Here is a 72,089-nt window from a genome sequence, read left to right on the forward strand (position 1 = left end):
CTGACATTTGTAAAATATTCCATCCAACAATCCAGCAGAATATACATTCTTCTCAAGCTCATATACAGCATTCACCAAGATAGACCACATTTTGACTAAAAAACACACCTCAACAAATTTAAAAGTATAAGATTTATATAAAGTATGTTCTCAGATCACAGTTTAAGTAAAGTAGAAATCAGAAAGAGGAAAGATAGCTGGAAAATCCCCAAATATTTGGAAATATAAATGCTAAATAGGACACTTCTAGATAACCAAAGACACACCGTGCTAAAATTAGTCAAAAGAAAACTGGAGGTGTGCCTGGGTGGCTCAGTGGTTAGGCATCCAACTCTTGATTTCGGCTCAGGTCATGACCTGGGGGTCATGGCATCAAGCCCCACACTGGGTTCTGCTCTCAGTGGAGAGTCTGCTTCTCTCCCTCTCTCATGCTCTCCCTCTACACCTCCCCCTACTCATGCTCTCTCTCTAAAATAAGTAAATAAACCTTAAAAAGGAAGAAAGGAAGAAAAAAGAAAAGAAAAGAAACAAAAAAGAAAAGAAAAGAAAACTGGAGTAGCTACATTAATTTCAGACAAAGCCAACTCCAGAACAAGCAAGATTTCCAGGAATAAGGAAGGGCACCACATAATGATAAAGGGGTTAATTTTCTAAGAAAACATAATAATCTTAAACATGTAAGCACTTAACAACAGAGTGTCAAAATACATGAGGCAGGGGCGCCTGGGTGGCACAGCGGTTAAGCGTCTGCCTTCGGCTCAGGGCGTGATCCCGGCGTTATGGGATCGAGCCCCATGTCAGGCTCCTCTGCTATGAGCCTGTCTTCCTCTCCCTCTCCCCCTGCTTGTGTTCCCTCTCTCGCTGGCTGTCTCTATCTCTGTCGAATAAAAAAAATAAAATATTATAAAAAAAAAATACATGAGGCAAAAACTGATAGAACTGAAAGAAGAACTAGACAAATCCACTATTATAGTTGCAAACTTCACTTCAAGAAGAATTAAAAAATATTTTAAACTAAATGAAACTAAAACAAAAATTTGCTAAAATCTTTATTGCAGCATTATTTACAGTAGCCAAGACACAGAAGCAACCCAAGTGTCTATTGACAGATGAGTGAAGAAGACATGTAGATATATAGAAAAAAATATTACTCATTCATGAAAAAGAATGCAACCTTGCCAGTTGTAACAAAATAGATGGACCTAGTGGATATTACGCTCAGTGAAATAAGTCAGCCAGGGAAAGACAAATACCATGAGATTTCACTTATATGTGTAATTCAAAAAACAAAACAAATGAATAAACAAGCAAAAAACAAAAAAGCAGAAACAGACCCATAAATACAGAGAACAAACTGATAGCTGCCAGAGGGGATAAGAGTGGGTAGACGAGCAAAGTGAGTGAAGGGGTTGGGAGATACACGCTTCCAGTTATGAAATGAGTTAGTCATGGGGATGAAAGGTACAACATGGAACACAGTCAAAGGTACTGTAATAGCACTGTATGGTGACAGATAGTAGCTACCCTTGTGGTGAGCAAAGCATAATTAAGAGTTGTCAAATCACTATGTTGTATACCTGAAACTAATGTAACATTATTTGTCAACTATACTTCAATTAAAAAAAATTTTAAAAAATTAAAAAACTTGCTAAAATTTGTGAGATATTGCAAAAGAACTACCTAGAGGGAAATTGATAGTATCTGATGCATATATTATAAAAGAAAAAAAATCTAAAAATTAATACTTTAGCTTATCTTAGGAAGTTAGAAAGAGAAGAGAAAATTAAGTCTAAAGCAAGCAGGGAAAAAAAGAAATAATAAAGATTAGAGGAGAAATCAATGAAATTGAAAAGAGAAAACGAGAGAAAAGCAAGAAAACCAAAGCCTGATTCTTTGAAAAGATTAATAATGTTGATAAACATCTCTCCCGGCTAACAAGAATAATGAAGAAGAGATACGAATTATCAGTAGGGAAAGAGAAAGAGGTATCGTCACTAATGATCTCATGAACAACAAAAGGATAATAAAGAAATACCATTAACAAATATATACCTATAAATCAGATAAACGAAATGGACCAATTCCATGAAAGACAACAAACTGCCAAAACACACACAACGAAACATAGCATACCTGATTTGCTAAAGAAATTGATCAATGATTGACCTTCCAAAAAAGAAAGGACAAGGCCCAGATTGTTTAATTGGCGACTTCAAACATTAAAGGAAGAAAGGAGACCAGTTCTCCACAATTTCCAGAAAAGAGGAGAGTACACACTTCCCAACTCGTTCTATAAGGCCAGCATTACCCTAATTCTAAAACCAGATAAAGATATTACAAGTAACCACACCAGTATCTCTCATGAGCATAGACACAAAAATCCTCAATAAAATTTCAGGAAATTGTAGAAAAAGAATTGTATCCTTTCAAATTATATCCTTTCAAAAGCATAAGAATTTCACATTTTATTTAGTATTTGGTTGATCAAAGTTGAAATGTAAGAAAGGAACCATATAAGAACTCAAGTCTACAATAACAACTAAAAGTTTAGCTAATTATACATCTATCTAAAAGACCAAATATTACATGGCTCCGGTCTTAAATTCATGTATATATGCATTCATTAATTCTGCTAACACTAGTACCAATACTAGACTACTTAGGATCTGCTCTGAGTTAGGCACATGTAGTTCTTTTATACATACCTAGACTACAAATATCTCCTCAAAACCTCATTTGTGCTTATTTTGGGTATGTGAGTAAAAATTAAAACACAATTTTTTAAAGATCAAAGGACATATGATCGATTATCAGAGATTCTAACAAATAAGATATTTGGGTGTGGGTTGGGTAGAAGAATTCTCTGCAGTGTTACTTAATTAGTATTACCTTAATTATTTCAATGAGGATAAAGCAGGGGAGGCATATAATGTAACCCATGTAACCCAGGGAACTATTTGAGCTCAGATTTGAAGAAGATAAGCATATATCACAAAGGTAGTGAATTAAGAAGAATACAAAAGACTGACGGTTACCAAAGGGGAGGTGGGTAGGGGGATGGGTGAAATAGGTGATGGGGATTAAGAAATGCACTTGTGATGAGCACCGGGTATTGTATCAAAGTGTTGATTCACCAGATTGTACACCAGAAAGTAAGTTTACATTATATGTTAACTATCTGGAATTTAAATAAAACTTAAAAAAAAAGAATATGAAAGAATGACATGAACTTTTAAAAATAATGTCAGAAAAATTGAAAGGCCAGAATAAGTTGAGCTTATTGGGAAAGAAAAAAATTGTGAAGCAACCAAATAATATTAGCTAATGAGCAGAAAAATTAAAAGAAAGAATTAGGTCTCTTGCAAGATAATTAATATAATTCTGACAGATGAGAGTGTGGAGGGAGAATGACATCATTTCTACATTGTTTCCATCTTTCTATTAAAAAGAATAATCTTCAAAAACTAGAAGGAATAGGATAAACATAGACAAGACAGCTGAAGTCCAAAATGTGCAGAAGCAGGGGCGCCTGGGTGGCACAGCAGTTAAGCGTCTGTCTTCGGCTCAGGGCGTGATCCCGGCATTATGGGATCGAGCCCCCCATCAGGCTCCTCCGCTATGAGCCTGCTTCTTCCTCTCCCGCTCCCCCTGCTTGTGTTCCCTCTCTCGCTGGCTGTCTCTATCTCTGTCGAATAAATAAAAATAAAATCTTTAAAAAAAAATGTGCAGAAACAATAGGCGAGTACCTATTGCATTACAATAATCCAGCTCTTCTAGTCCAGGTAAATCACAGCTTAGGGTACTGCAAGAACTCAAGGATGGCCTGCTAACTACTACTAGTAATCATCAGAAACAATGAAGGCCAATATGTGCATGCACATAAAGATCTCTAGTGCAAGTCATCAAGTGAAACAAGAGTGAATATTTATTGCATGATCTCATATATATATAAAAAAGTAATAATATGTATGTACTATATATTCATCTGTATTAATTACAAAATAACTAAAAAGATGTGCATCAAATAAAAAATATTCACTACTTGTGGTTTTTTTAATGAAAAATGAAAGCAAAACCAATAAATAATGAAATATCCATATTATGGATATGAAGTATAAAATACGAAGAAAATATGAAGTATAAAAAATGGAGGTGAGAAGAAGTGTTCAGTTAGACAAATGGTAAGATCCCTTTGCTTCTAAGATTACACAAACACTCACACACACATAACTAATTGGTAGGACCCCATACAAAATGAAAATATGTGCTCTATGTTTAAAAATTGTTAAATTTTAATACTCAAACAGTTGATCATTAAACCAAGTGCAAAACTCTTCTAAGCATGGAGCCCTGCACAACTGTACAAGCTGCATATTCATGAAACTGGTCCTGTATACAAACACACATACACATACACACACATACACATACACACACATACACCATCTACATCTACAAACATATAGACATATATGTACATATATATTTTTTCTCAAATGCAAGGATTATATCTTTAGAGAAGATGATGCATGCTACAAACGTGTGGTCCCATTCTTGAATGCTAGGATGCCCTGTGATCCAATCTCTCTGTACTCTTTCCTTGCCCACTAGCCTGAGTATATCCTCTCTCTGCTTCTTATGAGGAAACATCTTCCTACTGCCTGTATCTCAACTTTTGAGAGTTCTAGCGCTTCCATGTAGTTCTCTTCATGTTTTAATAGGCCACATCAGAAGCAATGATTAAAGAAACACTCTATGTTAATTAATGGTGTGCAAATTATATGTGAGGAGTATCGTAAGTTTGATATCAAGACCTATAAATGTGTTATTTCTCTCCTGTATTTTCCCAAGGTAACATTAATACTCACGAGAAGTAAATTTTTTTTAGGTACTTAATTGGCTATAACTACATTATAATGTCAGTCAGCAGAGTGTGAATGAGTCCTTGGGCTTCTTCATAGCTTCTGTATCATGCTAAGTGAGATAGATAGATGACAGGTAGATGATAGATCATAGATGGATGGATGGATGGATGGATAGATAGATAGATAGATAGATAGATAGATAGACAGACAGCCAAGCATAGTAGCAGTAGAGAATATTGAAAGAGAACACAATGCGAAGATTGTCCAAGTCAAAAAAATTATTACAAATGATTCCCAACTGCCAGAGTTGGAATAGACCTAAATCTTAAAATAAAACATAACATTGTGTATTAAATGATTATTCTGTACTAATCACTGTATATGTATTTCTTAATCTTCCCAGTAATCCTGAGTTAATTTCTATTATTTTTATTTTATAGATGAAGAGACTAGGGAACAAAGAAGTTATATATTTTGCCAGTATCAAATAGACTCTAAATGTTGGATCTCATTTGTTTTTCAGAGAATGCAACTATACTGACTATATTATACTGTCTCCCAAGCCTTAAATATTATCTGATACATTTATGTTTCTGATGTTGAATTCTTCAGCATCCAACCCAGTGGTTTTCCAGCATACCCTTGAATTCCCCAATTGGAAACTTCTCTAAAACAACCTACTTTAGGTTCAGACAGCAAATATTTCTTTATATTGGGCCAACCTATCTTCCTTGTAACATCAACTTATTAGCTCTAGCACTGCCATTCATGAGATGATGTCTGATTTCTTTTCTGCATCATACCCTTTCAGATATCTGATGAATAATTTGAAGCTAACTATCTTTGCCCAAGAATCTTCTCTTCTCTAGGCTAATATTCCCAGTTCCTTCAGACAAAACTCACGGAAAACTGTTTTGAGTTTTCTCATCCAAGGACTATTCCTCTTTGAATATAGTCTAATTTGTCTGTGTTTCCCAGATTCTCAGAGCTGAATGCAACACACCAGGATTGTTTCAATCAGCTCCCAGAGCAGGACAATCACTTCCCTCATTCAAACCATCATAGGTCTATTAACACACTCAATAGTAGATTAGCTTTCTCAGCAGCCACATCATACTGCCAGCTTTTATTGAAATCAAATCCACGAATCTTTGTCATCCAAGTGCCAATAAGTCAGCCTATAGGAATGCAAGTGTGTGTGTATGTGTGTGTGAAAGAGAGAGACAGACAGAAATAGAGAAAGAGACCGAAGTCTTAAGTTTCAAATTTGCCCATATTAAGTTTCATGTTAGATTTGCCCCTTCTTTGCACATATTAGAGTTTTTGTTTTTACGGATCTTAACACCACCATATGTGGAATTTTCTTAACTCTGAGAATTATGCTCAAAAGCAAATTTGACAAGCATTCCTTTATGTCTTCATCTAAGCCTGTGACAAAAGAAAAAAGATGAACTGGACAAGATCGAGCCCTTTGGCTTGCCTCTAGATACCAGACTCTAGATGAACATTTACTTCAGCCCTATTTTTTAGACATACAACAAATAATGTATGAAAATACAAAGGTACATAGCCCATAATTTTTCATCCTATCTAGGTTTGATTAGTGCCATGCATGAAAGATAAGCAGGAAATAAAGAAAGAAATTGTGGTTTTCTTACAGGGAAGTGCTCTATGTCAACACAGCTGATTTATGTGGGAGACAGGTTTTCAAGGCAGGACAGTAGAACAGGCCTCCTGCAGTTCCCTAGAAAAGCAGGTTTTCCTTCTTTGAAGTTGAATTGAAAATAAACTTGGGCTATCAGGGCAGATTTCTTTGTTCTTCCTTAGTCTTGGAAACAGAACAATAGAACTTTTCAATGAACCCCCACTCTCTCCCTCCCACACATGTATAAAATACATGTTAATAATCACAGTTAAAGTAAAATTTATTTGTAGTGTATTCTAATTTTTCAAAATTTCATACCATTTATCAGTGGGGTGTGACCAAGAAGCCACTGAACTAGGCAAGAACTTGGCGAAGCAAGATCTTGGTTTTTAAACTGCCCATCAAGTGGTTATCTCGGATTCTGGGTTAATGTCACCGGATTTTGAAGTAGCTGAATTAAAAGTGTTACTTACCTATACCTGTTTCATGGTTGGTTAATGCCTCAACACTTCCTGTTGGAAGGGAAGACAAATCTCAGAGTCTACAAAAAGCCAGTGAGATGACACTCAGTATTCTACCTTCTTACTGAGATATCTGGGAAGACAAAAGCTGTCCGGAAAAATTCAGAAAAAGCTATCATACAAATACAAATTGTCATCAATTTGAAAATTTTTCCTCACAGTCTACAATTTCATGGTATATAATATTTTATTTTATTAGGAGATCTACCCTCTGAACAAATATTTAAGTGCACAATAAAGTGTGGCTGACTCTAAGTACCATGTTGTTAGGCATATCTCTACAACTTACTCACCTGGCTTAACTGAAACCTTACGCCTGTTGATTAATAACTCCCTTGTTCTCCCTCCCTCAGCCTCTGGCAGTGGTCATTCCATTCTTTGATTTTATGAATTTGACCATTTTATATACAACATATGAGTAAAATCATGCAATATTTGTCTTTCTGTGACAGGCTTTTTTCACTTAGCATAATGTCCACAACATTCATCCACGTTATTGCACATTGCAAAATTTCCTTCTTTGTCAGGGTGGAAAATAACCCATTGGATGTAATATTAATTCATTTTTAAGAGACTTTTATTCTTAGCCCATATTCTTTTCACAGAACTCATCTTTACCACACCATCCCACTAACCAATAATGAGGCTGTTTTCTAATCCTGTGTGTGTGTGCACCTGTGTGTCCTTTCTCTGCCCTGTGTAGCCTGTCTACTTGTCTCACTCCACTCGCCTCACCTTTCTCTGGAACTGGTGGTCAGCTTCTCACCTTGGCTAGCCTGAGAAGGCAATATGAAACCTTCTCTTTGTGCCCCCAGGATGCCTGGTGACACCAGCAACACCGATGGCAGCACCAGCAATGGCAGCACCAGATCCCACACTTGTGCGCCTAGATGGGGAGAGGGAGAGAAGGAAGGCTTCTATTATTCTGCAGACCTTCTCGATCCTCATTCTATTTCTTCATCTCCTGCTTTTCTTCTATTCTACTTCCATCAACTTTTCATTCTCACCCTTTTATCTTTTGTCATTCTTTTATTTCTTTTCTGTGCTTTTTTTAAAAAATAAACTTGCCTCTCCTGTCTCTTCCTGTTTTTAACTTTCTTATTTCCCATCTCTTCTGATCTGTATCTTCAGACAACTCTCTCCTTCCGTCTGTATCACACCCTCTCTTCTATGTCATCTCTGGGCTCTCATGTTCATCCACTCTGATTCAATCACTGGATTTTGTCCCTCCCTTTATCTTTAGTCACTAGTCTTTGGTTTGAAAACATCTTTTTCTCTTTCATTCTTATTTTTTGCAGTTCACTTGTTCAAGGAAGAACCAGCCCAAACAACAAAATAAGTGAGTTTATTCTGAGATGAAAGGTCAGAAATTGATAGTCAGTACACTGAAAATGTTGACAAAGCTATAAAAAATACACCATTACCTAGGGCTGCCAGATTTGGGGGTGGGGGAGAAAGTATGTATATACACAGTTCAATTCAATTTTCAGTTTCAAATAAACAATAAATGATTCTTAGTATAAATAAGCCCCATCAATGTTGATACATTAAATTTTTGTGTCTATCTGAAAGTCAAATTTTCCTGGGCTCCCTATATCTTCCCTGGCAAGCTGACCACTACTACATTTAGTCATATTATCAGCTAATAAATACTAGATCCAAACTGTATGTCTAAATAGTATACTAGACAATGTGAAAGCTATTACATGTGTACAAAATCAATCCCTGCCACAAAGAATTCACAAAGAATGTTCAGGGTTAGGAAGTTAAAAAATATAATAAATAATTAGACAGCAATGCAAAATAGCATATAATTAAATGTTTAACTGTTTCCAATTATAAATCTAAGTACAAGTTCAAGTACTGACGTGAGTGAAACAGCTCAGGAACTGTTCCTGAAGTGGAGGATGTGATATGGATTTGAGGGATAAAATACACTCTCCAAGCGAACTAGAGAAACAAAGCATCCCCAGGTCTTCCCCATGTTTTCCTGCCTCTGCCTTCTGATACTTTTCTTTTCTCCAAAACCAATCTTACCTAGACTTCAAGGTGCACTTAGTGCCATGTACCTCTTGGAGATCTTTCCTTCCTTAAACCCTCCATAGCACTTTCTACCTCCACACGTCATCCATCGTACTCTACATTGTTTTCTGGCTAATTCTGGACATATCTCTTAGGGATTATCTGCTCTCTGAAGGAAAATGCCGTGTCTGTGTGGAGCAACAACTCCACAAACTCTGATGAAATGAATAAATGAATGCATCTTGGAACTATATCTGACTCTTCAATGACTGTCCACAGCTACCATCCTCACTACCTCTGGACTTCTTACAGGCAAAGTTGGATACTTTTTCTTCTGGGCATCTATAGGTCTCAACACTTTTAATATATGCAGAACGTGCTCCCACACTGCAGTTATTTGGACACACGTTAATTCCTTCTACTGGCCTGTGAGCTTCCCTCTACTGGCCCGTAAACTATGCCGCTTTGGTCTTTGTAACCCCAGTGCCTTTTCAGCAAATGCTAAAAAATGAGGTGGAAAAGACTCTCTAGGAGAAAAAAAATCAATCTTTTCCTGTTTTACAGTAAGTTTGTTCTTATATTGATTAAAATAAGTCATGTACTGTAAATTAATAAAAGCTATCTATATTATATAGAGAAAACCCTATTTATAGTAAAATAAATTATAGGTGGCACATACTGCATCATGAAACAGACCAAATTCTTTTTTGATGCATATAATTTAACTTCCCAGTTATTATAAAATCTCCATTTGAGATGTGACCTCACTATAATTTGTTTTAATGTATACAGTAGATAAATATATTGCTCACTTTTTAAATAACTGTATTTTATGGTAATATATTTACAAGAACATAGTCATTATTTATAGGGTTTTTGGTCTATTTGGAATTATTGTTTGTAAATATTTGTTCTTGTCTATAGCAAAAATTTTTCCATGATGCTCTAAGTCCTTTCTACAAGCTTTTGTTAGCTGTATTTGGAAGATCTCCAGGCAGCACAAATTACTAAGAAACAATACAGGACTTCAAAAGCATGTTTATTTGCACTCCAGTGTGGAATTCACTATCACACATAGGTATTTTGAGGCCTTTATTCTCATTCAAACAATAGGAGATTCTCCTGTAAAAAGTCATAATAATTCACTATGATTTTCTTCTTTTGCCTCTAAAGACTTTTTAATACTATACTTCTGGGGGTCAAAAAGAAAGGAGGAAAACCTAGTCAGGTATGATTAACTCCTTGTGCAGTGCAGTGATGCTCAACCAGGCCTGCAGATTAGAATATGGAGATTTTTTTAAAGTCCCCATGCTGAGATCCCACCCCAGATTGCTGAATCAGCATTTCCGTAAGGGGGCTCTGGGCATTAATATTTTCAGAAGTTGTATGGTGAGTCTGGTAGTCAGGCACCATATGAAACCACTACAGCAGCTATTATTCAAGGGGAATAATCTCCAGGAACTAGAAATATATTTTATTTTAGAAAATGATTAGAATTACGAAAAATACGGTTGATGTAATATACTTGCTTTTCACAAATTATATCTCTTCTTTTCAACTGAACTAATTATTCTGCATTTTGATTAGGCTTTTTCTTATTCATAGAAATAACTAAACAACTGACCTAATAGCACAGTTAATTATAATTATGACATCTCATCAGTTTGGCAACTGGTTATTTCTAACCAATTATTTTGATTATCTTTTAACAACCAAATATGATTGGCTATTCTGCAATTCAAACTATTTTTCAGGAGGTTTAAAGAAAAAAATTTTTTGTCTTATTGACTTGGACTTTATTAAAAGAAAATCATTACCATGATAAACAGTGACAATTATATATTTATACATAAAAAACCAGTATATGTTATTGATCTTCAAGTATTCCAAACCCTGTATCACAATTCAATCATGTTACACCATGTCTAATTCATGTATTTATGATATTTAGTATGAACTTCTATAAATCTATTTAATTCCCCCATTATTTCTTAAATGCACCCTTAAAAAATAGATGATTTGCCTCCTTGCTAAACCAGATAAACAATCCAATGATCAACTCTAATAAATTGAAATTAATCACATGAAAAAGTACACAGTAGAAGTACATAGTACTTTTTGGAATGGTCCTAGAAAGCATTACTTTATGTGAATTTTCCTTTCTCAACTAAAACAAATTTACCCATTTTTACAACCACAGAATTTGCAAAATGTTAGGATAGACAAGAACAATAACTATTTCTGAACCTTGTGTCATAAATGCTTTTGAAGCAACTTTCAATGATATTTTTGGCATCCATTACATTACATTATTTAATTAACCTGGTTTCAAAAGAAATAAGGTCGCTGTGTGCATTTAAATCTTGTTGGGATAATTCCATGTTCTTTTAGGATGGAAGAACATTACCCCCTCTAGTGGATGAAGGCAGAACACATAGCCCTTGATGGGTGGAAAAGAGACTGGGTTTTCTTAAACTGTCATCATCTAATAGGTTGATGGATTAATTTCCCTACTTCATAACTTCATTTCAAGCATATTGTCTTGGAAAAGGTGCTATGTCACACATATTTCTTATATTAAGATGTATAACGATATTTGGAATCTAACACAGTGCAATAAAGGAAACGCAGTTCATGCCAGGCATCCTGTTTCATATTGAGAAGAATAGGTTTAGAGGCTGCCATCTTAAAATGTTTACTTCTCATGAACAAAGCGCCACAAAAACATGTTTTTTTCTGATCAGACAAAAGAAAAAAATAGCATAAATGAAACTCACTTTTTTTTAACCTAGAAGTTGTAATCACAGGTATACCTAAAGTACATTTTTTCTATTCAGTTGAATGAGCCAGCCTTTTGACTCAAGCATCTTTATTTATATAGAAAGTTGTTTGGAACTTATTATTTAAAATTTTCTTTTTAAAAATATTTGTTTTTAAGTAACCTCTACGCCCAGCATGGGGCTTGAACTCATGACCCTGGGATCAAGAGCCTCATGCTGCAGCAACCGGGCCAGCCAGCACCCCTCATTTAAAATTTTCTACTAAAAAATACATTTGTCTTTAAAGTTGAGTAGCATAATATATAATATATATACTATACACACACAAATCTGGGAGCTGGGTTATTTTCTGGAATTTATCTCTTAGCAAATGGTCCATTAAGTTCTGCTCAAATATGGAGACCGAAGGCCATTAGATCTGCTTTGATAGTTGACTTTAACCACCAGGTAAACAGAGTAAACAAGTCCCTGCTCAAGTATAAACTAGTTTTACTTTCTCTGTTTAAATCATCAAAGCCAAGTTTCAAAGCCAGTGTCTGTGAATTTATTGTACATTATATTTCTCACTGGGAAAGTGAAATTATCCTCAGTTGCCTCATCCCTAATAGATCTTTTAAAAATATGCAGCAAATGATTTTGAATTACTCTTAATATTCTTCCCTTTACTAAGTCATATTTGATTGCTTCTTTAAATATATATTTTGAAATATTTGCAAACAGGACAAATTTTATTTCTACTTACGTATATCCACCCTGAGGCAACCACAAAAGTGGGGCTTATCTTTTTTCCTTGGTAGCCCCTCCATAGTCTTTTTGTTGTCAGGTATGTGGCTGCCAAATAGGCAAAAATAGAGAAAAGAAGATTGTAAGCTCCTCGATGGAAAGGTAAAATCCTCCATCAACTATCACCATAAACTATGTATCAAAATAAATCTGAAAATATTTACAAAGCAATTATTAACTCTAGCAACTATCATGAGAGATTATAAAGATATAAATAAAGTCATTTTTACTTTAAAATAACTTAAAATATAGTTGGAGAAAATATTAAGATTGCATAAAATAGAAGATTTAATAGCAGGTCACAAGTAGATTTTTAAAAACCCATATTTTTATAGTTGTTTCTCAGCTTGCAAAGTATTGACATACAAATTGTTGCCTCATTTTCCTTATCTGCAAAATAAAAACAAGAGCTTATATCACATAATTGTTGGAAAATTTGAATAAGATAACCTGTTACCTTGGGGTGCCTGTGTGGCTCAGTCAGTTGAGTGTCCAACTCTTGGTTTGGGCTCAAGTCACGATCTCTGGGTCCTGGGAAAGAACTCTGCTTCCAGCACTGCGCTCCGCAGGGAGTCTGCTTGTCTTCCTCTCCCTCTGCCCCTCCCCGCCATGCTCTCTCCAAAATAAATAAATCAATCTAAAAAAAAAAAAAAAAGATAACACGTTACCTTATAAAAACGAGCAAAGGGCGTGCCTGGGTGGCTCATTCAGTTAAGCCTCAGACTTTAGCTCAGCGCCTGATCCCAGGGTCCTGAGACCAAGCCCACATGCAGCTCCCCGCTGAGCGGGAGCCGGCTTCTCCCTTTCCCTCTGCCGCTGCCCCTGCTTGTGCTATCTCTTGTGCATGCTCTCTTTCAAATAAACAAATAGAATCTTAAAAAGAAAAAAAAAACAAAACTAGCCAAGTGTTCGGTACAATAACAGGAGTCAATAAATATTAGTTCCCTTGATGCCCATGAAACCTGTAAGATTGGGAGTTTATGTATTATGCAACTTTATTTTACAGTTGAAAATCAGACTCACACAAGTTCCAAGAATGGTCAGAAGCAACACAAAACTCAAATCTATAATTCTCTCTCTTTCTCTTTCTGTCTCTGTGTATGTGGATAAAACCATTATGAGTAAATAAATATATGGAAGTGGAAAAATGAAGAGGGTTAAGGAATGGTGAGTAAACCTTTGGACTGAAATAGAAGCCTTAAGATGTGTGGTTACACATAGGATGTTTGAGGACAAATTTAATATGAAGCTAAGGAGTTTAGATTTAATCTGAAGCTCAGCAGGGTTAAAGGTTTGCTGTAGCTCGAATTGTAATTGAGGTACAAGGGGCCGAAGCTAAATTTTAGAAGTCTTTACATTGCACCAAAGGCAGGAACGATATGATCAAAATAATGTTATAATGACAGTTTTCAGGATAGATACAAGGGAAGAAAATGCTGAAGACAGGGAGATCAGTTAAGTTGTTGATACATAAGCTGAGATTGAGGTGGAACACAGGGAAAAAGAATGAAAAGAATATGACCAAAAATACAAAATGGGGGGCGCCTGGGTGGCACAGTGGTTAAGCGTCTGCCTTCGGCTCAGGGCGTGATCCCGGTGTTCTGGGATCAAGCCCCACATCAGGCTCCTCCGCTGTGAGCCTGCTTCTTCCTCTCCCACTCCCCCTGCTTGTGTTCCCTCTCTCGCTGGCTGTCTCTATCTCTGTCAAATAAATAAATAAAATCTTTTAAAAAAAAATACAAAATGGGAGTTGAGAAAAAAGATTGGAATGTATAGTCAAAGGTGATTTTGTGGTTTCTTATGTCTGTTACCATTTACAAAAATAGGAGAGTTGGCTTCACCAGGAAGATGAAAGTTTTCAATTTTAGATCTGCTGAACATATGCACCTTAATATGTTGAGCAGTTTCTTTGGGAGAGTAATTGGATCCTGCCACTAAAGCATTCGGCGTATAACATTTTTTAAATGCTAAGGAAAACTTATTCTCAACCAATGAAATCATGGACTCTAGGGAATCCTGTATTTCTGAAGTCAACTTCCCTTTTTCAAGGCAGCTTTTGCACACTTCATCAGTTGTGGTTGAGGTTGGACACCTGTGGGCACCACCAGTGCCAGCTTTAGGCAAAACTGTGAAGTGGCAGAGTCGGATTTGGCGAATCTCTTTTCCTTTTTCTGTGCCTCTTTCCTGCTTTTGGGTGCTATCACCAGCTTGGTGTTCTGCTGCCAACTGGGGGTGAGCTACTCAAGGGCTACTCAAGATTTCCATCACCTAGAAGAGTACTTGGCATGCAGAAGGTACTCCATAAATTTCCGTTGTAGGAATCAATGAGATAAGTGAAAGAATGAAAAATATTGATGAACGAATAAAATATCTGGTAAATTCATTCATTCTAAGATTCTGGGTATTTCATTTGGGCATCCCCCTTCCAAATTATCTCTGCTGAAAAACAGCCATATGAAAAAGTATTCTGTACTCTAAAGGAAGGAATTATTACTGATAGATTTCAGACAACAGTGGAGACTGAATTTTGAGAGCAAGGGCCTCCACTCACAGCTTTAAAACATACAATAGAGACAATCATCCATACATAAGATTGGCTCCTTTTGACAGTAGTCCTCATTTCGGTTGTCAGCCACAATTTAACAGCTATTGGTGAAAAGAAATTATATTGTAAGAAAAGAAAATTCTGTACAGTGGGTTGTATTAATTCAGTATCACTATCTGGGCCTAAAATATAGCTTTACTCTCTATAGCTCTTCTTATAATAGGCAACCTGAACATCAGGTTGAATGTGAATATTAGTTTTGTCTCGTGTCTACACAGCATGCCAAGAGGCTCTCCTTGTTAGAGTTGCCAAGTTACATAGCCAGGGACCGTCAATATGATGATTCAATTTGGACTTCAGTTGCTTCAGTTAGTCATTGAGGACAGCGCCTTGACTAAAACTGGAACCAAATTTCAACTGCTGCTGGTGGCACTGTACATAGAAATAAATTATAATGTTCAGGTCACTGATTTTTATTGCTTTCATTTAAACATTGTAGTAATGTTTCTTATAATCAGCAGGGGATAGATGCATAATAAATATTTGGAAACATAGTTCTAATGGACAGCCAGACATTCCATGTCTCTGAATCCCTCTAATTTTGAATTTGTGTCTAGAAGTTGTGGGAGAATGACTTACTTTCTAGCTCTTTTCAACAATGACTTTTCTCAGAGTTTTTGGTACTTCTGCTTGTGGCTGTGCATCTGGTCAACAACAGGAAACACTGTCAAGAGAATGGAAAGACCTTTAACTAAGTGTTCTGATTCACCATAGAATTTGAGTGAAATTTTCCTGCTAGTTTTGTCAGGTTTTAATGGCATCCCTGGGGGACTGTCTAGTTGTTATTAATTATATTACTGATTAAAATAAGTTCATGTATTTATAAAAATCTATGCATGTAATATAAATATCCAAACATGGATGAGTTAGATTTTCTATTAAAACAAATGAGTACAAAAGTATGAACGGTAAACTAGCATGTGGTTCTAATAAGTCACAAAGTTGTATATAGCACTACATTCATTTATATTTATTTGTATTTTATTTTATTTTATTTTATTTATTTTTTTTTTAAAGATTTTATTTATTTATTTGACAGAGATAGAGACAGCCAGTGAGAGAGGGAACACAAGCAGGGGGAGTGGGAGAGGAAGAAGCAGGCTCATAGCAGAGGAGCCTGATGTGGGGCTCGATCCCACAACGCCGGGATCACGCCCTGAGCCGAAGGCAGACGCTTAACCGCTGTGCCACCCAGGCGCCCCTATTTGTATTTTAAATGCGTTTAATGGAACTGTGTAAATTTCAATTTTTATATCTTCAAATATAACAAGATATTAATTAATGAAATCATAACCATAAATATCAGAATACAATTTCTCAGCATGTTTTAGATACATATTAAAAATATATACCATTTTACTTAATCTATGCAGTTTTTAGATCTGAGGTTTTATTATAATTCTTCCTATGACAAATCTTGCAGAAGTAATTGCAGTTCATGGAACTTGCTAAAGATCGTTTGATGAATTTCAGAAAATATGTAAATAAAATAAATTAATAGAACTTGAAGTTCATTTAAGTTAGTGATCTTGTTACAAGGATACTAAGGACTAGAGTTTGTGTACCCCAAAAGATACATGTACTAGAGACCCCAAAAACATATGGACTTACCTATTTAAAAGTAGTTCTAGGGGCGCCTGGGTGGCTCAGTCGTTAAGCGTCTGCCTTCGGCTCAGGGTGTGATCCCAGAGTCCTGGGATTGAGCCCCGTATCGGGCTCCTCCGCTGGGAGCCTGCTTCTTCCTCTCCCACTCCCCCGGCTTGTGTTCCCTCTCTCGCTGGCTATCTCTCTCTGTCAAATAAATAAATAAATAAAATCTTTAAAAAATAATAAAAAATGAAAGTAGTTCTAAATTGTCATCCAAGTGTTCATTTAAAAAGACTTTATTTTTTTATTTGAGAGAGAACAAGAGAGAGCTGGGGGAGGGGCAGAGGGAGAGGGACCAGCAGACTCTAGGCTGAATGCAGAGCCTGACATGGGGCTTGATCTCACAACCCTGAGATCATGACCTGAGCTGAAATGGAGTCAGATGCTTAACTGACTGAGCCACCCAGGTGCCCCTCAAGTGTTATTTTTTTCTTAAGTATAGCAAGTGGCTTTTTATGGAATCAAATATCAGTAGAACATATTTAATCTCATTTAACATGGGGCTTATCCAATAAAAAGTTCAATGTTTTAAGTGCTGTTCATAACGACATCTGTGAGAGGTCCTTAGTGTCAACATCCCAGTGCTCAATCTCACTGTGTTACAGAAACAGTAGGAGGCCTTTTTTTTTACGTTGAAATCTACTGATCAGGCCCCTTACAACATTAAAAGTAAGGTACATAAGTAAAGGAAAAAAAGTATATTTAAAGAGAAAATTCAGTTACCTGCATTACAAATTCATATTTTAAAAAAAGAGTCTGACTTACTGGTAAGTACAACAAATAAAAATGCTTTTCAGTTTTTATAACTAGTTAAGTGTGAGAAACACGTGTATATATATATATATAGAGAGAGAGAGAGAGGGAGAGAGAGAGAGTAAAAAAGTAAAAATCGTGGGCGGAAATAAAAATATAGGAAAATTAGGGAATTCAGTGACTTGGGGAAGGACCTACAGAAGACATTAAAAAAAAAATGACCAAACCACATTAACAAACATTCAGGGAATAATATTTTCATTGTATTGTTTTAGGACATTGCTAAATGGACTTAAAAACCATGCTGAAATTTTATAACTTTGGGCGTAAACAGGTAGATTGCACCTAAGCATTTTTCCACTCAGATGAACCAGGTCTGAAAGAGCTGGAGGTTGGAAGTAGCTAACAGAACTGAACTCCCCAATTCCTCTTACAATAAATATTAAATAAATAAATAAATAAATAAATAAATAAAATAAGACGGTCTAACCTTTGACCTGGAAGTTGGAAATTAAGCTCATACAAACCTGGACAAGTTCATCTCTCTCAGCCTAAGGGGCAAGCAGAGAAAGCTCACCCTGTGTATGCCTTGTTCCTAGTGCTATCCCTTTGTAGCTGAGTGATTTTGCATTGGTTCCTCAAAACCTTACTTTTCCCCTCTGTGGCCACTGTACTTACTAGGTCACCTTTTATCCAGGGTCAGAGCATAAGCAGGTCTGCTAGACATTACCACGTATCATTGCTGTGGTATTTTTGTTCAAAAGTGTGACGTGACATTGAAGTTAATCTCAAAATCAGCTGTGAAAATACTGTCTAGAAAAGGTTGAAACATTGACATTTCTTTAAAAAAGAAGGACTGTGCCTTCAATAGTCTTTAGAATTATTTTAATTAGCTTTGCCTACTTCCTAATTTGCTAGCTGCCTATTTCTTATTTTATTTTAGCAGATATTTTTAACCTAGAATCTATTTAAAGCATTAAGATAGGCAAAGAGTGGAAAATCATTACCGGAACGTTTGGTTGTTAAAAAAAAAAAAAAAAAGAAAGACATTTGCATCACTTTTTTTTTCTTTTTCTCTTTTTCCTTCAAGGGATAGCGCTAACAACTTTTCAGAAATTCTAATAATGTTGCTGGCTAATTCAGGGTTGATAGGGTGTGGTAACCGTTTCATGGATTAAGCAAGGGATCTCACACATTTCCTCTGTGGGACTTCATGCCCATTTTAAAAACAGAGTAGAAAAACACCTCTAAAGTGAGAGTAGTACTGAGAAGAATTCAATTTCCCATCTCTAAAAGTTATAACTGAAAAGATATGACTAAACCACAGTCACTCACTTTGAACATGGCTGCTTTGTCAATTCCTTTTCCAAATAACAACCTACTGTTTTCTATCCTTCTGTCAATGGTTTCAGTGAGCTCTCATAATTATTACACTTAATGCTTTAATTTTTACAATTTCTAGGTAATAATTTTTCAACCACTGATACAACCGAAATTCATAACTATTCACTATCATATGTGGGAGATTATATTATTCTATCTATAGGTCCCATGTAATGTAAATCCATGTTCTTTGCCTTATAACTTCCCATGCCTTTCTAGGCAGCATGTACTATCCTGTCACATTGCTGGGCTGGCTAATTGATCGTCTTTGGCCAATGGAAGGTGAATGACATGATGTATGACACTTCTGAGCAGAAACTATAAACATATTTAGATGATTTAATTTGGCCTCTTGTATTCCTGTCTCTGCCATGAGAACAGCATTTCTAGATAAAGACAGCCCCTGTAGCTTTGGTTCTTTAGTCTGGGATGTAAGGATATATAGAACAGACCTGAGCAGACCTGCGAAGGGTCTAGCAGAGCCACAGCCAACTGACAGACCCGTGAACCAAAAATAAATGTTCAATGTTGAAGGCCACTGAAATTTGGGGGATGTTTGTTACTACACCAAAAATGCTTAATAGATAATACCATAAAAACAGACAAACAAAACTAGTGATTCAAGTTTGTTTGTTGAAAGAATGGAGAAAGGTATCACCGGAAATTAGGGTAGAGAGGAGTACAACACAGCTAGATAAAGCTTTGGGATCAGTTCCAATGGTGTGTTCTGCTACCTACTCATTTTGAACATTGGACACTATATTAGTTTTCTGCTGCCACTTAAAAATTATCCCCAAACTTAGCAGTTTAAAATAACAAACATTTATTATGTCACGGTTTCTGCAGATCAAGAAGCTAAGCGTGCCTCAGCTGGGTATCTCTGGCTCAAGGTCTGTCATGAGGTTGCAGTCAGGTCGTCGTCTGGAGCTGTGGTCTCAGCCACAGACTTGACTGGGGGTAAAGGCAGAGGATCTATTTCCAAATTCACATGGTTGCTGGCAGGACTTGGTCCCCCGCCACATGAATTTCCCCATGGGGTTGCTCTAACTACATGGCAGCGATTTTCCTTTAGGGCAAATGATTCAAAAGAAAGTAAGGCAGAGCACTCAAGATGGAAACTGTGGTCTTTTATAATCTAATCTCCAAAGTAACAATCCATTAGTTCTGTCATATTCTGTTCATTAGAAGTCCGTCGGTAAGTCCAGTCTACTCCCAAGGGGAGGGAAATATACAGGATGTAAATACCAGGAGGCAGGAATTGTCAAGAGCCACCTTAGAGGCTGCACACCAGTCAACAACACTGGATCTCTCTGAGCTTCAATTTCCAAACCTGTAAAATGGGTATAATTATAGCTACCCTGCTTACCTCGCAAAACTCTTGAAAGGTCAAATGAGCAAAAATATGTAAAAGTGCTTTATAAACTGTAAAGTATTATACAAATGTAAGATGTTTCTGTTTGTCTGGGTCTTATAAGAGGCAGAATCCCAGATGGGATTAAAGTTGCAAGGATTTTATTAGGGGAAACATCTGTAAAAAGAAATGAGAAGGAAGGCAGTGGGGGTGGGTGGGGAGCTTGTCCGATCACAATTGATGGTTAGTGAAGAAGAGAAGAAAGAAGTGTCATGTAGAAGCTTACTAAGCCATCTAAGGAAAGTTAGGCAAAGCTTTTTCAAACCAAAGCAGCCTGTCAAAGAATCCCACATCTCCCAGGCCGAGGTCTGTCTTGGTATCCCTACTGTACTCAGTCATTGGCTGTGAGCAGGCCAGGGGAGGTTAAGCCTTGCTGCAAACATGGTGATGGCTTCAATCTCATCAATAAGGATAACTGGATTCCACTCTTGTTGTCTTTGTTTGAATTCTATCTTGGTGACATTTCTAGTATTTATATTTCTAGAATGGGGACCATCCTGAAATGGCTGCCAGGGGCCCTACTGACAATTGCTTGTCTGAATCTCCTCCCAATGATCTTGCTCGATCTATTGGAACCCCCTCAACCCAGGCTGAACCTCTTCGGGTCTGACTGCTAGACTGTACCACCACCTGTTAAATATCGCCACACCCTCTGGACACCATGCTCTACCCACGGGACTGAACTTCCTCCTTGCACCTGTATTTGGGTCTGTTCTTCCAGGGATCATCTCCATTCTAGGAGGTGGTTTTCATTCTAGTTCTGGATCTCTCCCATGCTATTCCATTGGCCTGTGGTTGTTAATAGTTGGAGCCAGATCTCTTGGGTTTTACTTCTTACTCTGCCACTCTCCTCTTAAGTTCTATGACATCTGGTAAGTCACTTAAACTGTGTTGTTATAAAATGGGGTTGATAACAGTACTTATAAAGGTTTTTTTTACTTTGTTTTGCTTTGTAAAGTACTAAGACAATGCCAGACACATAGAAAGTATTCTGTAAATGTTAGCTATTATTATTTATTACCTCAAAGACTTCCCAATGTACAAACTAAAATACCCTATGCCATTTAGAGCCCTGCTGTGATTCGTATTTGTGTCAATTCCATTTCATATTAGGATAAGGAAATAAATAATTGTGGGAGAGTGAGGGGTGAGAAAAGAGAACACTTTTATGTACTTAGATATAACTTTTGAAAGCCTTATTAGCTCACTGCTAGGCTATTTGTGCTTACCTGCTAAATCTACATCGGGCTCTAAACCTCGTTGGTTTAACTCCTCATCTACTTTTTCAACTCTGGTTGGTTGACTTCATTGGCTAACTGCTTCACGTTGTTTGGTCCTGGGTCTTGCTCCCAGGCTTTGCCTCCTAGTATCAAGTTCCTATTACCAGGTTCTGGATCCAAACTCAGCTTCAATCCTAGTCAGAGAGATTGGGGAGGTATTTTTGTGCAATTTAATCCCTTCTTCCTCTGTTTTCACAATAGGTTTGTTTTCTTAATTGCTTTGTTACTGCCTGAAATAGGACCATCAATAAAGAAAAACAGCGTAAAATTTGTTCTAGAAAAGATGGAGGTGCTTTTGCTTGTCCAATTTATTACCCTTTCTTCCTCCCTCCCCCTTCCTTTTTTTTTTTTTTATTATACCTGTTCCCAAGGGCACTAATTCAGTATTGTGTTTAGGTTTCAAGAACAGTGAATGGAGAGGTTTAATTAAAAACACTTTCAGAAACAGCCTTGTCGCTTAACATAGAACTTCCATTGCCTCCTTCTCCTGCACAGTTGTGCTCCCCCCCTGCTCCTTTTATCACTTCATTATCTCAAGCCAAATGTTGATTTGGTCAATTTCCTGTTTGAGTGTAAGCCAATCCCTTGAAGTTATTTCAGTATTGTGGTTCTTAAAACACAAGGTTTCCCTGTTATATTTCCACCATTTTAACACTTCATCTATTGTTTCTTTTTTTCTTAATGACAAGCACCAATGGATATTTTCAAGTCTACCACTTAATAACTCCATGTGTTTTTGATACCCTAAACTCCACTGGTCTGTGTTGATAGTGACTAATCCTCAGAACTGTTAAAACAGTCTTGTGCAAATAGAGGTACATCAGAGGAATTTTTTATATGAAAACTTTATTTAGGGAGCCACTTTCTTTCCTGTATTTGCTTATTCAAACTTTCCATTTCAACTTGTTTTGAAATACTGTCAGACTACATAAATCAGAGTTTCCTTTTTCGATTTTATTAATATAGTCTGATAAAATGGAACCAAAATTCTTGATTAAACGTTCTTCAAAATTGGTTATCCTTGATATAAAAACACCTAAACCTTTTGTCAATTTCAGAGCTATAAAGGAAGGTCACTTTGTTTACTCTCCTTATTTTATGTCTGGGGACAACTAAGGGTCATAGAAGTTATGCGATTTGTCCAAGATCGTCTATTTAGTTAGCTGAGAAAATGATATTTTCCCTCCAGTATGTGAACTTCCTCAAGTTAAATCATGACAATGTTTTTACTGGTCTTTTTAATTCTTTTCTTTACTGGTTTTGTTTTCAAATTCAGTAACTATAAGTTAGTTTTAATTAGATTTATTTAAATATAATTTCCTATGCTGTAAAGTTAATGAATTTTAAGTGTATATTTGGTAAGTTTTGACCAATTAATACAGTCATATAACCACCACAATAACTGAAATATACAACATTTTCATCACTCCTCAAAGTCCCCTCCTGTTCCTTGCTCTAATGGCCTGGCTCATGGTGGTACCTTTTTTTTTTCTCTTTCACTATAGTTTTGCCTCTTCTGAAATTTCATACAAATGGTATATTATACCATGTAGTTTTATATGCCTGGCTTTTTTCACCCATCTTGTATACATCTGTAGTTTGCTCCTTTTTGTTACTAAATAATATCTTGTATAAATATACCATAATTTGTTTATCTATTCACCAGTTGATGAATCTCGTTGTTTTCAGTGTCCGGTCACTATGAATAAAGCTGCTATAAATATTCATTTTCAAGTTTTTGTGCAGTCATATGTTTTCAATTCTGTTCAGTAAAAACTTAGATGTGGGATTATTGGGTCATACATTAAGTATATACTTAACTTTATAAGCAACGGCCTCCTGATTGTACCATTTTACATTCCCACCAACTGTGTATGAAAGTTCCAGTTGCTCTGCATTTCTGCCAACACTTGATATGGTCAGTCATTGTCCATTGAGTCATTTTAATTGGTATGCAGTGGTATCGAATTGGGGTTTTAACTTCCCTAATAAATAATGATATTGAGCAGCTTTTCGTGTACCTCTTTTTCTCAGTATATTTTCCTTAGGGGGAATGTTAATGCAAATCTATTGCTTATTTTTAAAAAATGGGTTGTCTTCCTATTAAGATTAAAATTATAATAGCACTGTAGGTGACAGATGGCAGCTACGTTGGGGTGGCACAGCATAATGTATAGACTTGTCAAATCACTATGTTGTGTATCTGAAACTAATATAACACTGTGTGTCAAGTATACTTCAACTTAAAAAGAAAGAATTCTTCATGTACTCTGAACATTAGTTCTTCACCGGATATATAATTTTTAAAAAATTTTCTCCCACTTTGCAACTTGACCTTTTATTTATTTAATAATATCTTTCAAAGAACAAAAGATTTTAATTGATGAAATCCAATTTATCAAATTTTTCTTTATGGTTTGTGATTATTGTGTCCCGCCTACGACATCTTGCCTAACTTAAGATCTGAAAAACTCTCCTATGTTTGTAGTTTTAGGTTTTGCCTCTATGTTTATGATCCACTTTGAATGAACTTTTGTTGTGGTTTGGAGTCCATTTTGAATCCTCAGTCTTCTCATCACAGCACTGCCCTCTGTTGATTCTATCACTTGCTTCATCTGCTGCTTAGACCAGTCCCTTCTTCTAATGATGCCACTTACAGGTCCCCAGATACTTCATACCTAGATTTCCGAAGTCTGCCCCTAGGTGGTTTCTTCAAGTGATCAAATTATCCCCCTTCAAAAAGTTTATCCCTCTCACAAAACTTCCCTCTACACATAAGTGTTTGTTCCCTAATACCTGCTTGTTATAGAGCTTAGGGAAGTAGCCACAGCCAATTCCATTCAGTGAAAATACAGGAAGACCCCAATTGAAAAAATATATATATATCTATAGGATAAAGGTCTTTTTAGTTAAAGTTGAACAGAGCTCAAAGAATATCTAAAATATGTCCTTCTTCCATTCATTCAAGGAAAATGCTATTATCTCAAAAACAAGATACTCTGAGAGATGCACTGACTGAAGTCTCATTTATTAAAGCTAAATCTTTGGGGATCCCACTCAGGCTTGTCCCCTTCATCTTGTTCAACATCCACTGTCTATCAGTGAGGGTCTAAACTGGAAGAAGTGGGAGTACTCCTTAAAGAGATTTAGCAATTTTGCAATATGCAGCTAAATCTTTCTTACCACAAATAGGGAGGGCACCTCCACCACCAAATGGTGAGAAGGGAATCTATACCCAAGCATTCACCCCTGTGCTCTTAAAAGACATTTAGTTTTATAAGATATATTTTGACTTAAGGAGGAGTTCATGAAACCATCGTGGATGCCCCATAGTTGGCCACCTTTTGGAGAAAGTGGTTCTAACTTTACTCCTCTCCCAACTTTGGTTGCTATTGCTCAAGCAGTTTCTCTTGGAGAAGTGAAGAAAGCCATGGCCATCACCACAGTGGATTGTAGTGAGAGAGGAAGCCACCATATAAAAGCTGGCAGGAACCAACTCATCCACTTGACAGGTGCTTATCAACCACTTACCCATGGAGAGCCCCCATGCCTAGTGTCACCAAAACAAATGCTGACTTTCAGAAATGTGGGATGGGTGGCTCACTCAGTCCAAGGTTGTTTTCTGAAGCAAATTAGGATAATCTCATGATTTCTTTCTAAATCCACCACACCTCTTAGAACCAGGAGAACTGTGATAGAAGCAGTTGTTCTGTGTACCTTGAAAAGACTGTCCATCACTGTATTCTCAAATCTTAAGGTTATCTGCTTGGATAGGTAGAATACTATTGTGAAGCAGGTTTGAAGATTACATTTAAACAAACAAACAAACAAACAAAAAGACCTGATTTGATCTGCAAGAACTATAAATCTACATATATCTTTATAGAAACAATATTAAATTAAGTGAACATACCTGGAACAGCCTGAAAAGATCTTGTTTCCTTTTAAGAGAGACATTTGAACACAGGGATCATGTTCTCTTATATTCTTCTCTGACCATGATTTCCAAGCACTTTGAAAGTATTCAATAAATATTACTAATCTCCCCTGAGGTATACACATCATAAACACAGACTGTTACTTAACCTGGAGAAAATGAAGAATAAATATTCCTAAAGCTTTGATAGTCATACATTGTTATTTTTCTGACTCTACAGCAGAATTATTTACACACAGGTAATTCTATGTAAAATTAGTGATACTTCCACAACATGACACTAATACCAATTTGCTTCCACTGAAACTGAGCACCAGCCTCTGCAGCTGAGTAAAGAGGTAATTTTTGCCATTTGAGTGACTGGGACTTAATATTTTTATACTAACTGGTCATTAGTTAACATAATTATGTAAGGCAAAATTGTATTTCTTCTTTCACATTAGTTTTATTGTGAGCAAAGGGAAAAAGAACATTACTCTAAACTTTTCAGCACTTTGTCTTTTAAAATAAAGAGTAAAACCATGTCAGAGTGAGATTTTGTGATTCAGTGAAAATAATACAGACATCAGATGTGTGTGTTTGTGTGTGCGCGCGCACGTGTATAAAATCACCACCAAAAAAACGGAAAAAAACAGGATCAATCCGTTCACATTAATATATTTGAATGTTGAAATTTAGCAGAGAATGGATTAATTACATTGACATAGCATCTCCAGAATTTGTTAGTATGATTGCTCTAAGTTAGGCTGCAAAAAGACAGAGGGATTAATTAAGCCTTATATTGGATAAGACTAGAGCACAAATTAAAAGGCTCCTAACTGTAACTCCATAAGGAGCACTTACTAGTTGAAGGTCACACTGCTGGTCACGCAGCTCGATTACTCACTTTAACCTGTAAACTAACTAGACTACAGTGAGTCAGGTTTGTTTCCTTTCTCTTCTCTTCTGGACTCCCCAGGGGGCTTCTCAATTCAAAGAAACTCCGGGAGAAACAGGCCACTTACTGTGAATAATCCGAAACAATCTATAAATTCAAAAGCAGTTGAAATTCCTAGAAGAGATTGAATGTTATAAGAATAAACGGGTTAGTATTTTAAAAGACAGAACTGCCCTTGTTTAATATCAAGGGAGTGTTAGCTGGACACAGGTTTTACAGTAACTTTCATTATTTATGTAGCAGGCTGTATCGCTCTACACTTCAGGAAATGGAGTCCATGCACTCAATCCAAGCAAATTTTAGAACACAGGCGTTCTTTTTCTTTCCTTCCTTTCTTTTTTGAACATAACGATGGCAGCATCTGTAATAAGTAGTTACCTACTTCTGCCACAATAAGACCAAGTACACGGAACTCTTACTTAGAAACATTTAGACAAATTCAATCTATTGCTCTAAGAGGGAAAGATTACATGTATTTGGACAAATTCAAAACCAGAAACTTTGTAATTTATCAGAAATGAGAATGTTACTCATGATGGCTACAGAGAAAGAAAAAGTAATTGTTTTTACACTAGACTATTCTAATTTAAATACTTGACTCCAAACACATCATTTTTTTTAAAAATGGAGATAACACCCTTCTGACCCTCAACTTTATTTCCAATAGTAAAGAAAGACAATCATATGTTTGGAACTTCTTTCAAACGACTTTGACTTCCAAGGACACCATCAAAGTTTTACCCTCACGAGGATTAACATCTTCAAATATTCATCGTCACAGGAAGAGAGAAAGGAGGGGGAAATGCCAAATTCTATATTTATTTTTAAGTTTGTACAATGTAAGTACTATTCCTCAAGGCAACACATGGAACTGAGAAAAAGTTACTTCCACAAGTGGAAGCCAAATCAGGGAAATATGTCAAATTTAATTAATTTCAGTTCTAATATAAATTGAGATTTTACTTTGTATAAAGTATCATTAGTGGAAAGGCAAGCAAAGTATAATTTCTACTCTAATAGGGCTTACAGTACCATTTGAAGTATATAAATGTTAAGGATAAATTAAAATGTTAATTTTATAGGAATAGGTACAAGGCATTTAATAATATAAAAGAGATTTCCCATTTAGTTGGAGGTATCAGAAAATGTTTTAAGAACTAAGAAATAATTTAAAGGATACATACTTTCGACATGCAAATGTAACAAAAGGAGCATGGACAAGAGGAGAACAAGTCAATAACCAATGGGAAACATTCTGTTCAGAAACAGGTGGGTCCAATTTGGGTGCCAGAAGGATAAAAGGGAGAGAAAAAAAATGGGGAAAAATTTATAAAAGTAGTTTGAGACCAACATTCCACAGAGTTTGTCTTAAGTTGGTGGGTCATCAGGAGATAGTGTTTTGAGCAACTGCATGAAGAACCATTGTCTATTAATGAAATTTAGTTGAATTGAGGATTTGTCATACTGCATAGCAGGAATATCTATTTTTAAGGTAGAGATTAACCAGGAATGCTATTAAAAGAAAGAGAAATAGATTTAATATGCACTTATTATCAAGAAGGGTTATAACAAGTATTATCTAACAAACATAATGTTAGCAATTAGTCTTGACTGTATTGGAGATAAATAAAACTCTGTGTAGCAGGTTAATTTATTTAGTGATGTAGCCTTACTGTCCACAATTATTGTCAGGTGGCATAGCAAGGGCCCACGTTATGTAGAACTCCTCCATGGGAGTTAGTGAAGCTATTCTATGGCTGGACAGATGCCTAGGGCCACTTCATCAAACATGTTAACATTCTTCTGCTTTAATAATCCTTGCTGTGTGCAAAAGAGTGGAGTGCTGTGGTCTCTGGTGAACAAGTTCTGGGGAAAATCCTTATACTGGGTACACGTGCAAGTGGAGTCTTCTCTTATTCAGGCAAGAATCAGAACCTGTTAGACTTCCTAATTGTCATAATAGAAGATTAACTTTACTGCTTGCTTATGTGATATCCAAAGTGTCTGTTGCAGATGAGCAATGAAGTTACCATTATTCCAAGTTCTTGCTAGAGAGAATACCTTGACTGTTCTACCCTGTGCCTATCAAAGCCTTGGCAGGAGAAATTGTTTTTAGGGATACTGGCTTGGGGAATGATCTATCAAGCTACTCCTTTAGGAATTCCAAAATTTTCTGAGTTCAAATTACCAACAGAGACCATGTATTTAGACTACATCACTTTTGCCCTCAATAGGATGACGTACATTCTGGGTTCACTCTTGGTGGTGTACATTATATGGGTTTTGACTAATGTATAATGACATGTATCTACCATTACAGTATCATGCTGAATAGTTTCACTAACCTAAAAATCCTCTGTGCTCTGCCCCTTTATCCTTCCCTAACTCTAACTCATGGCAACCTCTGATCTTTTTACTATCTCTACAGTTTTGTCTTTTCCAGAATGTTACATAGGGGGAATCTTACAGCATGTAGCCTTTTCAGATTGGCTTCTTTCGCTTAGTATTTGCATTTAAGCTTCCTCCGTATCTTTTCATGGCTTGATAGCTCATTTCTGTGCATACTACGGTTTATTTATCCACTCACCTACTGAAGGGTATCTTGGTTGCTTCCAAGTTTTGGCAATTATGAATAAAGATGTTAAAAACATCTGTGTTCTGGTTTTGTGTGGACACAAATTTTCAATTCCACTGGGCAAATACCAAGGAACATGACTGCTGGATCACATAAGAGCATGCTTAATTTTGTGAAAAACTGCCAAACTGTCTTCCAAAGTGGCTGTACTTTTCGGCATTCACATCTGCAATGAATGCGAGTTTCCCTTGTTCCATATCCTCAGAAGATCAGAGTTGGGTCTTTTTCAGTGTTCTGGATTTTGGCCATTCTAATGGATATGCAGTAGTATCTCCTTGTTTAAATTTCCCTGATGACATATGATACGGAACATCTTTTCATATGCTTATTTGCCATCTGTATATCTTCTTTGGTGAGATGTCTATTAAGAACTTTGACCCCTTTTTAATTGGATTGTTAGTTTTCTTATTGTCAAGTTTTAAGAGTTCTTTGTATATTTTAGATAACAGTCCTTTATCTGATATGACTTCTGCAAATGTTTTTCTCCCAGTCTGTGGCTTGTCTTCTCATTCTCTTGATAGTGTCTTTCACAGAGCACAAGTTTTTAATTTTAATGAAGTCCAGCTTCTCAATTATTTCTCCCACAGACTATGCCTTTGGTGTTGTATTTAAAAAGTCATTGTCATATCCAAATACAAATGGTTATCTAGATTTTTCCCTGCATTATCTTCTAGGAATTTTTGTAGTTCTGCATTTTACATTAGCTCTATGATCCATTCTGAGTTAATTTTTGTGAAGGGTGTAAGGTCTGTGGCTAGTTCAATTTTTGTATCTGGATAGCCAGTTATTACTGCAACATTTGTTGAAAATACTTTTTTTGTTCTATTGTATTATCTTTCCTCCTTTGTCAAATATCATTTGGTTATATGTATGTGAGTCTATTTCTGGACTCTCTATTCTCTTCCCTGAATCTAATTTTTTATTCTTTCACCAATCACACTGTTTTGATTATTGTAGTTATGTACTAAATCTTGAAGTTGGGTAGTGTTAGTCTTCTGACTTTGTTCTTCTTCAACACTTAAGCTGGCTATTCTGGGTCTTTTGCCTCTCCAATTAAACTTCAGAATCATTTTGTCCATAGCCTCAAAATAACTTGTTGGGATTTTAATTGCAATTGTGTTAAAGTGATAGATCAAGTTGGGGAAAACTGCTATCTTGACAATATTGAGTCTTCCAACCCATAAACATGGAAAAACTATCCATTTATTAAGTTCTTCATATAGAACTCATACTTCACACTTTTCACACTCTTAAAACTTCAGAGATTTGTTGTTTTCCTCTCATAGATCTTGTACATAGTCTGTCAGATTTATATGTAAGTCTTATTTTTCTTGGTGTTAATGTAAATGATACAGTGTTTTTAATTTCAAATTCCACTTATTCACATTGTTATATAGAAAAGCAACGGACTTACTTGTAAGTTAACCTTGATGCTGCAAACTTGCTATATTTGTTTATTGGTTATAGGAGTTTTTTTGTCAATTCTTCAGATTTTCTACATAGACAATCATGTCATCTGCAAATAAATAGTTTTATTTCTTCCTTCCCAATCTGTGTATCTTTGGTTATGTATATTCTACCTAAATGTATGTTACACCTCTGTATATTATACCTAAATCTAGCTAGGGGCTGTGCACTAGGGCTTGCTGTACTGTTTAAGATCTGAGAAGATTCTAGCAGCCCCCAAATGAAGAAAGAGGAAGACCAAGGTAAATCTGTATGCCCTGTGCAAAGAGCATGTCTTGGTAATTCTACATTTCTGAGAAATAATACATAATGGGCGGGAGTAGGAGGAAAGCCAGTAAGGAGTTTATATAGTAATTAATTCTTGAAGCATTGTTATAAATTCACTTACCTATCACCTTCACAAGTTACCCCCATTCTCTTTATTTTTGTTGGGAAAAAAGCAAAATGAATTACAGATGGCACTGTGATGGTCATTCATTACTTCATTAGCTCCTGATGCAAGTTCCTATATCAACAGAAATTATTTTTAGGAAGATAAAATTTGGTGTTTAGGCAAAGGATGCCCCTTAATTTGGATTTACTCATTTGTATGGTGCTTAACTTTTGATGAATATATCAGGAAGCACATTTCCCACAGCACGTCTCCCAGAAGCACATTTTCCTCCAGTATAACTGTCTATAGATCTAGCTGCATTAACTCAAAACAGCACTCTGCTCACAGGTATCCAAAATGAGGCTCCATCATATATAAATAGTGAGCTAAATGTTTAAAAGGCCATTATTCAAGTAATATCAATATTTCCCAACTAAGTGCCCTTTTCTGTATTGTAGGCAGCATTGATCAAAGCATTTCTTTTCTTCTTAATAAAAAAAACACTTGGAAGTAAACAAATTTAGATATGATTCTCTGACATTAGATGCTGTACATTATGCTCCCTTCCCAAGAGATACATTGTCTTTCTACTAGTATATATACATAGAACCATGTCCTAAAACAACTCCATTTCATATTTGGAATGTATATTACACCTATTTAAAGCAAACATGTGAATTCATTCTTAGTCAAATGAAGAAATTCTCATAACAGTTAATCAGTTCATTCCAGATGCAATTTTAGAGAAATACACGGCCCTTCTCAAAATCCTATGTCTGCATTTAATTGTGGAAGGTGAGAAGGTCAAGGAAATCTGGTCAGACACTATAGTTGCTGATGTAGCTGCATTTTGTGTTTAATTATATGACTGCTCTACAGTTTTCTTGCCACCACTCCCCACCTTTTTCATGTATATCCATTCTCTTCCATGCTGTCTTTCCCTGTGCACCCATGGCTCCCTCCTCAACTTTTTCATCATGTATCTTCTTTTTCTGTTTTGTTTTTGCTTGTTTGTTTTGTTTGTTTGCTCTACTCTTTCCAATGTATGCACATGCATGTGGCGAAGCATATATATTTGTGTGTTGATATATGTATATATGTATATGTCCATCTGTAAATCTTCGTCAATTAAAAAAAATGCATGCATGTGTGTGGTTTGTTTTGAGGATATAGTACATAGATATTAGGCTATGTAGGGATATTTGGGGACCAGAAAAATTGTAATTATTATCTGAATCCATGATGCATTTAAAATGTATAATATGATGGAAAAAGTTATCTTGGAATTCTCTTCCTCTCCATTGCCTTTTAAAACACAGAGTAAGGAAATCCTTTTATGTGCCAAATTAGGCAAAATGTTGATATTAAGACTGTACTTTTTCATGGCTCCATGTAGGAGTATATAGTCTCCTATTCACTTTAAGAAAAATACTGGAGATCAAACACACAATCTATTTAGTATTAAATGATTAATTCACTTAGATGTTCCCACTTACTTGACACACGATCAGATTTGAAACGCTATATTGGTGATGTTATTTCTCAAAAGTTTAAAACTCTCTAGGTGGAGGAACTATTTGTAGATGGTTCTGCTATGCTTTCAAAAATCACTTCTATTTGCCACTGAAAATGCTTCTAGTATTTCAAATGATCTTAAGGTAAGTGATAACTGTTTTACCAGACCTTATTAAAAAACGTTAATAAAGAGTATGTAGAAACCATTATTTTCTCCAACCACATTTTAAGTTACTTTAAAGGATAAATAATTTTTTAAAGATTTTATTTTTAAGTAATCTCTACACCCAACATGGGGCTCAAAGACATCACCCCAACATCAAGAGTCACATGCTCTACTGGCTAAGCCAGCCAGGCATCCCTAAGTAATTTTTTAAAGAATATTTTTGGGGGCGCCTGGGTGGCTCAGTTGTTAAGCGTCTGCCTTCAGCTCAGGGTGTGATCCTGGCTTTCTGGGATCAAGCCCCACATGAGGCTCATCCACTGGGAGCCTGCTTCTTCCTCTCCCACTCCCCCTGCTTGTGTTCCCTTTCTTGCTGGCTATCTCTCTTTCTCTGTCAAATAAATAAATAAAATCTTAAGAAATAGAAAGAAAGAAAGAACGAGAGAAAGAAAGAAAGAAAGAAAGAAGAAAGAAAGAAAAAGAAAGAAAGAAAGAAAGAAAGAAAGAAAGAAAGAAAGAAAGAAAATATTTTTGATGTTGTGTAAGAAAGGATAAAATTTTGGTGATCGTTACAAACATTGGTTAATAAAGAATGCAAAAAGTATAGTAGAATTTGTTACAGTACTTAAAAACTGATCCAAAAATTCACAAAGAAGAAACAGTGTACAAGAATAGGTAAGAAACTTTTAAGAAAGGAAAAAGATTAATGCTAGGAATTTGCCATATTATATATCAATGTAAAATTTTAAAATAGAGAAATTTAAGTAGTGTATCTTGAACAAAGAGTAAAATACTTGAAGATAAATTCTATTTAATAGAATAGAGAAGTCAGAAAGAGATACACATATATAAACATTTAGAAATGGCTGCATTAGGAATCAGGAGAAATTACACAATAATTAACAAATAGTGTTTGGAAATTGGAAATTTATAGAAAAATTAAGTTAGATTCTGTACATAACAAAATATATGAAAATAGATTATGAATGGATTAAAGCAAAATGTAAAATAATAAACAGTGAAAATATTAGCAGAATGTGCAGGAGAAATTTTTTATAATCTTGGTGTGATGAAGGCTTTATAGAGCAAAACCTAAATCCAGAAGTCATAAAAAATACTAACAGATTTGATTGCATAAAATCATTAAATTCTTTTATGTCCCAACATCATACTGGAAGGAAAAAAGACAAATGACAGAGTAGGAAAAACATGATAAAACTATACAATTCATGAAAGGTTAAAGTCTACAAGCAATAATAAAAAGACAGTCCAGTAGATAAATGAGGAAAGAACACATGTAAACACGTCACAACATTAGTGTGTATGTGCATGTGTGTGTATATATAATGGGTAAAATGTATCTATATAATTTATAACAAAAATAAATCACCATGAATAATTATGAAAATTCAAGTAAGTATATATAAGATTATATACATATATAATCTCCAAAGTGTCATAAATTTTAAGAATTATACTACATAGTATTGATAAGATAGAAATAGACACTAACATACATATATGCTAAGTAAATTGGTACAGCATTTTGGATAGATCTTTGGTGGTATTTTTAAATCTAAATACTACACTTTAAAACTTGTCCTACAGAAATACATAAACAGGTATCAGATATGAATGTGCAAAGATGTTCATTTCAGCATAGCTTATAAAAGTGAAAAACAACAAGCCATATGATCAGGTACAAATGATTAGGTAGACTATAGTACATCTATAATACAGAATACAACATATCAGAAGGAATGAAAATAAACATACTCTGACACTTAGCAGTTTCTTAGACTTATTAGTAAGTGAAAAAATCAAATTATAGAATGATATAATGACATTTATGAGCAAAACAATCTTTACTTAAATATATGTACACATATATACACATATATGTATATAAATACCATAAAAAGGATATATATATACCACACTGGTTAAAGAATTTCCATCTTGTGAAGGGAAGTATGAAATGGGGGTGGGGGAAGAATAGGATAATTTGAAATAGAAGTGACGGAGATCTTTGAGTTTTAGTAAATACCTTTGTGTATTTTAACTTTTGGCAATATGCATATATTTTTCATTACTCATTTAAGTTTAAAACAATATATTTTGTTGCTAAAATCCAAAATCTGATGTATAGTCTTATCATTGTCATGTTTTATCAATTGCTTATTTTCTGATCTGTACTGGAAAGTTGTGCTCACATTGAAGTTTAGTTTAAATGCCAGAACGATTTTCCAAATTGTTGACTTTCAGGGAAGATGACAGGGTAGGAGGACCCTAAGTTCACTTTGTTTCATGGATATAACTCAGTAACACCCAGATCAGTGTAAATAACCTAGAAAACAACCTGAAGACTAGCAGAACAGACTCCACAGTTGAATGTAGAGAAGAGGCTAGTTTGAAGGGTAGGAGGGACAGAGATGTGGTCTGGAGCTAAACAGACCTGTGGGACTATCCATAGGAGGAACAAGGACACCATGGAAACAGAGAGGGGAGAGAAGCAAATCCCCATGCCAGGCAACCTAGGCATGAGGAACCCGGCGGGGGGGGGGGGGGGGAAACCCCCATAACAGTTGGTTTTGAAAATTAGAAGGGTTGATTTTTGTGAGTTCTTACACTTAGCAGGGCTTATCACCTGGAACTTTAAAAATCAGCAGGCTCATGAGAGAACCAGGAGGAAGAGAAGAAACTGAGTTCCAGTCCTTAAAGAGATAGCACAACAAACAGCCCCTGGAGATAAAACATAGAAGTAGCAGTTTGAAAAACGCCTGGGGCACACCAAAGGAAGATTTGTTTTGTTTTGTTTTTTAAAGATTTTATTTATTTATTCGACAGAGATAGAGACAGCCAGCGAGAGAGGGAACACAAGCAGGGGGAGTGGGAGAGGAAGAAGCAGGCTCGATCCCATAACACCAGGATCACGCCCTGAGCCGAAGGCAGACGCTTAACCGCTGTGCCACCCAGGCGCCCCGGAAGATTTGTTTTCAAATCTCAGAGTGTGTGCTGGAGGGCAAGGATGGTTGGGAGACTTCTCTAGGAATAAAGAAGCTAGTGGGGGCCTCCCCTAGCCTAGACACACAGACACCTACCGGAACCAGTGCATTGTCAACATGTTCTACCTAACTTGCTAATAGTGTGCCTGCCCCTGTGTTCCCTTGGAGACCTGACTCCTTCAATATGCCCTTGGAAGGAGCCTATCCAAAGTGGTGCTACAAGATTGGCAGTGTACAAGCAGTCCTAATAGGGCCAGCACCACTTCAAAATGACTCCTGCCCAGAGGAGAGGGGAGGATAACCACATACACCAGTCCTACTGAGACCCCAGCATTGGGCATGGGGCAGACATCTGGTCTTACTGCAGGTCCTGACCACCAGTGAAAACTTCTCAAAGGACAACACAGGGAAAGCACCCTGCAGGTCTGTGTTACTATATCTCTAGAAAATGCCTGTCTGACTCAATCCAAACCCAAGGTGGCCTCAGACTGGTTTACTAACAACACAGGGACCAAACCCTACCCACAATAGACAAAGAGCACCATTGCGGATGACTGGACCGAAGGCGAAAGTGGCTCAGGCACAACAGTAGGGTGCACACAAGACACATAGGAGATACCCCTAAAGCACCAGGTTCTGGTGAACAGGGATATTGCACTACAGGGTGCTACAGGACGTCTTCTTCATAAGGCCACTATTTTTAAGAGCAGGAGACATAGCTGATTTTCCTAACACATAGAAGTAGACACAGAGAGTTAGACAAAGTGAGGAGACAGAGGAATATGTTCCAAATGAAAGAACAGGACAAAATCACAGCAAGAGACCTAAATGCAACAGAGATCAGTAATATACCTGAGAGAGAATTTAATGTAATGGTCATAAAAATACTCAAGGACTGGAGAAAAGACTGGAGGACCTCAGTGAGACCCTCAACAAAGAGTCAGAAAACATATAAACCAATTAGAGATGAAGAACTCAATAACTGAAATTAAAAATGCACTAGATGGAATAAATAGTAGACTAGAGGAAGGAGAGAAACAAGTCAGTGATTGAGAGCACAAAGTAACGGAAAGCAATCAAGCTGAACAGGAAAGAGATAAGAAATAACAGAAAATTAAAATGGACTTAGGGGACTCAGGGACAGCATCAAGAGTAATAACATTCGTATTTATAGGGACCACAGAAAGAAAAGAGAGAACGGGGGCACAGAAGCTATTTGAAGAAATAATAGCCAAAAACTTCCCAAATCTGGGGCAGGAAATAGAAATTCAGATCCAGGAGGCACATAGAGCCCCCAACAAAATCAACCTAAGGAGGTCCACACCAAGATACACAGTAATGAAAATGACAAAAAGTAGAGATAAAGAGAGAATTTAAAGGCAGCAAGAGAAAAGAAAACCATTACATACAAGGGAAACTGCATAAGACTATCTGTTGATTTTTCAGCAGAAACTTTGCAGGTCAGAAGAATGTGGCATAATATATTCAAAGTGCTGAAAGAGAAAAACCTGCAGCCAAGAATACTTTATTCAGCAAGGCTATCATTCAAAATAGAAGGAGAGCTATAGTATCCCAGACAAACAAAAGTGTAAGTAATTTAGGACCACTAAACCAGCCCTACAAGAAATGTTAAAGGGCACTCTGAGTGGAAATGAAAGACCATAAGTAGGAGTAAAAAAAAAAAAAAAAGCAGGAAGCACAAAAGCATTAAAAATTAGTATATGCATAAAAAATCAGTCGAAGGATTCACAAAGAAAAGGATGTCAAGTATGACACCATATACTTAAAATGTGGGGGAGAAATGAGTAAAAAATGGGTTCATACTTTAGCATCAACTTAAAACAGACTGCTATCTGCATAAGATGTTATATATAAACTTAATGGTAACCAAAAATCAAACCAGCAATAGATGTGCAAAAAAATAAAGAGAAAGGAATCCAGGTATATCATTAAATAAATCCAACAAAATATTAAAGAAGAGAGCAACAGAAGAAAGGAACAGAAGAACTACAAAAACAACTGTAAATCAAGTAACAAAATGGCAATAAGTACATATCTATCAATAATACTTTGAATGTAAATAGACTAAACATTCCAATCGAAAGACACAAGGTGACAGAATGAATAAAAAAGCAAGACCCATCTATATGCTGCTTACAGGAGACTCATTTCAGACCTAAGGACACTTATAGATTGAAAATGAAGAGATGGATGGAGAAGCATTTATGATGCAAATGGATGTGAAAAGAAAGCTAGGGTAGCAGTACTTATATTGGACAAAATAGACTTTAAAACAAAGACTGTAACAAGAGACAAAGAAGCACACTACATAATCATAAAGGGAGCAATCCAACAAGAAGATATAACAAATGTAATGTATGCATCCAACATGGGAGCACTCAAATAAATAAAGCAGCTAATAACAAACATAAAGGAAGTAATTGACCGTAATAATAATAGTAGGGGACTTTAACACCTTACTTACATCAATGGATAGATCATCCAGACAGAAAGTCAACAATGAAATAGTGGCTTTGATTGACACATTGGACCAGATGAATGTAACAGATATATTCATAACATTCCATCTTAAAACAGCAGGATACATATTCTTTTCAAGTGTACATGGAACATTCTCCAGAATAGATCACATATTAGGCCACAAAACAAGTCTCAACAATTCAGAAATATTGAAGTCACACCATACATCTTTTCTGACCACAGTGCTATGAAACTAGAAATCAACAATAAGAAATAATCTGGAAAGACAAAAATACAAGGAGGTTAAATAACATACTACTAAACAATGAATGAGTCAACCAAGAAATCAAAATGGAAATCAAAAATAAATGGAGATAAATGAAAATGAAAACACAATGGTCCAAAATCTTTGGGATACAGCAAAAGCTGTTCTAAGAAGGAAGTTTATAGCAATACAGGCCTACCTCAAGAAGCAAGAAAAACTCAAACAACCTAAACTTAGACCTAAAGGAGCTAGAAAAAGAAGAACAAACAAAACCCAAATCAATAGAAGGAAAGAAATAATAAAGACTAGAGCAGAAATAAATGAAGAGGAAGTTAAAAAAAATTGAACACATCAATAAAACCAGGAGCTGGTTCTGTGAAAAGGTCAAAACAAAATTGATAAACTTTAGCCAGACTCAAGAAAGAGGCAGAGGGAGAGAGAGAGAGAGGACTCAAGTAAACAAATTCAGAAATGAAAAAGGAGAAATTACAACCAACACCAAAGAAATACAAAGATTATAAGAGAATACCATGAAAAATTATAGGCCAACAAATTGAACAACCTAGAAGAAATGGATAAATCCATAGAAACTCATAACCTACCAAAACTAAATCAGGAAGAACTAGAAAATTTGAACAGACTGATTTCCAGCAATGAAATTGAATCAGTAATCAAAAAAGTCCCAACAAACAAAAGTCCAGGAGGGAAGAATATGCCATGGGAAAAAGACAGCCTTTTCAAAAAATGATGTTGGGAAACCGGATGGCTACATGCAAAAGAATGAAACTGGACCACTTTTTTTATGCCATACACAAAATAAACTAAAAATGGGTTAAAGACTCAAATATGACACCTAAAGCCATAAAACTTCTAGAAGAGAGCACAGGCAGTAATTTCTCTGACATCAGCCATAGCTACGTTTTCTAGATATGTCTCCTGCAGCAAGGGAAACAAATGCAAAAATAAACTATTGGGACTATAACAAAATAAAAAGCTTTTGCACAGCCAAGAAAACAATTAACAGAACTGAAAGACAACCAACTGAATGGGAGAAGATATTTGCAAATGACATATCCTATAAAGGATTAGTATCCAAAATATATAAAGAACTTATAAAACTTAACATCCTAAAAACAAATAATTAAAAAATGGGCAGAAGACTTGCACAGACATTTTGCCAAAGAAGACAGTCAGATGGCCAACAGACATATGAAAAAATGTTTATCATCACTTACTATCAGGGAAATACAAATCAAAACTGCAATAAGATATCACATCAGATGTATCAGAATGGCTAAAATCAACAACACAAGAAACAACAGGTGTTGTCAAGGCTGTGGAGAAAAAGGAATACTGGTGCACTGTTGGTGGGAATGCAACCTGGTATGGTCACTGCGGAAAACACTATGGAGCTTTCTCAAAAACAGATCTGCTCTACAATCTAGCAGTCACACTCCTGGGTACCTACTTGAAGAATACAAAAATATGAATCCAAAGAGATACATGCACCCTGATGTTTAAAGCAGCATTATTTACAGTAGCCAAGATAGAGAAGAAGCCCAAGTGTCTATCGATTAATGAATTGATTATACACACACACACACACACACACACACACACACAGACAATGGAATATTATTCAGCCATAAAAAAGAATGAAATCTTGCCATTTGCAGTAACATGGACGGAGCTAGAGAGTATTATGCTAAGTGAAATAAGCCAGTCAGAGAAAGACAAATATTATATGATCTCATTTGTTGAATTTCAGAAACAAAACAAAAGGAAAAAAGAGACAAATCAATAAACAGACTCTTAGCTATAGAGGCTAAATAGATGGTTTCCAGAGGGGAGGTTGGTAGGGGGTTGGGTGAAATAGATGAAGGGGACTAAGAGTACACTTATGATGAGCACTGAGTAATGTATAGAATGTTGAATCACCATATTGTATACCTGAAACTAACAGAACACTGTATGTTAACTACACTGGAATTAAAATTAAAATTAAAAAAAGATTTTCTAAATTTTTGTTTAGTCAAACAACTCCTAGAGCATCTAAAGTCCTATTTTCTTACCAACACCAAATCTTGAAATTACAAGGGAAAAAACACCTAATATTATTTTCTAATTTTAGCCAAGATATTGAATTATATCATTAATATCCAATTGCCATTATTTGTATGATTAAGAGTTACTCCATTGTTTGACTCAGAAAGTGTTTCTCACTTCGTAAACAAATTACGATTGTTAGGATTTTAATGAGATCCCTTTATGTGTCTTCACCTAATAACTTTTCTAAATTTTTATGAAAACTAGCACAGGTATCTATACTCTACCTGCCAAAGGTAGGAGCATTAGGGATGAGGGTGGAGATGGAGAAAAAGGGGAGGGCTTTTTTCCTTTCAGCTAGACTGCCTTTACTGTGTGATGTGTGAACTCCTAGGCAAAAGCTATCCCATGCTATAGAAACCAGCCTGAGTCTTAACTCCTGATTTGCATGGTTGGAAGATAAACTATAAGCATTGCTGACCTTTTGAGGCCCTCTGAGGTAGATGAGTTAGAAAACTTTGGCCTTCCACTCAACAGACTGGAAACTGCTTGAAGGCAGGGATTTTGTTTTATATTGGTATCTTCAGCACTTGGTATTGTATCAGGCATTTTAACAGTATTACTTTAATAAAGTAGTACTTAATTAATTGAATGAAATGAAATCCATTTAAATGAATGAAAGAATGAATAAACCAATACATAGTGAATCTCACAAGATCATTGAATCAGTTGTTACTATGTTAATTCCACAATGTGCCAAGGGGAAAAAAGAGCACCTGAGAGAGAGGATGCAATATACAGATCAGGGTTCACCGATGTTTTCCTGATGGGAAGCCATAATTGATCTACCAAAAGCCATATAAAAGATCTTTTAGTTATATATTCTGTAGGTCCCAGAACATTTGTCCTCAATGGGCAAAATTTTGCAAGCTAAACAATCCATTCTCCTTCCTGAAATAGAGTCATCTAGAAACATGGATGTTTTATCAGACTAAGGGTATTCATTTGCCTTCAATTACTAATAAGCTGGGTCAACCCAACTGTAATTTCTTGCTAAAATGCTCAAGAATAATATAGACTCAATATCTAGGGATGGTTTATAAATTATACTGGTCCCTCAAAGCCTCTGATTGCTTTTGCATGGGTATTTGTGCTTTCGTAATTTGTAATTTATTTCTCTATCCCCTCCTCTCCTACAGTACAGCCTCTATTTAAATAGAAAGAGCTTTAATCTAAGTCATAGCCAAGCCTTGGGAGTCAGGAGGAAGGCAAATCTCCCGAAGTTTAAAATCAGTTTGGTTGCTATTAACAGCCTTCCTCTTGTACCAGTTTCAGTACTGAGTACTGAAGCTTGGAGCTTTTTTATCTGTAGCCACTTATTTTGTCTCAGAGTATGGTGAGGGTCCCCAAGAAATGACCCAGAATCAAGTGCTGGGGAGGTACTGAACTTTTATAGCCTGAGACTAAACACAAACTTGAAAGTAAATTTCATCATTAAAGCTAGAAGAAATGACAATAGGATTCCTGCTTCTTTTAAGAGCCAACACCAGAACACCCACTGGCAGTGAACACCAGGTATTGAAGATTTTTTCCTTTTAACAAAGGTCATTTTCTTTATCCAGCTGCCTTTTTGTGTGGTAAGACAAAAATCGACTCAGCTCACACAAGATTTACTTTATGTTTCTCTTGAGTAATAGACTTTAATGTATGCAATAGAAACCTTACTTGCCACCCCTGAAACAAATTACTGTTTGTGATTTTGATGCTGTTCTGATTTCACCAATAACTACTAGAAGATCAAAATGTTTTGCAGTTTATGGTGCATTTCACCAAGAGTTTAAAAGTTCATTTTCATGGACTGTAAGACTCAGGTATATTACAACCATAAAGTACTTCTTATTATGTTCATATTTGATAAATGTAAACTGAGGCACTAGGATTTTGACTTCTTTCTGAGCATCACATAAGGCACCAGAAAATTTAAAAATAAAAGGCCCAGTTTGAGGGGTGCTTGGGTGGCTCAGTTGGTTAAACCTCCGACTCTGGATTTCAGCTAAGGATTCCTGAGTCAGGCTCTGCACTTGGCACTGAATCTGCTTGGGGTTCTCTCTCTCCCTCTCCCTCTGCACCTCTCTCTGCTCACATGCTCTCCTTCTCCCTAATTAAATAAATAAGTAAACAAATAAATCTTTTTTAAAAAGTCCCACTTTGATGATTTTAGTTAACAGTATGAGCACATAGTTGAAAAACAAAAGCTATAAAGAAAAAATAATAGAATCAATAAAACTGGAGTTATTTGGTTGAGAAAAACAGAGCATGACATACTATGCTTCACATGCTGGGAACCACACAGGATCTAAGTTCTTAACTACTTATCCTAAAGTCTATACTATTGCCAAAACTATAAAGAACTTTCTGGCCAGATGGGAAAAAACTATTAAAAGGATATTATAATGGATATGATATTATCATCTAATTTGGCTTCACTGTGCATGAAACACAAATTAACCTCAATAAGTTTCTTATGTTATGAATCATTTGTTCCATTGTTCATTTCAAATTTTAGTAGACTTTTTTTTAGAGAGTGTATGTGGGGGGGGGTGGGAGGGAAGAGCGCAGAGGGAGAGAAGAGAGATAATTTCAAACAGGCTCCTCACTGAGTGTGGAGCCTGACACAGGTCTCAATCCCACCGCCGGGAGATCGTGACCTGAGCAGAAACTAAGAGTCCAACGCTTAACCGACTGAGCCATCCAGGCTCCCCTTTAGTAGACTTTCTTAATTAATTAGGAAGAACTTCTTTTTACCCCCAACATTGACATAGAGACTGTGTGTTGTAGTTAGACTTTAATAACTATCCAGTTACCATCTGCTCCATTATTCGTAGGAGGGTGAATCCGGAAAAACCCTTTGGAAGTAGCTTAGCACCACCAACAACAATAATAACACCAATAGAGCTCTCACCAAGCATCAGGAAATTTGCTAAGCATTATCTTTATTGTCACATATATTACTCAGAGGCTATAATTTTTTTATACTTTACGTGTGAGGAAATTGAGACTCACTGGGGTTGACTTTCCCAACTGCCCGTGGCAGAAGTGGGATCTGAACTCGTGTGTAAGACTTTAGCATCTGTGCTCCAAACCTTGCAATCTACATCAAGATTTAACATCTTTTGGCTTTTAGGAATTCTGTTCCTGGGGCTCTATTCTAATAAAATAATCTTTAGTACTTATGATGGGATGGATTAATATTGTAGGGTTCTTAGATCCCTCTCCACCCCCCCTACGGTGTAAAGAGAATTCTGTCATTCCCAGGTCAATCTCTGTCCCTAGCCTCTGAGATGAGTCTATCCTGGTCAAAATGCAAATGTTATACAGAATCTGAGCAAAGTAGGAGAAGTCAAGAATTAGAGGTGGGGGGTGCCTGGGTGGCACAGCGGTTAAGCATCTGCCTTCAGCTCAGGGCGTGATCCCGGAGTTGTGGGATCGAGCCCCACATCAGGCTCCTCCGCTATGATGAGCCTGCTTCTTCCTCTCCCACTCCCCCTGCTTGCGTTCCCTCTCTTGCTGCCTGTCTGTCTCTGTCGAATAAATAAATAAAATCTTTAAGAAAAAAAAAAAAAGAATTAGAGGTGGGCAGGAAATAGAGAAAGCGATGCTGGCAGAGAGTAAGTCATGTGACTTGCAAAGTTGGGGTTGAGGACACTGGAAGCTTTGGGAGGGAAATTAGCAAAAGGAAAACAAGAAAATTTAAGGACTAAGATTTTGGGAGGAGAGGAGTATGCAGAATATGAGGGAAGGACATTAATTGATCCTTTTAATGTCTTTTAAGACTGTGACTTAAATCATTAGTTTCAACTGGGCATGTGTTAAAAATGCAAATTCTCAGATCCCATCCCAGATCTCCTGAATCAAAATATTTCTTCAGGGGTGGGGCCCAGCAATCAGCATTTTAGCAAGTTTTGCCCACTCAATATAAACATCAAAATATTTTTGTCATTTTTTAACAGCAAAATAGTACAGTACAAATCATACATGTAACATATTTATACATTCTAGAAACTCAGCAGAAATAAAGACCCTGGGTAGATATATCAAAATACTAACTACAGTTATTTTTAGGTAGTTGGAATATGGGTTATTTTTTCTTCCATTTCTTCTTATATCCTGAGCTTCTGATATTTTCTATAATAAGCATGCACATAATTTTTAACCTAGCAGCTAAAGTGTACTTTTTGCCATGGTACTATCCCTGGAGTGACGGAAAAGCAGGGCTGAAACGGACAGGGGACTATTGTGCTAATCAGCAAAACCTCTACCAAATTAAATAAATTTAATTTGGCAAATTCTTCAATTGTAAAAATAATTACTTGATACTACTTGGTAATCCTGGATTACATAAATAGTTTATGTATATATTATATATATATTATATAATTATAATATTTTATATATATTTATAATATATTTATATATTTATTTTATATAATAATATATTTTTATTATTCTATAATATATTTATATATATTTATTTTATATATATAAACTTTAAGTATATATTTAAAGTTTTCTCTTATAGTCTCCTCTAATCCATATTTCATTTTGTGTCATCTTTCACAAAAATCAAGCAATTAATTTTGCTTCTGCAAGTACAGGTATTAGTTGGAATAAGACTGAATGTTTTAATTCTAAGGCCTGTATGGACACCCTAAGGTATGTTCAAGGCAGAGAATTACAAAGGGCAGGGGAAAACCCAAGAGATGGGAGGAGACATCTTTCTCCTAAGTACACGTAACCCTGATAGTTACATTCAAGCTAGCAAAATGCTCTACAAAACTTGGACTTTTGAGATACTTTGGAGATTTCCACATTTAAAAAAAAAACACTCTAGGACTTCCTAAGGGTCATGACCCCAATTTTGAATAAGACGACATTCGTTATTATTCTAAATAGAACTCTGGTAGCCTATCTTTCACCTAGTTAAACACTTAATTATAAAGATTAAACTACAAAGAAGAAATCTACATGAAACAATGGGTATGACAGTAGTTATCATTTTTTGAAATGATAGTATCTCTCAGCTAAAACTCAATATAAAGGCTAGCACGTGAGAATCTCCTTCTCGAAAAATGGAGTAAATGAACTCAAGAAAACTCTAAAATATCACCCCAGATATCAATTAGAGCTTCATAAATATAGAAAGAATAGGCTACTCAAAGGAGATACATGGAATTTTCTAGTGCATTGGGGAGAAAGTTGTGCTTCTTATATTTTTAAGGAGATTTTAGTAGCAGTTAAAACATGCATGAAAATATTCTCCAGTTGCCTTAGATTATGTGAAATTCATCAACTTGTAAATTTTAGAGATTTTCACCTTCTTTGACGTGATCAAAATTGTTTCAGAAAAGCAAGCAAATAATTAGAAAATAAGCAAATGGCATAATAGAAAACATACCCGATTGGTACCATCTTCTGCACATGCAGAGCTGTTTTCTTAGTCAACTCCTTTACACTTTTTCCAGTTGTATTGAAAATGACTCCAATAGAAGAGATTCTACAACTGTTCTTGGCAAACTACTCCACAATCGAATTGGAAAATTTATCTGATATTAAAGTGAGATTTTCTGCATGATATACAAAAATTAACTCAGAATGGATTATAGTGTAAAATCTAAAATTATAAAACAACTAGAAGAACACATAGGGAAAACCTTTGCAACCTCACAACCTTGAATTAAGCAAATATTTCTTACATATGACACCAAAAGCACAATCCTTAAAAGAAAAAACTGACAAACTGTGTACATCAAAATTAAAACATTCTGCTCTTTGAAAGATACTGTTAATAGAATGAAAAAACAAAGCAGAGACTGGAAGAAAATATTTTCAAATTATATATCTAAAATATTTTCAATTATATATTCTGAACACAGAATATGTGTTCAAATGATATATTAATAAGAAAACAACCATAAAAATGCAAAAGATTTCAACATACACTTCACCAAAGGAGATAAATAGATGGCAAATAAGCAAAAGAAAAGATGATATCATTACTTCTCAGAGAAGCAAATTAAAATCACAATAAGATACTACTATATGCCTATTATGGATAAAATTTTAAAAGACTGACCTTATCAAGTGTTGGTGAGGACCTGAAGAAATTGTTACTCATATGTAATGCTGATGGAAATATAAATGTACTTCCCCTTGGAAAGTGGTATGTAATCCTTTTGAAAAACAGTTTGGCAGCCTATTAAAAAGTTAATGCAGCCATTCCATTCCTAGATATTTACCCAAGAGAAATAAAAGTATACGTCCATATAAAGACTTGTAGACAAACATTCATAACAGCTCTATTTATAATACCTGAAATGTGGAAACAACACAAAAGATCATCAACAGGTGAATGGATAAACAAACTTTTACCTATCCTAGAAAATACTAAATACTCATCCATAAAAAGGAATGAACTACTGATACATGCTACAGCATGGATAAATCTCAAAAACATTATGCCGAGTAAAATGAGCTAGTGGAAATAAAAGAATATATAGTATATAGTTGCATTTATATGAAATCATAGAAAAGGCAAGCTAATCTATAGTGACAGAACACAGACCAGTGGTTGCCTCAGAAAAGATCAGTGGTTGCCTCAGAAAAGACCAGTGGTTACCTCAGAAAAGGAAGGGGCAGAAAGGAGAGACTACAAAGGGGCAGGAGGAAACTTTCAGGGATGATATGCTCATTATCTTGATTGTTGTGATGTTTTCACAGGTGTATATATGTAAAAGCTCATCAAATCATACACTTCATTTTCTTTTAATTGAGGCATTATTGATGTATAACATTATATTAGTTTTAGCTGTGCAACATAATGATTCAATATTTGTATATATTATGAAATGATCGCCATATTAAGCCGAGTTGACATTCGTCATTATTTTAAATATACACAATTTATTGTATGCCATCACAACAATAAAGTTGTTCAAAAATAAAATGAGGTGCTCCTCCTTCGGTTGGCCGCTCTATCATTTTAATATTGTACGTTTAAGGACATTCAACCTTCTCGTACATTACAACTTTTCAATATTAAGTTACAAGCTTTTCTGTGTTTAACTTACTATAAGAATTCTCATTTTTAAACAATTTCCCTATGTTGGCTCTACTGTACAAATAAGAATTGATTAGTCTGTTTCCCCTCGTCACTCAAACATTTTGCCACTTTGAGACAATTGGAGCCTATTTCTTCACCACTTAAATGGAAGAAATAACAATTTACATAGGGTTGTGAGGGTAAATGAGATGATGTTCTTATAAACTCTGAAGTGCAATACAAATCAGAGTTTGTATTATGATTATTATAATTAATGATCTTTAGCATAATTATTATTATTTCTAGCCTCTAAACTGCTACAGTTTTTCTATAATCAATAGCTACAATGCAATACATTCAGAGCTGGCAGGAACAATTTTTTTTCTTTATTTTTTTTTCATTTCTCATGACACCTCATGTAATTCTCAATGTAGAATACAGGCTCAGTAAATACTTAAGTGATAATATTTTCTCCTCTCACTCTACATAAGGGAAAGCATCAGAGAAGACATATGACAGCTTTTGCTACATTTTTCCTCTGGAAAAATTAGGATTGTATTAAAACACTGGGTATGGTTGAATGGTAGAATAGAAGTCTACAAGTCTACATTATTTTTCTGAAAATAGACTTGATGGCATTTGAAAAAAGCCTGCCTTGGGCTCTCTAGATTTCAAATTCCTTACCTGAAAAAGTGTTTAAGTCCCCCAAACTGAAATCCATATGTTTCTCATCCCTACAAACTTTCACCATTCCTTCATTAATAGGAGGATGGTAAAAAGTTAGTTTTATGATGAATATTTGCCATCTTTAGACCTGAAAAATTGCATGTTCATAAGGAGAGTACTAGGAGAGCTAGATCAAAAAGATAAGAAAATAAGATTGTGAAAGATTTCTATCCCTGATAGTTTCTTAAATTTTACAAATATATCACAGAAAAAAATCAGAACTTTGTTATTATTCCTTTTGTTTTTCAGTTTAGTAGTTTAAAAAAATTTTTGAATTATATTTTTGGAGAGAGGGGCACTCTAAACTTTTTAGTGACTAGGACCTCTACTGAACCGACTGGAAAGACCATTTATGTAACAGAACCACTCCTTGGATGGGGGGAGCAGTTCACAGAGCAGATATCTTCAACAATTATATTTAAATGGCCCTAGGATCAGAAGGTCTCCTATCTCTCCCTAAATCTATTGTAATTGCTCATTGTGGCATAGCATTGGATCACATTAAAAGATCCCCTTTTATTTTTCTACTATAATTGGCAGCAACAAAATGACATTAAAGAGAAATTTTTAATTAAGTGTTGATGCCATTAAAAGTTTAAGCACTTCAAGCTTGCTAAAGAGTTCAGCTATACAGATTTAGGGGACCTCCTGACTTCTTTATTTGTTAAATAAAATGCTTCTAGTTTTCAGTTCAACAAATATTTATTAAACACTATTATGGGCTAAGAACTGGGAACATAGAAGTTAATGGCACAGCCCTGTCTCAAAGGAACTTACAGAAGGGATCAGAGATGAGTAAAGAAAATGTTAACTCTATGGAAACCATGCTCTTACGTGGTCCAGTCTGACAGCAGTCATCAAAGCATAGTCAGACAACCAAAACAGTACTTTTGAAGTAAGTCAACTTGTATATCTTAAACTCTAAATGAAGTACAACTTTTCTTTTTAAAAAATCCCTTTCTCACCCATTTTACTCTCACTGCAGCTGCCTCTGCTTTTCTTCCAAACTCCCCAAATGTTGTTTCCTTTTCCCACCCCCAACTTTATGACCCCCCATGAAATTTTGCTTCAAAACATGCTTATTACCTCCTGATTCTGCTGTAAACCTGCCCAAGAGAATGCTAAGAGTAAGGGAAGAAACAGATCTGGCGAGGCCAGTAATCACTTTGGCAGCCAGGAGTGAGGAAAAGGCTAGAATTATTTACATGCTATTTTTTGCCTAACACAAAAGTACCATGAAATAGGGTGAAAAATCTTATAATAGAAATATGTACAAGGGTAAGTACTAGTTTAAAGGAAGTATAAAGAAGACGTTGCCAAGGACATCTTCCCATTTAGTTCTGATAGGTCTCAAATTTGTCCAACAGGGAAGGAGGGATTGTGGTGAGGACAAAATTTCATTTATTTATATCCTTGGACTTGAGTAAATTACGGAAACCAACAAAAGCCCTTGAATATAACACATTTCTTCCACTACAAAGCTTACCACTACCCTGGTTAAAGCTGTGGTAGAAATGTACAGAATAGAGAACTGGACATTTCCTTTGGAACAGCTAATATTTTATAGGGTTGCCTACAAAAATGTATGTATTTCTGTGATGAAGTTTTGCTATAATAGGATTAAAAGGAAAATAAGGACAAATAAAAATCTTTCTAATTCTGATACATTATGTTCACTTATGTGATTCTGAATGTAATTCTAACCCACATGACATAACTGGCAAGCAGATCAAATGTAGTGGTATTGAGAGACTTCAATTATCAAGGGAGCTGCTAGGAAAATCATTCTGCTAAAAGTGAAATGTCTGATAATTTCTTGGCTTGCCTGCTGACTGTGTCATTTCACAGAAAGAGGAGGTAGTGACAGAGGGAGATGCATCTCTGAAATTAATTCTGAATACAAGGGAGAGCTACTCGTCAGGTGGGCATCACAGGGAATTTGGGAGAAAATAATTATATCATTTTAGAATTCATAACAACCAAATAAAGTAATGCCAGATATATTTATGGCCTCCATTTGAATGGTTTTATTAAATCTGAAGTATTTATCAAGTACCTACTGTGTGCTATACTTGCTTATTCATTAGGTGTGTGTGTCTGTGTGTATGTAGAGCCTTTGTCCTTGAATATTTTCAGAAAGGTTAAAGAAAAAAACAGAACTCCCCCCCACTGCAGATTCACCACACTGTGAATTTAAACGCATCACATAAATGATAATAACTCATATTTCCCTGGATCTGGCCTCTAAACTACTTGCAGAAGATTTCAGATTCTGCAACTACTCCCCCAACACACACACACACACACACACACACACACACACACACACACACTTGGTGTATTCAGAAAATGACCCAATTCCGGGAATTTACAGAAATCAAAAAGAGACATTTGGATTTTCTCATTCGTGGAATTGGGAGTGTGAGCCAAGTTTATCTATAAATCTGATAGCCCCAGCTAAGAATCCTGTCTCTCCCTAAGAACTAGATAAGAACAGGGATGAATCAAGTGACAGCCACCACCCTACATCATATTCAAAATCATTCTTCCTTTCCTGAACAGAATCTGTTTCATCAGAGGTTTTGTTATTGGGCCAACTGACACGTCTGTCTCCATCTCCTCTGAGGTATTCTCTGCCGCAAAGCTCCTCAGTCTCACACTAAATAGACTTCTAGAAAGCTTGCCACACTAGCTTACAAGACTTGTCCTCGTGGCAGCTTAAGCTCAGGATGGGGGCTCCACCACCGATAATCTTTCCCATGGCTCAATTCTGTGGGGATGGGAACAAGTTCAAATATAAAAATCTCAAATCTAATTTTAGATTATCTCAAAATTATGACAAAAAGAAGGTAGAAAACGAACAAAACTATTTAAGCCATTTGGGGAGTTCTGTTGGGGTCACATGTAAAAGATAACCAAAAATGAAAAAAATAGAAAAAGTTATGCTAGAGGATTTTTTTTTAAAGATTTATTTACTTATTTGAGAGAGAGCAGGGGGAGGTGCAGAAGGAGAGAGAAAATCCTGAAGCAGACTCCCTGCTGAGTGGGGAGCCCCACATGGGGCTCAATCCCAGGACCCTGAGATCATGACCTGAGCCAAAATCAAGAGTCAGCTGCTTAACCGACTGAGCCACCCAAGTGCCCCAAGCTAAAGAATCTTATCAACAAAACTGAACCTCAGGGTACATTTGAGCGTGTAAAATAGCCAAAGACCAAGGGAAAAAACTTTTAAAGCTATCACAGAGTGAAGAAGAAACAAGGTAAAAATGGGTTCAGTGTTTGATTTTCATCTCATTATACTAACAGATTACAGCAAGAAAAAACTACTCATCTCCTAATTTGCTTCTATTTTCTCTATCTAGGAAAATGATCTCCAAACTGAAAAGAGTAGAACAAACATGGTTAAGAGGAAAATAATGCCCAAATTAGCTGAAGAGATGAAGAGAGAGCTCCTAGCTGTTTCAAATAAATTCAAGTCTCCAGACTCAAGAAAATTATTCCCTGGGAACCAGGAGAATTTACAGGTGTGATCTCAGAAACACTGTCGGCAGGGGCCACTGAGTATTTATGGAGAAGAGACATAAGGGCAAAAGACTGAAATAGGTAAATGCCCTGATTTTCTACAAGTGGAAAATGGTATACTACAAACACAAGAGAATGCTGAGCCCAATAATCCCTGGAAAAATGTCTGTGAATTTCATTAAAAAGCTCTTTTGAAAGTCCATAGAGAAGAGTGTGGCAAACTTTGGGGAAGAGTATGGGTTTGCTGAGAGCAGAGCACATCAAGATGCCTCTTGGATTTTATTAAGAACAAGATAAGGGAAGGGAATGGGATTAATAATGACCTAAAGAAAAAAGGCAAAGTAAAAAGAAAAGGGCGGGGGTAGGGAGGGAGAGAAAATGGAAGATAAAATGTGCACCATCCCTGGTCATTGTTGTGCATTAATAAAGTAGGGCAAAGTGCATACTTTTCTCTGGATATTTTTTGGGGTAATAAACAATAATCAACTGTACCAGAGCATTTAATTATCTCAACCTACATTTTGTGCGTGTGTGTGTGTTATAGCATACAGTAATTCTTATATTCTTTTTTTTGATTTTTTTTTATTATATTATGTTAGTCACCACACAGTACATCCCCGGTTTCCGATGTAAAGTTTGATGATTCATTAGTTGCATATAACACCCAGTGCACCATGCAATATGTGCCCTCCTTACTACCCATCACCGTCAACCTACAATTTTTGTGCTAAAGGGGACCTTTGCACTACCTCAAGCAGCAAAAACTGAGCAGGAGGCAAGTTTCTATCAAGATCACAGATTGAATGCTAAAGTCTTTTAGTTTCTTTTCATACACTTACCAACTGAAGTTTGATATAATGCTACAGACATCTAGATTTCAGGAGGGCATTTAATCAATCTCTCATTTTAGCCACTTATAAACGATTGCCATTTTTCTAAATCTTCTATACGTCACACACACTGTGGGAGGCATTTTGTATTCATTATCTCTAATGCTTACAAAACCCTTGTGTTGGTATGTTATCTTCAAATTATAGATGGGGAAAGTGAGGCTCCGAGTGGTTAAGCTATTGGCCAGAGATGTCAGCTAGTCAGAGGTGGAGGTGGGGTTTGAATACAGGTCTGCTCTAAACCTATACCTTCCACCGTACTGCTCATCTTCCATTATGAACTATATATGTGAATTTGGGGCCAGTTGATAATATGCTTAGGAGGATTTCTAAATAAGTAAACAACTGTACTAAAAGAATTTTGATAAACGTCAGATATAAAACCAAGGTCAAAGTCCTTGGGCCTGTTTAATGTTATTATACATGATTTGGGTAAAGACATACGGCATAGAATTGAGAAGGATAACTAATGCTTTGTGAAAAAGAATAATGCTTAAAAGTATGTATAAGGTATAACAATGGGCCAAAACTAACCAGGTAAACCTAGACAGAGATTAAATGATAAATCCTGCATTTGGAATAAATAATACAATCTTTCTAAATGTGTACTGAGGATATGTGGTTTATCAGCTATATATATGAAAAAAGACATAGGGGTTTTAATTGATAGCAAGCTCAATAGGAGTGAACAGTGTGATATATGAACAAGAAGGTGGGGGGAAAAGAAATCTTAAGGCTGCATTAGTACTCATTCATTCATTCATTTCTACTTAGTGTGTACGAATCAAAGGAAATAAAAGACCATTATACTCTACATGCTTCATACTATATCTCATATACGGGTCACAGTGTTCCAGTTTAAAGTGAACTTTTGAATAATTGGAATGTGACCCAGGATATGTCCTGTTGATAAGATATGGGAAAAGCTCTGAATAATATGTCCATTGAGAAAGAGTTGCAAGAACTTAGAATGTTTAGCCTGCAAATCCCTCATATATTTAAAGGGGGTAGATTTCATGAAACTAGTCATTCATTCATTCATTCTGAATTCACTCATCCTGAATTCACTGAGCAAAAGCATATTTAGTTTTGCTATATGCTAAATATGTTAGGCACTGTTCTTGGTACTAGGAAGAAAAAAAATTTAAAAGACACGACTCCTGCTCTGAAAGACTTTTTAGTCTAGTGAGAGAGACAGACAAGAAAAAGCAAGCTTCATAGTATGTGCTGTATTAGAGGTATTCCTAGGGCACCGAGAAAAGTCATCTCGATCAGACTGTGGAGGTCAGTGAAGGTCCCAGAGAAATGTGCACTTGAGATAAGATTAGAAAAAAGAATAGGCATTAACTAGCCAAAAATAAGGGGAAGAAGTAAGGACATTGTAAGGAGAGGGAACAGCACATGTGAATGTATGGGAAAATCAAGAGGACATAAAAGAATTGGTGAAAACACAAGTAGTTCTGGTAACTGGAAAAAAGGACATGTGTGGAGCATTGATAGGGAATGTGTTTTATTCTAAACTAACGAACTTTGCGTGGAGCCTCGAAGCATTTAAAACTGTGCAATGAGAGGATTAGATTTTAGTTTTAGAAAGCCCCCTCAAGCAACAGTGAGGCCAGGCTGGAGGCATCAGAACCTGTGAGGAGGTTCAGTCATTTCTCATCCCTTGTGCTACTCGTGCTCTACAAAGATGTGCAAATGCTGAATTAGCGGATACTGAGTCATTGCTTCTGCAGGAAGTACAGGGTTAGGTTCCTGCAAACCTCCGGTCACAGTATTTTAATCAACTGACCAATACATAACTTTGCTTTATGTTTAAAGATGGTTTATTGTGTAGATATAGATATAATGTCATATATATCTCTATATAAGTCTTATAAATACTTAGTTATATGCAGTATTTCTTTTTTTTTAAATATTTAACACCTGCACTTTTTTTTTTTTTAAAGGTTTTATTTATTTATTTGTCAGAGACAGACAGCCAGATAGGGAACACAAGCAGGAGGAGTGGGAGAGGAAGAAGCAGGCTTCCAGCGGAGGAGCCTGATGTGGGGCTCGATCCCATAACGCTGGGATCACGCCCTGAGCCGAAGGCAGACGCTTAACGACTGCGCTACCCAGGCGCCCCTATATGCAGTATTTCTAGCTGAGAAAGGTTTAACATCTTCCTGACACTGAGCAACATGACCATTAACTTCACTGGCTTTCGGCCTCACAACATTGCTGTCCACTATGCTTTGAAAAAAATCAGTCATCGTTCTATGAATACACAAAGTTAGCCACTTTTCCATAACTTCATCACGTACCATAGACAGTACTTTAGCACTTTCTAGAGTGCCCCATGTATAGATCATCTTTCTTTCTCCGGATGTGTCCTGCTGTTGATTCATTAACATTGAAATTATAATCAACAGCACTGGTTGTCTGAACAATTTTTATCTAGTCACCATACAGTACATCCCTGGTTTCTGATGTAAAGTTCGATGATTCATTAGTTGCGTATCACCCAGTGCACCATGCATACGTGCCCTCCTTACTACCCATCACCAGCCTATCCCATTCCCCCACCCCCCTCCCCTCTGAAGCCCCCAGTTTGTTTCTCATAGTCTACAGTCTCTCATGCTTCATTCCCCCTTCTGATTACCCCCCCCCCTTTCTTTATCCCTTTAGGAAGATTGGTAGGGGAAGAAAGGGATAATGAACAGTTTTTATCTAATACACACATTTTCTCCATAATGCACATCCAGCCTTCTTGCACTTGGGAACATTAGACAGCTCTTCAGCACTATACTTGCTGGTGATTTTAAATAGTAGAATCACCGAAAAAAAAAAGGCACAAAAAATGCAAAAAAATGTAGCACTAAATAGATTGCCAAAAGGATACTTGTTTACAATATGAGAACTGAAACGAGAAGCAAAACATCGCCTTGTTTGACCTTATCTGGGAATGTACTTGCTGTGGGACTCAAATTTTTTTACCACTCTAAGCATGTCCAGGAATGACTGCAAAAACCTGCAAATATTGATTTTGGGGGTTATTAATAAATTTAAACAAGTAGGAGAATTTTCATTTATGAAAATCACAAATAATAAGAATCAACTGTACTTAATATAAATCTAAGTTATAAATGATGAATTAAGACAGCAGCAGTGGGATAGGTGAAGGGGGAAGAGTCCATTCATTTAAGATACTTATTGCATATCAACTATGTACAAATTGTAGTGCTAGGAACCAAGAATATGGTGGAGCTGCTCAACTCTGAGGTAACAAGAGAGAACTGCAGGGTAGATGAAGAATTGCAGGGAAAGGTGTATTCTTTAATAAGAGGTAGATATCAGATATCGCTAAAGAGGCACGGGGAATACTTTCAGAATTGCTAGATGACATCTTAAAATTTTCTCTTTCTGCTGTCAATCCTAGAGGGCATTGTTGGGGGAAAGGGGGCTTAGAAGATAGGGGATAAGTAGAGGTCTGGGTTAGCTCAAGAAAGTATAAAGCAATACAGGAGTGATGGTAAGACAGATTAATGGCCAGAGACAACTACCTGGTGGACACTGACTTGAAAAATAGCTTTGGAGGCATAACGAATTTACTTCTAAAAATCTGTTTACGAAAGGTGAGCACTGACCTAATTGAGCAAAATTTTTTAAGGATTTAGAAATGTGGAGGCCACATTTCTGGTGAGGGAAGGACTGGTGAGGGAAGAAAAGCATCTAGATTTTTTCCCTAGATCTTTGGCTTGGGTAGATGACTGCCTCATAATCCCATTCACCAAGATAGGAAAACGGGTTGGGAAGGAAAAGAAGATGAGTTCTGTTTGAGACACATTCAGTTTGAGGGACCTATGGGACATCCAAGTAAAGATGGTCAACAGAGAACTGAAATTACAGTGCTGGAGTTCTCTGAATGCTCTGGGTTAGAAAAAGATATTTGGGAATCGGTAGTTGAGGACACACGGGACTTATATATTAAAGGAAAAAAAAAAATCAGACGACCAAAGAAGGAGCTTAGGAAATATGTTCATTTAAGGGACAAGTTGAGGAAGAGAAACTGACTAAGAAGACCTGATAAGAAATAGCCATAGATAGAGGAGAAAAAATATCAACTATCACAGAAGCTGAGAGTGGACAGAATTCTAAGGAAAAAGAAAATTCTGACATAACATTCAAAGACAGAGGGAGGCCAAATAAACAAAGAATAGTAAAGATAACAATGAGAACATGGTTGGAAATGATAGGTGGATTGATTAGGAAAAAAATTTCCTAATAAGAAAAACGGAAAAAGGAAAGAGGTTTCCTTATGAGATGAACACCTTGCACTGAATTATGCAAACAGTGACCAGTGACTGTCTTTGAACAGTATTTCAGGAAGATTTCTTCCACTAGGTAGGAGATTCTATTAAACAATCTTCTCAGTCCATCCTTCCAACACTAAGATAGTTTGTTCTCGCCCAGGGAGAGAGAAAGGGCTTGGAAGGGGTGAAGGGTAGGGATAGACAGGGGAGATTTTATTGATGGGGGCACTCAGGAGTCATTATTCAGTCAAGGACTTCTGGAACCAGCTCTAATAGTTTATTAGTATGTTCCCTTGAAACTTGGATGCAGTAACGGGCAACAGTAAATGAAGTCAAGACACCAGACCTTCCTTGGCATAGTATGGAAGAAAGAATTACATGGCTCAGAGAGGTGGGATACGTGGTGTAAGTCCTGACCCCTCACAATCTTGCTATGTTTCCTGAGAAGGGCCAGAAGGACGTGGCCCCATGTATTGAGCAATCAATTACATGTAGCAATAGTCAGCTGCTTCACTCTGCTTAGGCCTCATTCCTTCTCCCTGGGATTGCACTTGATTATAAAATAAGAGCACATAGACTCTGCCTTCCGGGGAACTTAGATTTCACAGTTTTTTCGTTAAAAAAGAAACCTCTTGTGATGTGATATAACAACAGTATAAGTATCACCTATTACTGATGTTTTACCCCACATCTTATATAATTTCCTCTATAATGTCATCCATGACACCTTATAATGTTGCTTATTATTTCACTATTATCTCACTCCCACTTGAATTTTTCAGAGGAGGTGTTAGGATTCCCATTGGTATTATCTGGCAAATCCAAATTGAGTCTTGGTGTTATTTCCTGGCTTTATTACTAACCACCCTAGGATCCTTTGTAGTATTTCTCTTTCTTAACTGGTGCTTTCAGCACCTTCCAATTTTGTATTGTCTGAGAACTAAATAAATGTGAGCATGCTAGAACTCAAACAGCTGTATGTATTTAACTACAAGGTTGGATGCCCAATTCGTGCACTGCTTATGCAGCCATCAGGAGAGCTCTGAAAGGAAAATCTGCAAAGCTTCCAGCATATTTTATTAATGACCAGCCAGACACCATAACCCACACCAGGGAGATGAGGACCTAATTAATTAGGCATAATACCACTTAGCACTTACCATTTTCAATAAATATTACTACATGAATGAAAGAATCCTCAAAAGACTCCTGTGAAGCAGGAACTATTAATCCTATTTTACAGCTGGGGAAACAGAAGCAGAAAGGTTCTTATATTTGCCCAAAGCCACAAAGAGAGGTGGCATCAGTTCCCAATTTGACTCTCTCAGAGTTGGCCCTCTAGACTATTTTTAGAGCATGGCTTTCTCAAAGATCAAAGGGCTATCAATACCAAGGGTACTCATGCATAAAATTTTAAGCAATGTATGGGAATAACAATAGAGTAGGTGCATGGAAGTGAGAGGCTATTGTCAGGAGCTTTATAAGGAAATCGGTTATTTGTCTCTCTCATTTCTCTTGAGATTATATGCCATATAGATGTGCTAGCAAGTAGCAGTCTCTGGCACATAGTAGGTATTCGGTAATTATTCACTTATTCGTTCTTTAAACAAAATCTTTATTAAATTCCTGCAGTATTCTAGGCATTTTCCTTGCCCTCATGGAAATTAAGAGTCCAGTGACAAAGAATATATATAATAAACCTATAAATAAGTAAAATATATGTAAGTGCTATGGAGAGGGTAAAGAAGAGGAGGTGAGCCATGAAAATATCTGGGAAAAGAATACTCCAGGTGGTAGGAATAACAAGTACAAACTCTTAATAAAGAAGCATCCTTGGCATGCTTAAGAAACAGCAAGGACAGTGTGGCTGTGTAGAGTAAGTGAGGGGACAGTAAAAGAGGATAAAGTCAGAAGAGACAATACATGCAGTCTTGTGGGCCATTTTGATAACGTTGGTCTTTTAATCTGTCAATATATGAAAATGTTGAAGAGTCTTGAGTGGTGCTATGAAATAAAGTGACTTACATTTTAATGAGCTATTCTTGCCTATGCCTTAGGGGTAAGTAAGGAAACAGGGAGACAAGTTTGGAGATTATTGCAATCATTCAGTTGTGGAAATCATAGTGATTTGCACAACAATTGTAGTCATGGAGGTAGTGAGAGATGGTCAGATCCTAGATATATTTTGAAGGTGGAGCCAAGAGGACTAGATTTGATGGACAGATTCTGAAGTCTGGAAAAAAGTGATGAGTCAAGGCTTGTTCTAAGGTTTTGATCTGAGGAACTAAAGGGGTGGACTTACTATTTACTGAGATAAAGAAGCCTATGTAAGCAGAAAATTTCAGAAGGGAAATCAAGAGTTTGGGTTTGGACACATTATCTATGAGATGCCTTTGGGCTATCCAAGCAGAGATGCTAAGTAGAAAATGATGTGTCCTGGAAGATAAGGGAATAAAATATTTTAAAGAGGAGGGAAAGAGATCAACTGTGTCAAAAGCTTCTGTTACAGTGAAAAAGTTAAAAGACTGAAAATCGACAATGGGATTTAGAAAACAGAAAGACATTGGTGATTTTGATAACGGAAGTGTTGGTAGAGAGAAAGTGTAAAAGCCTGATGGACTGGGTTCAAGAGAGAATAATGTGAATTCATTGTAATGTAGCTATAGCTGTAGATACAGATCTAGATAAATCTTTGCTCTGGCAACTGCAAGAATCCAGAAACAAAAAAATAACTCAGTAGCCATGAATTTCTCTAGCATTCTGATTGTGGTCTTCAGATACCATTCTCCATAAAAGGAACCAGGGCTTCTTAGAGACAAAACTGATGTCAGATCTGCTACCCAAAATGTACAAGATTAACCTGGGATATCTTCTCATACTAACTAGCAAAGAAATTTTTGCATTTCTAGGTTTATGTCAAAAGGAGTCATGAGGGCACCTGGGTGGCTCAGTTGGTTAAGTGTCTGCCTCAGGCTCAGGACATGATCCCAGGGTCCTGGGATAGAGTCCTGCATCATTGGGCTCCCTGCTCAGTGGGGAGCTCTCCCTCTGCCCTCCTCTCTGCTCATGCTCTCTCTCTCTCTCACGTACTCACTCTCTCTCTCAAAATAAATAAATAAAAAAATTTTTAAAAACCCACAAAAACAGAGTCATGAGTGTCTGGTCATCATGGACTAACTAGTACCATACTAAATCTCCTGCCATATACAACTGAAAAACAGAGCAAAATATTTGAACCTGTTTTCAGGTATTGGACAGCAGGCAACACAGGACTGGATTCCTTAAGAAGGTTATAAACAAGGTGAGCTTTCCAAGCTTTCTATCTAGAAGCAATTTCCAGAGACAGTACAGAAAAGGGGAGTCCAAGAAGAGCCCAGTAGTCTCTCTGAGTTCAAAAGACAGAATCTGGAGTTTAGATAGATGAAAAAAGCTGGAATTTGATGGACAGAGTACCAGAGAGTAGCTAGGTAGACAGAGTTCCAGAAATATACTTAGAGATCTCTAAGTCTATGATTGAATATTAAACTGCATATGCATAGGGTGGGATTCTGGGGGGCCAAGGAAAGAAAATTACTGGGGAGTTGTGACCTGAATGTTTTTGGAGCTAGAATACACCTAGGAGACACTCAGTTTTAGCCAGCCAGAGAAGAGAATACGCTAGACACTCAGTAATAGTAAGTTTTGATTTCTAGTAGAGAAAGTAATTTTAAAAGTGTTTTGGATATTCCTGACCCTTTGCTTTTATATACACATTTTAGAATCAGTTTACCAAGTTTTATGAAAAACTATTAAGATTGTGATTGGAATAATATTGAACCCTTATACGGAATATTAAGTCTCTCTAGCCAAGAACATGATGTGTCTCTGCATTATTTAGATCTTATTTAATGCTTTAAAATAAAGTTTAAATTTTATCACCTTAAAATTTATGAACATTTTTGTAAGATTTATTCCTTTATGGTTTACAAATTTGTTACTATTTTAACTGGTTTCTTATTTTATTGCATTTTCTAGGTATTTCTACATAATTTATAAAAAGAATTTACGTTCATGTTAGTTTTACATCTAGAAGATTTGCTAAACTCTCTTATTAATTTGAATAAGTTGTCCATGAGTCTTTTAGCTTTTCTATGTAGACAATAAAATCATATGTGAATAATAGCAATACTTTCCTTAACAATTTGAATCGTTGTTTTTTTTTTTTCTTGCCTTATCTGCTGGTCAAGGATTCTGGTATCATGTTGGCTAGAAGATATTTTGAACGCCTTTACAAAAGATGGCATACACACACACATGTGGTATTGATTTCTACCTATCTTTATTATTTCCTTTGTTTTACATTTTTTTGGACATATTCTGCTTGTGTTTTTCCATTTTTTTAGTAGGATGCTTAGCTTATGCTTATCAAAACCGCAGTAAGGTTCTACTTCACATTTACCCACTGTCAAAAAGGCTGAAAAAAAATGTTGGCAAACATGTGGAGCAATGGCAACTCTCATAGATTTCTAGTAAAAAATGTACATTGGTACAAGCACTTTGAAAACAAATTGAAGTTTATTGGGTACATACTCTATGATTCTGTAATTATATTCCCATATATATTTCCTGGAGAAATTCTTGCACAAGTGGATCAGAAAGTATGATGGTTAATTTTATGTGTCAACTTGACTGGGCCATAGGTACCCAGGCCAAACATTATTCAAGGTGTGCCTGTGTGAGGGTGTTTGGGGAGGAGGTTGACATCTGAATTGGTAGACCAGACTGAGTAAAGCAGATTGACTTCCATAATGTGGATGGCCCTCATCTAATCAGTTGAAAGCCTAAAATAAAACAAAAACTTTGACCCTCCAGCAGAAGGAAATTCCTTCTGTCTGTTTGCCTGAGTTAAGACTTTGTTTTATTTCAACATCATTGGCTTTTCTTGGGTCTTACACCAGCCAGCTTTCAAACTGGAACTACACATCAACTCTCCTGGGCCTCTAGTTTGCTGATAGCAGATCTTGGGACTTGCTAGCCTCCATAACTGCATAAGCCAATTCATTATGATAAACCTATCTCTATCTCTGGATAGATATGGATATACAGATATAATTACACATATAGATATATAGTTATTGCTTCTGTTTCTCTGGAGAACCTGGACTAATATTGGAAGCATGCGTGAAAATGTTCCTAACAATATAGTTAATGACAGTGAAAAAACAGAAACACCCAAGGGACACCTGGAGGGGCTCAGCTGGTTAAGTGTCTGACTTCTGCTCAGGTCATGACCTCAGGGTCCTGGGATGGAAACCTGGGTTGGGCTCCACACTCAGTAGGGAGTCTCCTTGTCCCTCTCCTCTGCCACTTGTGCTCTCTCTCTTTCTCAAATAAATAAACAAAATCTTAAAAAAAAAAAAAAAGCAACAAACCAGAAACACCCCAAATGGCTCTTTACAGTGGAAAGGATATCTCCATTCCATAATACAATGGAATAAATACACAGCAATGAGAATATAGTTAATAAAGCTATAAACATCAGTGTGAATGAATTTTAAAGTATTGTTGAACCAAAATAAGTTTGAAATGGATTAAAGACCTAAATGTGAGACCTGAAACCATAAAAATCTTAGAACACCGGCAGTAACCTCTTTGACATTGACCACAGCAACTTTTTTCTAGATATGTCTCTGCAAGGGAAACAAGGGGAAAATAAACTATTAGGACTACATCAAAACAAAAAGCTTCTGCACAGCCAAGGAAACAATCAAGAAAACTAAAAGGTAACCTACAGAATGGGAGAAGATATTTACAAATGACCTATCTGACAAAGGGTTAGTATCCAACATATTTAGAGAACTTATATAAAACTCAACATCCAAAAAAAAAATTCATTTAAAAAATGGGCAGAAGACATGCACAGACATTTCTCCAAAGAAGACAATCAGATGGCCAACAGACATATGAAAAAATGTTCATCATCACTTACCATCAGGTAAATACCAATCAAAACTACAATGAGATATCACCTCACATGTATCAGAATGGCTAAAATCAACAACACAAGAAACAACAGGTGTTGGTGAGCATACGGAGAAAGGGGAACCCTCTTATACTGTTGATGGGAATGCAAACTGATATAGCCACTGTGGAAAATAGTATGGAGCTTCCTCAAAAAGCTAAAAATAGAACTCTACAATTCAGCAGTCACACTCCTGGGTACTTACCTGAAGAATACAAAAACACTAATTCAAAGGGATACATGCACCCTGATGTTTATAGCAGCATTATTTACAATAGCTGAGAAATGGAAGCAGTTCATGTGTCTATCAATTGATGAATTGATAACACACACACACACACACACACACACACACACATACATACAGTGGAATATTACACAGCCATAAAAAGGATGAAATCTTGTCATTTGCAGTAACATGGATGGAGCTAGAGAGTATTATGCTAATGAAATAAGTCAGTCAGAGAAAGACAAATACCATATGACCTCACTTGTATGTGGAATTTATTTTTTTTAAAGATTTTTTTAATTTATTTGACAGAGAGAGCAGAAGCAAGGGGAGCAGCAGAGGGCAAGGGAGAAGCAGACACCCTGCTGAGCAGGGAGCCCGATGCGGGACTTGATCCCAGGTCCCCAGGTTCATAATCTGAGATGAAGGCAGACACTTAACCGACTGAGCTACTCAGGGACCACTATATGTGGAATTTAAGAAACAAAAAAAAAATGAGCAAAGGGGAAAAAAAGAGAGGGAGAAAGAAACAAACCAAGAGACAGACTTAACTATAGAGAACAAACTGATGGTTACCAGAGGGGAAGTGGGTATAAGGGGATGGACTGAACAGGTGATGGGGATTAAGGAGCACACTGGTCATGATGCGCCCTGGGTGATGTATGGGATTGTTGAATCACTATCTTGTACACCTGAAACTAATATAACACTGTGTTAACTAACTAGAATTAAAATAAAAGCTTGAAAAAAAAGTATTGTTGAACCAAAAAAAAATCAAGTTAGAAAAATATATAAAGTATGATTCCATTTATGTAGAATTTAAATACGAGGGAGTAATCAAATGCCTATAAATAGCAACTATAAACAAATATTCTATATGCATATACTAATATACTAATATATTATATATAATATGTATATATTATGGAGAATCAAGTGACCTAAGAAAGTTTTCTGTTAAGCACATTTTCTGACACAGATCAGGTGCTGGACAAATACTGAATATTAAAACGTGAAGCCCAAAGCATCTACTTTCTACCTCAAGCTCTGGCGATTGGTAGTGCCTGTCCTTCAGTTTGGTCACAGTTCTTCCAGGCTTCATATGACATCATCCCCTCTGTCCATCTCCATCTCCCAAATCTCTCTCATCTCTGGCCACTTCCTTGTTATCCCTGGCTCGTGCTCCAGAGACACAGCTATGAGTTTAGAGTCAGACTCTGGAAGTCAGTTCATCTAGGAGCTAAATGTAATTTCTAGGCATATTTTGTTTGGCTTAATGGTATTTTAAAATCTTTGAGCATAACTAAAATATCAGAAGACTGCACATAAAAATCTCGACTTCCAACTTCTCTTGAAAAATAGGAAGATCTGGCAACACTGAGCTCCTATTCCTTCTTGCCAGAAACTAGCTGGAATTGCACAGCGGCTGCCCATCTTAGGCCTGTGCTGGCCACTACATTGTCCCCACCACTCTCTGTTCTCTGTGACAGAAGTGAGCGTCCATTTCCATTTATCCTCGCTCTTTCATTGTTGTTGCTATTATTATTTAGATAAGTATTTCCCAAGGCACTTAGCAAAATGACAAGTCAGACAAGGTGTCTGGGGGCTGTTTCTTTAGTCGAGGTCATTTCACTTATTAAATGTGAATTTTACTTTCTTCGCCCCATAAGCATTGGTGTTTGCCATCTCTATTCCATGACCTAATCTAAGCATGTCGAAGGGGATTCTCCTTCCCCATACGCATAAATTTTGGTAATCCAGAGTATTGTTTTCCCCTTCCTGGCATCAAAAAGAGCTGCAGAAATTGCCTAAACTTATTCTGGTGAAAGAGGACTAATTTGACATCTCAAAATCTTAGAAGAAGAAGAGAGCTCCGAAAGGTAAGAGTGTCTCGACCTGGTGTGTGCCCACGCTCTCCAAATGAGAACGCTTGGAAATCAACACCTCAATCTGTTTTCTTTCCCTTTGCCTTGACTTTCCTCTGTTTTCTCCACCCTGTGTGCTCTTCTTGGCAGGAAACTCAAGCCTTAGAAATCCGAGTCTATTCATAAATGCACTTCTTTCAGTTACTATGGCAATGCTGAAGGAATCTGTCACGGCCAAACAGGATCACAAAAGGATCACTTTTATTTTTATTCTCAATGCTTCCACCAACAAACAAATAAATAAAATGCTACAACTAGCCAGAGTCACATTTGCTTCTTGGTAAACAACTCCCAAGCACTGGCTTCCTACCTTCATTTCTTACATTTTTCCCTCCTATTTTATACAGAGTTTTGTTTTCCCAGATATTTATTAGAAAGGACTTCAGTGAGTGGCATTCTGAATCCAGGTTTTCCCCCTTACATTTTTGCTATTAGAAATGAGACATAAGAGTCACAATTACTTTTAAAAGAAGCAGTCTAGTTTCCCAAGATTATGCAGTAAGAGTTCGTTTATTGAAAATATAGGTTGCACATTCTCATCTCCATGAGCTATGGATAACCACTCCAGAGAGCTGCTGTTTTGTCTTCAGCTCTTATCTTTTTATTTCATCATTGACAGTTCAGGAATGAAATAGTTCAAAAGTCCTTATTTAAAGAAAGCTCAAGACAAACTTCCCGCCCTATCCTTAGGGCAGGGATGACAAGTTAAGTTGACATCAAGATTAGCAGATGAGCATTCAGCCACTTTGCCAGTCATTGCTACTGCATGGACTCTGTGCAGCAACAGAACATTTGCTCTGAACAACCTACAGTCTGTCAAATTCCATAGCAGTTTCCAAGGCAATGATATGTTCTTGGTCTTTTCTTTATGTATCGCACAATGCTTTAGAAATTGCACAACAAAGAAGAGGGAAGCCCTTTGAACCCAGTGGGGGAAGAGCCCCGGATTACCAGAAAGAGGTTATTTTGCAGATGGATTCAAATTCTTCCTGTTTCTTATAGGAGAGTACCAGCTCTACATTCTCTGGGTGAGGGGGTGACACTTAAATCTCTAACCTCAGTGCCCATTTCCAGAGAGAGATTTTTATTTGAAATTTCACTGGCAACTGAATGGTACTGACTGCCCCATGATCATGAGTGAAGGAAGGAAGGAAGAAAAGATTAAACATAGGAAATAAACACAGATATCTCTGATTGGCTACGATGCCCCCACTGGTCACACTAATGTGTTTTCAGCAGCCTCACACACAGGGACCATATAGAAAAGTAAAGAATGTACACACTGGATGAGGTATACCTGGCTTTAATCCTTATTCTGCTGCTCATCACCTATCATCTTTGGACATGTTATTCAATCTCTGCAAACCTCACTGTTCTTACCTGGAAAAAAAGGATAATAGTACCTATAGCATCAGATAATTGTTGGGATTAAGTTGGAAATTGCATATAAAGCACTTAGCACAGTGCTTTCTGAACGACTGTAAACTCTAAATAAGTATCAGCAATTTTATTATTTTTGTTACATGTTTCAACAGGAGAATGCATATTCCTATCTCTAATTTTTCTTGTTTTTGTTTTACATACTTTATATTTTTATTTTTGTATCTATTTTCTTATATTTTAACAACTCAGTGTGCTCTAGAATATTCTGAAAAAAAATGGAAAGCAAATCTTTCCTTCACCATAAATGGTATTTAAAGATGCTTGATACAATTTAGAAACAGCTCTTATCTCCTCACTTACTATGAATATATTAGGTAGGAAGTACTATACTCATTTTACCCACTAAAAAATTAGTTAAAGCTGAATCCACCTAAATAAATCTAGAAATATGAATAAAGATATTTCTGATATGAGAATTTCTACCCAAATACTGGTTTACCCAAATATCCCAAATCAGAAGCTGAATAACACATCCATTTACTACTGAAGAAATTGCTGTATCTGATTTGATAATTTTTTAAAATAGAACCCTAGAGAAATGATAAGAAGACTAACGTAATTTACTTTCCTTCATCCTTTCTTTCATTTGTTCAACAGATATTTACTGAGTTTATTTCATACCAGGTGCTGTGAGAAACAGTGTAGAGAGCTGAAACATAAGCAGGTCCCAATCCTTTTCTCCAGGGACTAACAGAAGTTCATTTGGAGGTATGCAAATATACACGGAGTCAAATAGAAAGTGGCAAGCATCCCAAGAGAGGTACAGAGTAAGTGCTAAAAGAATGAGTATGTGGAAATGTTAATATTAATTACACCTTATGATTAAAGTGATTTTGTATGTGGGAAATAACCGAATCTGCAACTTTGTCTTTTGATTCTGCAACTTTTAATGATACCAACTACTTTGTAAATCTATGGTTAGGTGTTAACATAATTTAAGCACAGAGAAGGTATCAAGAAATCAGGTGGTTCAAAAGCAAGTAACATATTTTTAACGCAGTCTAAAAAGAAAGTGGACATAAAGGCAATACAATGCATAAAAAATGGAAGCAGCTTAATTGTGATCTTTATGCCTGAGTTCTGCTCAGTGTATCTGTGCAGTTGAAATAAACTCGATTTATTTTCTTCAAAAAGTTTAACCTTGAATTTCTTCTCATATTAAAGAAAAAAAAACTAGTGGAAAATTGACATTTGTGTGAATTCTGAATAAAAATGTGAAACAAACTGAGTCAGTAGCACTCTAGTCCGCCATCTGGGATTTTGCACTACTCAGTCGATTCCAGAAATTAGATTAATATGGAGGAACTCAGAAAGGGGAATTTCCTTTCGGAGGTAATTACAAGGCTCACCTATTAACAGTGGAAAATCTGCAGCCACTAATTGCTCTCCTCAGTCAGATAGGAGACCTCAAATGAAGTACAACCCCAGGATGTTTTTTCAGAATAGGAGTTTTATTCCAATTATCAATGGGCATAACTACCAATATTATTTGAAAATGCCAAAATATAAAGACATTTTCTTATGAGAGTGCTACAAAAGCACAGCTCAAAATATCAATCTGCTCTTCCTCAAAACATTTTGAAGTTATGGTTTTGCTTCAACGTTTTCACTTGCTCCAAAAAGCTTTCTTTATCCCCCAAATGGCTTTCTATGAATCGTGTAAAATTCGAGTTCAGAAAAATTGGTTCTGGTGTAGGATTTGCACACTCAGCACTGCTCTCAGACTGAGGGGATTCAGAACGTCTTCTCTGGACAGCACATGCAATGGCTGGATACTTTTGGATTTGTCAGACTCCAAATGACTTAACTGATGATCTTCAAGACCAGACCGAACACAGTATCCATCTCCTCCTCCCATTCCTGCTGCCAGATCCTCCGGACAGAAGGTATTAGAATACCTATGGTGGTTTCAGAGACTTGGATCCCTCTTAAAACAAGTAATATGCACCGTTTTTGAGAGGAAACAAAGGATGCAATTATTTCCTTAGAAAATGTAGAAGTAAACAATATGATGTGCAGGAGAATATTTTCGTTCCTTCTGAAACTTTGGAAATCACAGTCAAACAACTTAGAATGTATGTGTTAATGAAAGATCTTTTGTCTAATTTATGTACATCACTTTACTACAGATCTATGGAATTTAGGTTACATTTGTATAATTCCATAAGGGGCTTTTGATTGCTTAAGCGCCACCTGTTCTTTATAAATGCTGTGACTGACATCAAGTTTTCCTCCATATGGTGATGACATTTTTGATTACTATTTGTCTTCTTACATTTTAATAGTGATTTGAGTTAAAATAATTTAAAGTCTGTTTCCCAATAGCTTTATATAACTGAACAGTTCTGTTTATGAGTTTTATCTTTCTGTATTTTGAGTCCACATAATTTTTTTAAAAGAGCTTAAACTAGCGACAGAATACAGCTTTATAGAACTAAACGAGTAATTTTTCAGTTATGATTTAAAATCAAGAGTAGAATCAATATGGGCATCTCTGTAATTGAAAACCAGTGGGTGATAATTCTGTACTGAAAACAAGATAATAAGAATAAAAACGAGCCATTGGTGGGAGAAAGATAAGATTAAAGACATGATCTCAATTAAATATGAACTATTATTAACACTGTAATAAAACTTCCACTTCTAATTTGTCCCATATTTTCCTCTTTTGGAGTACAATTATGAAGATATGTAAAAATAATTTAAGTAAATCATGCTAGGATCAATTTATTATTTCCTGCTAAATTAATATTTACAGTATTTTTAATGTCCAAATATTTTGGCCTGCAAAATAGTTCAGTTTTTTTCAGTATGTCAAGATTTACTTCTCTATTTGTCTGATATAGTATTTATCACATGGTATGCATTAATTTTGAAAATAACAGCAAAGGCCAAGGCAAAGCATGTGGCATTGAGAAGCACAGTGAAAGAAAATGTCAATTTCTCCCATCTTCATGCCTGATGGTGATTCTTTTACACTGTTAAAAGCCTACACGTGTGTATATTTGAAAACAAAACAAAACAAAACACTGAGGAAAATAAGTGGCCATTTTTCTCTTTATAACTTTCTATTTTTCCTTTTTTTTTAATTATAAAAGTTTTTTGGTATATATAAACAGTTTTGACTATTCAATAAAGGGTCCTGGGAAATCGGTGAACAATTCAGGATCAACATCCCAGTTTTTCCTTTGGGAAAAATCAACCCTTACACAAATGCAAATTTCTACTAGGCTTATAGAGTATAACCTTGAGAATGGAACCAACACTGAGAAAGGCAGACTCAAAAGATAGAGACAGGTTCTTCTGAGCTCTTAAATTCAGCAATGCCTGAAATAATTCTGAGTTTTACTAATATTTAAGTCAATAATCCCCACACTCCCAACCTAGTCTGACGGGCTTTGCAGACCACGTTGAAGAAATAAGATAAAATGGAAAGATAAATAGGGAAACACTGATTGTCATCCATGTGAACGTTCTATGTTTTAGACATAATTACTTGTAGGCACGAAAATCTAACACCCTGGTGTCTCCAGCTTCTAAAGCCCCTCCCAGACTTTTCTACCTATTTTCCTCTTCATTCTCCAACAAACACCTGCTTACCCTTCAAAACGCAGTTCAAACATTACGTATTATGAAATCTTCCTTTATAGTAGATTAAGTCATTTTCTCCTTTCTGCTTCCATTGCACTTTGTATAGGACTCGCTCATAATTTTTTCCCTATTTTACCAAAATTACTTGTTTAAACATGTGTTTCATCTCTTTGAGAGTTGAATTCTAATTTGAATTGCCAGCAGGTAGTACAATACCTAAGTAGGTGACTAATAAATGTTTGATAACGGAAGGAGTGAAGGAATGAATGAATGTAGCACTAAAAATAGTAAAAATTATCTACTGACCAATCTGTTAGGGATTTCTTCATTGCTCAAGCGTTAACATTTCCTTGCAGTCTAAATGATACGTTTTATCTGTCTGGGAGAGCCACATGACCTCTTTCTTGCTTTTATATGAGTTCACCGTCCATGTTCAGGTAAATTCTTGAGGAGACAAATTTTGTTTCATTAACTATGAAAGCAAAGCCCCCATGCATCTGCCTCTGCATGCTGATAGCAGATCCCATTGTCTCCTTTGCTCTTCTCAGCATAATCTAGGAGAACATGAGTATGGAGTTCTGTTCACGCATCAATCTTTCTAATAGTAACAAGTCTTTCCGCCAACACAACTGTTTCCTTTCTTTTTAACAATGGCATATGGTTCATATGTTTACAGCAAATCTCTACAAAATACTTCTTTGTTTTTATAGAAAGATAGGCTAGGTTATGAACTCTTAATCTGCACCTCACTTCCTACACACAAAAACAGTCCTTGGGGCTGTACAAGCTGTGGACATATTTGTAATGAAAGCACAGCAAAGGCAAATGGAAATTTATTTCAATGAGTTTACTGTAAGCACACTGCTTTTTTTTTTTAATTGGTAGGTTTTAAAATTGGTATTGGTAGGTTTTAAATGCCTAATTATCTTCATATAAATGGCACCCTATCATCCTAGAAGTGTTGTACTCCTGCCCTGTGCTGTTTATTATTTTGCATTACAATTATCATGCAAAGCAGAGAAGGTGACTTTAAGCAGCTCATTTAAAGTCCTTTTTTTCTTAAGTGTAAAATCTTTGGGAGGCTATTTACATAGATGTTTATCATTGGGTGTTAAAAATCAGTCCAATTATAAGTACACAAAAGTTTTTATTATGGGTTTAATTTTGAAATGTAAACGGCCATTGTAAAGTGCCTGTTGAAATTTTAATTTGTGCTTGTATTTTTGTCTATGGATTAACAAGCCATCCTGTATTGAAATTAATTATAGAGATATACAAAACATTCAAAGATAACAGAATCTGTATGGCAAAACTGCCTAAAGGTATGCAATGCAATCCCCTCTTTGGAGTTGAACATTAGAGATGTTGTAAGAAAGTGCTCGTCTGCCACCCAAACCACTAGCAACACTGTGTGGATGATAGGATTCCACTTCATGTTGCATTCTGTTGCCATGGCTATGATGGCCTTAATATTGTATGCTCACAGCAAGGTTGCAATTAGTATTTGGATTTAGAAGAGAAACATAATGATCTCATATTGAAGAAACACTTGTTTAATACTATTTTGGATCTAGGCGTCCTTTCAAGCTGCTAACGAGCAGCACTGTTGGTCAGAAAAAAAAAAAAAAAAAAGATTCACTCAGCCATTTTGTACCTGCATCCTCAGTTTCTTCCAAACAAACTTCACTGGGACAGAGAAGCTGCTGATGTTGCTGGTGTGTCTACGTGTGCCCTCTGCTAGACTTCAAAAACACATGCCTTGCATACTTTTGAAGTTATAACAGACTTTCATATGATTTTCTGTGCAGTGAACAGAGATAAAGCCGCACTGCCTCAATAATCAAATCGA

General features: G+C 36.2%; 2 long non-coding RNA genes across 2 annotated transcripts; one reads left to right on the top strand and one right to left on the bottom strand.

Annotated features, from left to right (window-relative positions):
* Nucleotides 1–7,779: 7,779 nt before the first annotated feature.
* On the bottom strand, nucleotides 7,780–13,256 carry LOC117796679. Its single transcript, XR_004621281.1, has 3 exons — nucleotides 13,074–13,256; nucleotides 12,576–12,664; nucleotides 7,780–7,917 (listed from the first exon to the last, which is right to left on the bottom strand). It is a non-coding gene; the product is annotated as an uncharacterized LOC117796679 (long non-coding RNA).
* A 7,781-nt stretch (nucleotides 13,257–21,037) lies between these two features.
* On the top strand, nucleotides 21,038–52,365 carry LOC117796727. Its single transcript, XR_004621379.1, has 2 exons — nucleotides 21,038–21,287; nucleotides 51,707–52,365. It is a non-coding gene; the product is annotated as an uncharacterized LOC117796727 (long non-coding RNA).
* Nucleotides 52,366–72,089: the final 19,724 nt, after the last annotated feature.

Source organism: Ailuropoda melanoleuca, chromosome 16 (assembly GCF_002007445.2).
Source record: "Ailuropoda melanoleuca isolate Jingjing chromosome 16, ASM200744v2, whole genome shotgun sequence".
NCBI classification, from domain to species: Eukaryota; Metazoa; Chordata; class Mammalia; order Carnivora; family Ursidae; genus Ailuropoda; species Ailuropoda melanoleuca.